Here is a 50,712-nt window from a genome sequence, read left to right on the forward strand (position 1 = left end):
AGCTTGCCAGAATATAGGAGAATAGTTTAGATTTTCCTGTTTCTCAACCAACTGTACACTAGCACAACTGAAGACAAAAACCTGTGAAATAATCAGAGCCTTCAGCCTCCAGGCAAGTTAATGGCAGCGGAGTGCTTTCAGGTCCTCAGCAAAGCAGACCAGCGTTATACTCCTGCACCACTGCCACTGCTGATAAGAAAACAGAGAGCCAGGGGTGAGCCTGGGAGAGAGACAGAGATTTAGTGACCGTCCTACAGCTTGGAAGGAAAACTATAAAAACCACAACAAAGCACAACCTTGAAGTCTCTTACAGTAAGGCTGAAAAGCAGCATGGACAGATGTGGTTGTCTTCATGTTTCAGTGATAAATAAATATGCATTCATTTCACAGACTAAAATGACCTAGGTTGACTCAAGAATCAACAGCATGATACACAGGATTGTTAACACAAATGAAAAAAAAGCTTCCCTTTTGAATGCTGCCCTGCCTTACGCACCTAGGTTATGGCCACGCTGCCCTTGCCACCAGCATGTCGAACAAGAGCACAAAACCCTGGGCCACGCTGGATGCCCGGATCATGGCCGCACTTCCCAGGCCTTTGGAACCACTTGAATTATTCAGCGTTACATGCCGGGACGTGAGCTGATGACCACCAGCCTGTTTTGCAGGTGAGTTTCCTTCCCGAGAGAGCCAGCTGCGTGCACCAGGGCAGAGGCCGGGCGCGCCCCAGCACGGGCCGCGTGACTGGCGAGTGGATCAGACCTCACGTACAGAACCAGGAGCCAGTCCGGCGAAACACCCGGCCAGTCCCCCGGGGTAGGTGGGACTCCTGGTAGCCCTAGACCAAGCAGACAACTCCGTAGCTAAAAGCCTTCACTTCCAGAAATGCTGAGCCACCTACAGCTCCCTCTGACATCTGTGGTAACCAGAAATGCTCAGCCACTCTGAAAATAAAACCAAAAGCCCCTGAGTCTGTAAATATTTGTTCACAGGTTTATCTTTAAGTACATAAGTAATCCTGCAAGACAGCATCCAGCCTTCATTGAAGCCACTGGAAATATTGCCCTGGGCTTCTCGGAGGTCAGTATTTTGCCCCTCGCTCCCACTGGGCTTCTCGTGTACTGGGAGCAGGCCTAAATTTGACTTATGTGCTCACAAAAACCAGAACAAAACCAACCGAATATTTGGATATATTTTATGAGAGAGATTTTAAATTAAAAACCTCCACATTCCCCCGACCTTGCCGTAATGCCTTCCCATGATGCTGCTGTTAGTTTCACCGTGCCAAAGGTTTACTAGTTTCGGCTTTGCATTTTAGCTTGCTCCTGTCAAGTTTCTTTTGCTGTGTAGTTCAAGTATATTATACCATTATGGAAAGGTCCCTAAAATGGTGGCTGACTGCAGTTAGGTGGATATTTCTGCTCTCTGCAGAGAAACAGAATAGAGAAACGTGCAGTAAAAACTCAGAGGATCTTAAAAATCCATTAGAAACTGCATTACTCACCTTGATTTTATAAAGATACTCAGATATGATGGCCATATGAAATGCCAATATAATTTATAACTGTTCTTTTATATTTATTATTTGTCTTACTTCAGTGGCTCACAGGCTGAGTCTCCATCTCTCTCACTTAATAGATGTGGGGTTTTTTTTTTCCAAATGACGGGGGATTCACAGACCTGGCACGTTCCCAAGTATAAAAGGGCTCCACACAGGGCAATACAGTACTGCTCAGCTCCTCTTCTGCTCGTTGCTTTACACGATGGGACGTAGCAGAGAAAACACAACATGCCAAACCCCGACAATTACGAATGACCCTCAGGGTGGAACCCAAATTAGTTGCCTAAATTTCCACTACAACTTAAAGAAAAGATTTTTATGAAGCGTTCCCCCACTCCCAGCCTCGCAGCAAATGACCTTTCTCACAGCTAATCAAGGTATGATTCTTTACTTTGAAATTCTATATACAGACTTCATCTTCAAGTAGAAAAATTATAGCAGTTTAATGGGCTACAAAACATTTCTAACCTTTTTTTTTCATGTTTAGCTGATGTTACTGTTGCAGTTAGGAACACCATTCAAGCCTGCAGGTGCAGTCGAACAGAACTTTATGTGGGAACTTCCCTTGAAAATTGGTGTCAAGGATAAAAAATTATGTAAAGTAGCAGATTGAATTTTAGCAAATTGACCAGATGCCTTCTCAGCCTTCCAAACAGCCTGCCCCTCCAAACAGACGGAGGAGGAGGAAGTTGTTGCTGTTGTTTGACATTGCAATTATCAGAAGAGGAACATGGGCTTCATTGGGGTGGGGTGGGGGGGATCACATTTGGTAGATTGAGAAGAAATGGAGGTATTTCTGAGTAGATGCCTTTTATGGGATTGCTATGTTGCCAGTCCAGCAAAGCACGTACTTAAGTGCACAAGAAATTGAATTACTCCAATTTAATTTTAAACACCTTTTTTTTTGTGAATTTTTAGTTCTCTAGGGTTTTAAAAAGTATACTGGTTAGCTAATAAGCAGTTTGTTAGGCTCACATTTAACGTTGTTCCAGCCAATCCTGTAAGTGTAGCATTCCATGCACAGAGCTCAGTTAATTTTATCCAGCACCTTTTATGGGAATCTCATGGTTGTCAGGAAGTTTCCCACCCTGGAAGAGAACACTCATGGTAACGGGTAGCATCCTGATGAGGGAGGGAAGTTAAACTCTTTTTTTTAATCATCTGTTGATTAGTTGCATCTTGTTTCCTTTTCTATTTGTCCCCCAAATATTCCATTGTCCTTAGGGAGTAACACCTGTGCCCAACATTTTTTCATTGACGTTCCTTCTTTTTAATAGCCTCGGGCTACCTGCTTCCCTTCTTCATCAGACAATTGCACAATATGAAGTGCCTAGCATGCAGATGAAGTGTTGCAAAGGAAAGGGTGTCTTGAACTCATTATTTGGAGAGATGTGTAACAATGAACTATTTGTGATGCTGTTGGAATAACATATGAAGTAAATTAAGTGGAACTGACTTTGCCATTTTGCATATGATAATGGAGAGTCCAAAAGCAATGTCTTAAAAAATTATGAAGTTGATTGAAATTATTATACATTTATTTTCTACCTCATACGTTAATAAGAGAGTTGTGACAGTGATTTCTAAATAGATAATAGAGAAGAGTGAACTAACACACACGCTTTAAAGCCATGATTTGAAAATTTCCCACTTTGTTGCATAGTCATGAGGCCTGTTACTTGCACATTTAATTTCCTTTGAATATTTTTAGCCCAGTGAATGATTATAATTATTAAATGTATGTATTGAAGACTGAATCATTTATTTTTATTGCTGTCTAGATACTAAGGCAGATAGAAGTGATGATGAATGTGTGGGGTTTTTTAAAGCCAAACATCTTATTTATTCTGTTGGGCATAAGTTTTCAACTAATTTGAAAATTTAAATTAATTTACAGCTTACAACAGATGACAGAAAGACAGTCTTAAAAACAGAAATCTCATTTTCCCTTGTGTTGCGTTGCTCACAACAACCAATGTATTTAAAAGAGCTATGGCTGAAAGTATGCAGTAGTGGTCACCTAATATCCACAATTAATTTGTATCTTTGTTTTGTTGTGTGTGTGTGTGGTTCTTTTTTTTAATTTAAAAAAAACTGAGCTTTTAGGAAACCTGAAATAAAAAACAGATTTTGAAATTAGGTAGAAGTTCCAAGGGTTCCAGAGGATCTCAAGTACTGGATAATCCTTTACTATTTATCTCACACGACTGCCAATAGCCCTTACTGACAAGCCATTTTACTTACGTTGATTTCAAGACATTTCCATAAATATTTTAAAGCTCTGCGCTAGACAGCTCTAATTCTACAGGGTGTGTGGCCTGATCCATCCCCCAAATGGTTACACACGGGGGCTATGATGTGTCCTCAATGATGATTCAAGTCCTAAATGGGGTAGCTTTAAAGTTACTTGTTGTAACAAGCAAAACACTGGTAAAGATGGAGCAGAAATGACAGTACAGCGTCAGCCCTGTGATGACCAAGCCAGAACGGGGATGGGACCTTCTGCATGTGCTGCCATCGCTGGGTTTCCCCTCCCACAGCCCTCTCCCTCGGTAGCCTCGCCTCCGGCAGATAAACCGTGACAAATACCTTGTAACAAGCTTGTAGTGACTTCCTAGACAGTAACAACTCAAACAATTCATCTGTTCGCCAATGCAGATGCATCCCATCTCCATTCTCATTACAGAATATAGAGCTGGGAGGGACGTCCTGGGTCATGGAGTGGGTTCCCTTGCAGCCATAGGCAGCCAGAAAGCATAATCCCTCATACAAACCCTTTTATTTTGGCCAACACATAGGTGTATAATCTCCAAGTCAGAAAACTAAGAGAAATCTGCCTCATGGTTCACAACTTGCAGATGTTGCTGCTTTCAACATAATTCAAGCAATGTAGGAAACAATAAAGAACTAATGTGAAAGGGAGAGACTTAACTTTCCTGAGATTTTTGTATTAGAAAATCAAATCTAATCTAACTACATCTCAGACTGCCAGAATCATCTTCAAACTCCATGGCAGAAATTTAACCTCCATAACTTCTCCCTTGCCCCTCAAAGCCTACAAAAGTCTGAATTACACTTTCCTGCATGGATATTAAATCATTCCAATTTAGTTTTAGTTTCTTTTCTGTTTTCCTTGCAGGTAAAAAGTGGTCTGAGGAATCTACATAGGCCACTGCGGATGGAGAGTTTGCTGAAGGGAGGACATGCGGGAAGGCAGCTATCTCCGTGCTGTTACTCCAGCGGATCTCTGCTCGGCTGCGTGCCTTCTCCGCAGCCCCACGCTGCCAGCGCGCAGCCGTCTGCAGCTCACAAGCTTCCCATCTACGCCTCGGGGCCGTACATCGTGTTGTACAGAGCACTGTTCACACAGGCACAAACAATAGCCGAGGGTTAGCTTGTGTGAACGATGAGAGGTGATGCGGAGGGGATGAGCTCTTCGCTCACCCGCCTTCAAAAGAGGAGAAAGTGCCTGCCTAGCAAAGAGCCTGTCTCGCATGGAAAGCTGGTAATACAGATGAGGCGAAGCTCCTGCTTCCTGTCTGCTGACAGAGGCCTTCCAGAAGCAAAAGAGACAACAGATGGTTACTGTATCCTAACACCACGGAAAATCTGTTCAGGTCCCGGTATTTCTCAGCTCTCCTTTTCTTTATTCCACACTCCCACATATCTCCATATTCTCTCAGACCTTTCCTAAAAGGCACACTTTTCCTCATCTGCAATAGGAACCTGCATTATACTAGTGCCACTGCTTACATTCAGAAAAATCATCTTTTCCTTCATTTAGAAAACTTACTCTTTTCCATTTCTTCCTTAAAAGCCACATTTGCGCAGTCCTCCTGTATTGAAATCCACTTGGATACTGTCTGTTCCCATTTGCCATTTGATCTTTGTCTTAAACATTCAACTCCTATCAGGACTCCTGTCTACTCCCAAAGGTGCAGAGTCAGCAACAAAAACATTAGGATTAGTTATCCCTCAGACTTCAAAAGCATGTCCAACAGGCTAGACTGAAATAACAGAGATGTTAAAAAAGGCAAAGTTGAGAGAGAAAAGGCGGGGGATCAGACTAAGAAGGCGATGTTACTTAGGGGAGCTAGTATATAACATGATTAGATTTTACTCGGTTTTTCTTTCTAGGGTACCTTGACCTCTGTTCATGACTATTGTAAAATTTCTAGATGCTCTGTAACTTTTGAAGATTAAAAATAACAGAAAAAGGAGCAAAGGGGTTCCTATATTCCTGATTTATTTCAATCCAGCGTAAAGGAGGAAAATAAATCTGCTGCCCCTTCAGGACATAAAGCAGCATGTTACCTCCAGGAGTGTCTGTGCTACAGCAGCTTCAGGAACAACTGCCCGTCTTGTTTCCTCCCCTGGCGTTTCTGTCCCTATGGCTGCTTCAGCAGGAGCCCGCGGAGGGGCTGCGTGGCACGCGGGGCACATAGGGCACTGCTGCGCCGCGGGCACACTGAAGCGTGCACACATACAGCACGCTCCCGCGGGTGTACCCTGTCACACCCATACGCTTGCCATCCGCGTGGCGGCCACGCTGTCCAGCACTGCACTGCAACCCCTGCCCGTCCCCCAGCATGGCTCTCTGGCACAGGGTCCCCTGACCCCCAGGGGCGTGAAGGGATCGGACCGTGGGGAATTTGATAAATCAGACATTAAAGGAGGCTGCATTCGCTGTTAATTATTTACATAGATCTAATTAGCTTCTCAGGAACTCGCCCTGTGCCACCGTTGTAAGGTGGCAGCCTTTCTGTAAAGGATTCTGGCCATGGTTTGCTCTCCGATTCCTCACAAGGTGGCCTTACCATGAAAGCAACCCTTGCAAGGAGACACTAATGACTGATCTGTGATGCTTCACCTGGATTTAATCCGCTTCATTTTTCCAGTTACTTAGTAAGGTTTCTCAAGCACATGGAAGACCTCCTCATACTAGATCAAAAATCTGCGTCAGTACCAAACTGCTGTGGAATGCCCTGGCCTAATTAAGGCAATGTTAACAAGCAGCAGCAGCACACGGCTGTGAAATCTCATTGGAGTGGAACAAAAGTTGTTGATCCTAGTTATGTCGTGTCTGAGAATCAGCTGTAAAATTCACAGCCATTTAATTTGCATCTGTTCTCAGATGAAAAGAACAGGGTCTTTTGACTCAATTGAAATGGCCTGCATCCTTGAGCAGGATTTGGCCCTTGATACTTAGTGGACTCCGCAAGCGATAGATGCCATGCATGCCTCCTGCATGTCCTACACTTTCACTTCTTAAAGATAAAAATTACAGGTGGTGTACCAGTGGATTAGGGGCAGTGAAGAATGCCCGAGCCTTGTGATCTAGCAGCAAAGTTCAGCTACTGATTTATGACCCGATGTGTACCCTCCCTAAAGCAGAGTTGAAAAAAGACCGTAGGTGGGTATAAGATCTATTTCTCTCACTGTTACAGAAGGTGGGGAAGAGGTCATGGTCCCTGGTCAGCTCCCTTTCGGGCAGAAGGAGAGCCCAAAGATCATCTCTTAGAGACAAATACCAAGGGTCAAACTATACCAGAACAGGCAGAGTCATCAGGGAGCAATTACTTCCTGGACGTCAGAAGGTGAAATGTGCAGCATTGCCAATCACTAGGGCATCACGCTGTTTCACAGTTTAAATACTTGGGAACAGACCTGGCAGCAGGGAAGCATGTCTAGCGTCTCTAGCCCAGCTTCTAAGAAAATTGCCCGCTGCGTGTACCAGCTTGCAGTGGCATGGGACGACGGCCTATTTTGCTGTGGAGGACGGCCAAGTGGAGCACTGCTCTCACAACCTTGCAGGGCTGCCACACACTGAGAACAAAACCACCGGGGACCAGTATTACCGTGAGCGTAGCTACGGCTCTCACATCACGACACAGCGCTCCGGCAGTGATGAGAAAAGACAGACACGAGCATCACCCACTGAGCTTCTTTCCCTGCTAAATGATCCTACTAGCAGTAATTCCTCTGCATCTCTTATAGTCTCCAACTACTTTTAGTGGGCCAAATCTTCAACTGGTGCCACCTGGCTTGGATGAGAAAATGACACTAATTTACACTGGCTGACAACCAAGCCCATCACTTCTGTATTTTGAATCTGTACCGTGTTGCGGGGCTTGATGGTTTGCTAGCTGCCTGCTGGGGGAGCACATTTACTAGCATGTGCACTGTTTGGGAGGAGTGCAGCCCCTGCTGTGCTTCCATCTCTGCACTCTGGAAGCATTGGAGGAGAGCGTGTTAAACCGTGCTCTGCTTCAGGGTGAATTACTGTTTTGAGTTTTTCTGTAATGATTGTTTTCTAGCAATAAAGACTCTACCCTTGGGAATAGTAAGGCTGCTTTGTATCACTTTGGCAGTGTAAGGTTCCTCAAGATCAATGCACAAGTAACATACACCCTAAATACTGTCAACTAGCCTAGAACAGCTGAAAGTTCAGGTACCTCCGTAGAGTTACTTAACCAGAGTCTTTCTTTTTTCTCTCTCTTCCTTTTCATCATATGCTAGTAAACTCTTAGGACTAAAACCCACCTGATTTTGTCCATCAGGCAGAAATAAACCCCTAATTTTAAATACTGACAATATGAACCTCTACACCTTAACAATTACCCACGCTACATTTCAATTCAGCAGAAGCACGTTTGGGATATGATTCCTCTGACTGGTTTTAGATCACATGATAATTCAAGTTGGAAGAGATGTCAGGTGATCTCTAGTCCAGGGTCAGTTATGAGGTCAGACCGGGTTATTCAAAGCTTTGTCCAGTCTTGTCTTGAAAATCTCCAGAGGTGGAGACTGCCTACCTGTCCTTATGGTGACACAGTTTCGTCTTATGCCCAGCTTATACCTCTTGTTTTTCATCCTCCTATCACGCACCACTGGGAAGAGCCTGGCTCCATCTTCTTGCTAACCTTGGGAAGGCTGCTGTTAGGTCTCCCCTAAACCTTGTCTCCTCCAGGCTAAACAAGTCCAGTTTCCTCAAGTCTTTCCTCACAAGGAAAGTGCTCAAGCCCCTTGACCCTCTTGTTATCCCTCTGCTGAATTCGCTCCAGTTTATTCATGTTTTTCTCGTATTGGAGGGTTCAAAACTGCACACGGTATTCAAGTACCCACAGAGAGACCCTTGCAACCATAGGCAGGGGTCCTGGGTGCTGCCGCTGGGCAGGGCCGCCTGGGCCCAGGGTGACGGCTGCCCTTCCCTGCCCCGTCTGAAGCTGCCAGCCTGGGGCTGTGCACAGGCGGGCGCCAGCCCAGCCCGAAGGAAACCAGCCCGGAGGTCAGTTCCTCAGGATCAGAGGACCAGACCACAAAAGAAGAGATGGCAAAGAAGGGACTGGGATGTGCGATCAGTGTTGCTGGTTATTTTTTAAAGGGATCCTTTTTTATTTAGACAACATCCCATAACCATCTTTCCAACCTCCCCCCAGCATAGCATCATCTCTTAAACCTGTGCCCTGTGCTATTTCTCAAACTCTTGTGGTGCCTGAGGAACACGCCCCGGAGCAGTGGAAACTGCAATTATGGCTTTTTATGTCCTCTTCCAATTTATAGGTTTTCAAATTATTCTACGTCCAACAGTTTTACTTCATTTGTCATAAAAAAATGGTAAATGCTATCCAGCTTAATAAGAATGGCAATTCCGTTCAAAAATTATTCCTTTCTGTTTGAAGAGGCTGTTTCGGAAATGAACATCATTGGGAGGTTTTCAGTTTCTCACAAGTGACTGGGAGTCAAGAAGGAAGGTTGCGGGGTTTGTATTTTGTCATTCAAGACAGTTTTGTGGTTGGATCCAAGGGGAAGTTATAAAGTGGAGTTATTTCTTGACTGTTTTCAATAAAGCCTCGCTTTTGGACATTGAAACATTTTCAAACTACTGCAGAAAGAATTATAACTGATGAATATAAATGTCTGTCCATCAGACCACTGAAATTATGTTGAAAGAGATCTCACGCTGGAGAGGGACATCAGGGTAGCCTCTGTTTGGGGACCTTGTGCACATCCAAAAGAATCCCAGTCTGGTGCTGCTCAGTCATTTAAAAATGATATCTGGGATTTTTGCAGGGCCTTGCTAGAGCTTCCCAAGGCAATGGTCCCTTTGTAGTTTTCAAACTGGACTCCCCAGGGCCTGGGCATTCCCTTACTGGTCCTCAGATTGGGCGATTCCTACTCCTCCAGGCGGTGGGACCCCGAGAGCATACTGAAAGGAGCGCAGAGGGGGTCCTCTAGCCAGCTCCACCAATTTAGGCGCTTTCAAAGTACTTTTTGCTGAGGGAGCAGGCATGGGGTGTTTTCAGGATGGCCCTGATTGATGCCGTACAGATACTTTTCAAAATGTACCTGAGGGGTGGATTTCTGGACATCCTCAAAATGTTCCCAAAATGGGATTTTTGGAGTATTTCCTAGAATTGCCTCCTTCAGACAATGGTGTCTAAACTGAGATGGCTATAAATGAAGTCTAGCGTTACAAGCAAACATGCATGTTGCAGAGCTCTGCCTTCAGGCAAATTAATTTAATCCTCAGTTCCTTCACAGCGCAACTTAACATGCTCACCATAATCCTCGTTCTCTTGGGATACTGCAAATACTTCACTATATGAGCTTTTGAGAGAGGCAAATAGAAAAGTTTGCCAGGAGGGGCTTATCTCTGGCTATGAACATGTGTGCAAACCCCAGCTTGGCAATGGATTTTCACCTAGGTGCATACATTACCCCATTTTTTGTTAGTGAACTTTTTGTTTCATGGCTGCTCAATGACTTTTTTTGTGCTGGCCCCGTACAGCTGTCTGTCCCATCTCCATCCCCTTCCCCTACTGAAAAGGCTTTCCTATCATCTTCAAAACAAGAAGCTGGGCTTCTGATGGGTCCTCAGCACCCATCAGAATTAGACCTACTTTAAGGCGAAAAAAAATTAAGGTACCAAATCAAATATACTAGTTGTTCATTTGCATTTAATTTGGAAACCCATAAAGTGTGCACATTGTAAATAATTTCAACCACTCTGTACTTTAAAGTGCAGAGACTGTAAAAAAAGCAAATTCAAATTAGACTACGTAGGAGGATTTTTAGGACTCTGCTTTAACTGGAAATTTGATTGACTGAAGAGCTGATAGTCTTAAACCTTAAGTGCCTGGTGTCAGCAAGGAGGTGAACTTTATGGCTGAGTTTTACAATCTGAAAATAAGAGTTTATGTGAAAACATGTGAGAGGTCCTTAAAGAAAGTGTTGTTACCAGGCACTGCTATAGTAATACTAATGCTTCTGTGTTCTTACTTTTAACCTCCCTCCTAGATGTAAAGGTACCAGGGGAGAAGGTTTGCTACAATACAGGAATTTTGGATGATGACTCTCAAAAACAATGGGTTTTTTATTATTTTATACCAGTGCCTCTGGTTTCCTCAAATGAAAAAAAAAAAAAAAATCTGTGTATTTCTGTCTTTTATCTATCATCTCATACATATTAAAAGCTAGATTGTAGTTAGGGGACAAAGAGTGCTATAGTGGCACCAGCCTCTTCAACAGCTTACCTCTGGGCAGGTGACAACCAGGGAACTGTGTCCAGGGGAAGGAAGAGGCTGCCCAACTTGTGCCCTGTAAAGGGTAATGGCCTGGCAAGGGTGCCAACCCAAGAGCAATCATGCAGATGAGTGGGGGAATAAGAATGGAAGGAGAATTTAGATCCAAAGGAGAGGGAGCCCCTCCCTCCTAGCGGGGCAGGGAGGGCACGGGGAATGCTGCTTGGAGAGTTTCAGCTTGTTCGCTTTTCTTGCTTCCTAAGTGGTGAGTTAAAGGACAAGTGATACCTGAGCAAAGGGTCTGCAAAGGTGAGAAGTCTGGAATTTTACTCTTCCTCTCCACAGTGGAGAAACAACCTATCACTTAGCACCCCTTCCTTCAGGAAGGCATTTAATGGTAGGCATCTCCATTTCCATACAGAACACTAACCCTCTCACCTTAAATTGTTTTCAAGCCTGTCTCATTTTGCCTTAAGCTGCCCTCTAGAAGCGGCAGGCAACTCTGGGAAGGTGGCAGGGAGAGAGGGAGGGGGGTGAGGAGAAGCTGCTCCATATCCACCACACAGGCCAGCTGAAGTCATCCAGAGAAAATATCCAGCCGCTTCCTTCCCTGCCACACAAGCTTTTCACAACCTTTTCAACACACTGGGAGCACTGCTCCTTTCCTTACCCCCTCACCATGTTCTAGTTCTTACCGTGTAGGAGAGGGCTGCAGGACAGAGACAAGACCAGGCCAGCAGCAGCATGCTCGAGAAGGCACGGTGGCTCTCTGACCTGCTTACCGCTACTCCAAACACCTGCCCGTCGATTAGTCAGAGGATACAACACCGAGCCTGACTGAACAGTCAGCATCTGGTGGTGTCCAAATCATGCTAGCTAACTGGGATCAGCCCTTGATCTGCACTGAGCACTATTTGGCCTCATAATGTTTTCTGCTCCCTCTTCACGTCTTCTCAAGAGCCTTGGAGCCATGATGATGCTCACAATAAAACCCACGTAAGGAACAACTGACCATCATTAAAACCGAATACAAACAAACAAATAATTAAACTAGAACCTGAACAGTTGCTTTATTCTGCTGATGCCAGGTAAAACCTCTGAGGCAACAAAGAAGCATCTCCCATAGCCCTGAAGCTGCTGTCAGAGCTTCTTAATAGCTGTCACAGGTGTACGTGTGACTGTGACAATATTATCTATGGCCACAGTGGAGCCTTTCCGAGCCAGGCTGGTACTCTCGGTTATACAAGTGCTCTGAAACTCCCTGTGGCTCAAACACTGCCTCTTCCTTGGCCTCTTGCCCTCGCTCCTGGTGTCCCCAGCGCTCCGTCTGGCCATCCGTCCTCAGAAACGGGCCCCACATCCAGCACTCCCCCCAAACTCCCCTCGGTTTAAGCACACCGAGCGGCTGTTCTTCACAGGCAAGAGATTACTGACACAGATTAAATGCTTTGCTGAGGCACACTGATCCAAGCAAAATAAGAGCTGCCTGTACCTACATGATGTCCTGCCTCCGTTTCCCCATTTCTCTTTTTTAGGGTTTGGCACGCCGCCTTTCCGGGATGTGCTCACGCATACTTTTCTTAACCTGGTCAGCAAGGAAGAGCTACGAACAGCCAGGCTCAGCTTTCTGCAACTTCCAGCCCCGTCTGCCAGCTGATTTGCCTGGTTGGCTTCAAACCACCACACCAGGTGGTCAGAGCCCCGCAAGGGTACGGTTTGTGAGCCGGTTACAAGCCCGGCCATTAGGTTTTCCCAGGTAAAAACATTTTTTCTTGTTTCTTTGTCCACTAACTCGTCGCTGAGATGGAAAGCAATTAAAGAACCAGCCTCGTGCGCTCCTGCCGCAGTAGAGAGTATGAGAAGGAGGAGGTTTATGCTCATTTTTTTGTGGCTTGAAGCAGAGCTGGCGGGCTGTGTAGGTGCAGTATGGCAGCCGAGTGCTACTGGGTGACTCAGCTTTCAGCAGTGCCCAACAAGCCAAGGGGCCATAACCAAGCGAGGGCAATTCAAAGCTCGATGCCCTGGGCTGGGCAGGGTGCTCCCACCAGACGCCATGGAAAAGGAAAGGGACGCTGCGTGCAAAACCCGTGCCAGCGCCGCCGGCGGCAGCAGCAGCTCGGTCAGCCTGGCTGTGCCTCACGGTGGAGGCCACTCTGCCAACAGCTGGAATGGCCACTGCCCGCCTCTCACTGGACACCCTGACCACCCCGGGCCGGGCCCAGGGCCACCTCACGGCCACCGGGAGGGGCTGGGCCAGACAAGGAAAAGGTCCAGCAGCTGCGAAACCCTGCGGCCCCCTCCCCAGCGGCAGGCAGTGGGGGGCCATGTTACCAGCCCCGCAGCCGGGCCAGCTCATTTTCCCAGCTGGGGCGCACCATTGACTTACCCAGTCCAGTAAGAGCTCCCAGCAGCCACGTACTCAGTGTAGCAAGGCCCGGGTGAGGCGGCTGCCGGGCACAGGGATGTACGGTCTCAACAAAACCTACAACGACATGAAAGTTAGCTGCGCTGGCGGCTTTGCCAGGAGAAAATCGTTTGTAGCATGAAAAGGAGGACATAACCGCACTAGCAAGTTGTGAGCTCCTTTCTCCTGACGGGTCAGCTGCTTGCACTGATGCCTCCTGCAGTGCCCTTGTGTACTGAGGGTCTTAAACCTCCTCATAAACGTCCACGTTTTCCCTGGTATCATCAGGCTGTGTTGTAGAGGTCGGCAATAAAAGCCACCTGCACCACACCTCTTTGCAGCCCCCAGAAGTGCCCGATTCCCACATCTCTTTCTAAGAAGTCTCACCCATGACAAGCACAGTTCCCAGTCCATTTCCAGCTCTCCCAGTACTGTGTTTGGCTCCAGGAGAGACCTGGGGCCAGACTCTGGCTGAGGCTGAGACCCCTTGAAACCACATCTGCAGTGAAGAGAAGCCTGCAGCCAACGGTGAGGGCAAGGGCTGAGCGGGATCACGAATGGTCCTTTCCCATGCCCAGAACTGAAGCCTTAGGACACCTGGGCAGTCTCTCCCTTTCCAGTCAATCTTCTACTAGGCAGGAGGCTAGGGCAAAGCAGATGTTAGGCTCTCCTTTAGCAATAACCTCTCTCTTGGGTACATTAAAAAAATCCTCCAAGTAACTCTCACTAATAAACAGAACAAACTGAAATTCTTTATGATAGATGGCATGAAATGTTAGTGTCACATTCCCTTCAAATATATTCAGGATTTGGAAGTACACAAGTGTTTTGCTTACCATTTTTTCTCCCAGAGTATGTCACTCCCTCTTCTTTGTAGGCCTGTAACCATGTAATTTACCCGTTCTGCACCAACAGAATTCAAAGCCATCGCAGGTCAACGCAAACGTGGACTTTCCAATAGAAATACCAACTGCAACCTCTTCTCCAAACGGCAAAACGGGGTTTGCTGAAAAGGCTAGATTTGCTACGTGATGCCCATCACAACCAAATAGATACCTCAACAGCTTTACAAACCCTGTATGTAATTATTCTGCAAGGGAGCACAGGTTTTGTGTTTGTTTACTGTAGACTGTTTATAGAGAGGAAGCCAGTGGCATTTCCCTGGTGCCACCTCCAGGGTCTGAAAAAGGGGACCTAGACACGTGCTCCCTTTCCCCCTTGTGGCCAGATTCCCATGGGAAGGAAACAGAAAACAAGAGCTAAAAGGGAGCTGCGTCTCTGATGTTGGCAATCACAGGACCAGGTCTGCACAATATATGGCAGATTGCTCTTACCCCTCATCTGAACAACGTAAAAATGACATTATATGCTTCAAGAACCATTTAGAAGGCGCTTCCCTTTTTCTTACATCATATTGAAACTAAATTTTTATACAACTTCAGAAGAGTTGTAACTGTTTAGTTACTAGGGCTGGACTGCACTGAGTCATATGCTCAGAAAGCAAGTTACAGACTCAGTGTTGCAGAAGTCACAGAGAAAGAAATTTCCACATTGTACAAATCAGAATAAAATTACTCTTCATGCGGCACCATACAAAAGCCAACAGAATCTGCCATTGAGTGCTTCAGCAGCATCACTGGGCGCTCAGCTCAGGCTTTGGAAATCATGGATCTGCTCCCTGTCCATTGGTGACCTCCAGTGAAATACCTTCCTGTCACATGCCTTGTTTTTCTCATCTTTTGAGTATAATACGATCCTCTCTAAAGCATCTTCATAATCCTTGCTTGGTATTTTAGCAGATGTCACACTTGTCACTGTGACAGCTGACTCAGGTGAAGCACAGGAGGGCTTTACCCAGCATTTTGCCTCCTGATTTTATTTCGCATTGCTCTGAAGATGGCAAGTCCTGCCGCCCCAACGGGGGCTTCCTCCTCTGCAGCTGTAGCCCTCCATTAGGTTATCTGCCCCATGAAAAAAAGCCCTCTGTCCATCAACATGGATGTTCTCAGCACCCGGAGGTTACGCAGACAGTACCTGGAGTCACCGGCATGGTAGCAGCAATGTAAAGAGAAGGAAAAGGAATCCATTGTTTGAAAAAAGGGTGGAAGTTGCGAGGAGTGGGCTACATAGTAAGTTTACCTGCTTTAAACCACCTTTTGGTGCAGCTGCTTCTCTTCAGTGATGTTACATACAGCTTTTCATTTTAGGTGAACAGAATCACGCCCAATGTACATTTAGGCATCTACAGCAGATAATGTAAATATGTCCTAAATAGATGTTATCGTACTAAAACCATGTGGTCTTGCAGTCTATGCGGAGCTTTCACTGAAATGATTTCTACGTGAATCTCTGAATCCCATCGTGCTCAATTTATAAGAAAATAGCCAGCATATCAGCAGGAATGAATCGGTATCTCCACTAAAGTCCAAAATAGTCTCTTGCAACAAGCCATGATGCTTAAGGTTGCAATGTTTTCCCCATTATCAGGGCATAGCCTCATCATCTCCTAAACTCAGCTACTCACTGCCATCTCCTGCCAAAGACCTTGCTCCCACCAGTCTGCTGGAGCTTATCCAGCTGACTACGCCTGTCGTGGGAAGAAACGCTCCAGGATGCGGCTTCAGTAGAGGAGCAGTAGTCTCTTCCACTGACTCCGCTGGATCTGGAAAGGGATGTTTCCACATGCTGTCAGCACCAGCCCTTTAACACTGTTGCTTCAGCTGGCTTTCGCTGAATGCCAGTGAGCTAGACAGAGAGCAAGCCCCCCGGGAACACCAAATGTCAGCACCACCCATTCCCAGTAAAGGAACGCCTGACACACATGCAGTGCCAAGGGAAAGCTCTGTGATTCTGCCCCAAGACAGCTGTCTATCATAATAAACACCAGCTCCTTCCCTTGCTCTGCTCTTCCTTCCAAATTAAATAGAAAAAGAATTATTTCACCCCCCGAAAAAAAAGGTCTTGAATTCTTGTTCAAATAGAAACATGCGTTGCCTGGGCTAGTTCAAACACTAGCCAAAATAAACAGAGGAGAAGTTGTTTATTTTCTAAACAAGTCTAAATTTATTCATTACCCTAGTAAAAAAAAGTTTGGATTACAAGTGTCTGAACAGTATAAAAGTACAAAACAGGTTCCATAGATTTCTAATACATTAATACAAAGTGCATGACTACATACAGTTCATTTTGCATTACTACCGGGAATGGAAGAGGTGGGAGGGAGTAGGGGAAGCAGTTGGCAGTTGAAATCTAGCAATAAATAAATAAATACAGAAGAGATGATCCGTATCAGAGCACATCCTACCACCAATACTGCAGCCTTAGGTGTACAGAATTACTGATGCTGAAAACACAAATTCAAATGAAAGCAGGTGTCTGCAAAACCAGCTCAGACTCTTGCTCAAGCCCTTGTTAGGCATGACCAGCCCAGTTAAGCCATTATACAAGCAAGTATCCATTATATCTATGGTTGGACTCAAAGGTCTTTTCCAACCTAAATGATTCTATTATTCTATTTGGTTGCAGATGAAAGCAAGGTAGGCAGCTTTGTCCTCCCTTCAGGATCTCAGAGACTTCAAGAAAAGCAAACTAAGACCAATGAAAGCTCTAAGCTGTAAGGCTGTGATAAGTCAAAGCCCTGTTTCCCCTGATGATCTTTCTCTCCAGAGGTTGGCTTACCCAACGGAAGGAGAGGAAAAAAAAAAGCAAAAAAAAAAAGCTTTGAGGGTAGAAGCTCCTCGTAAAACCTACACATCTTTCCCTACCTATATTTTCATTTGCTAAGCATTCCCATTTCAGGAAGTGAGATTACATGGAAGTCCAGTCCTAAGCCCTACCCACCACAGTATTATGCCAATGACTCTCACAAAAAGGAAAGCTTGTAGCAATCCATTGTAGAATATTCCAAAAAAGTAATAGTAAGAAAAATTCCCCCTCCCCCCAAAAACAGAAACAAACAAACAAAAAGCAGAATTCCCAACTTACACAAGTTAAAACCTTCATAAAAGGAACATGAAGCAATTGGGAGCTAAAACTGCAGCGTACTCTTCCAGGAAGCTGCTTCCACCCTACAGGCAAAGTGGAATTTGAAGGAGCGTCACAATGGTTGCACATGAGTTTGTCTGGGAATCCATGTACTATCTTTTGAGTGCGTATGCAAACAGCTGCCTCGATTCAGTACAGCACCATTCTTAACAGAACTTTTCATATTCAGTATTCACAAAAAGCATTGATCTGGTGGTTGTTTAAACAAACAACAAAAAAACCCCAAAACCCAAACACAGAGAAGCACTGCAGGGGAAGGATTCCAAAACAGCAAGCGTGAGTCCAGACCCCAAGGCTGCAATCAGATTATGTCCCTGGACCAGAGCCTGATTTGCTTAGCGAGGGGTTTGGTTCTATGTCAGGTCCAAAACCAGCAGGAAGCCTGGTCTGTGGTCACGTTTCAGCTGCACTGGGCCAACAGATAGCAGTTACGCAGTTTTGGCCATCATCTACACCTAACTTGGGCATCAAGAGGTTTTCTTGGTCCACCTCTAATCACCAGTCAGTTACTACATGAAGCCCAGGGTGTCTGCTGCTGGGTTAAAACGAAGTAGCCTCCCATTTCGCCATGTTCAATTCTTAGGTAAATCTTCCTCCTTAGCTAAGGAGGAGAGCTCTCCCACCCCTTCTGAAGAGCACTTTATGTTGGGGGCCTTCTCAGGTAACTACCACTTGTAGTAGAAATGTCTGCAGTTTACCAGTCTGTGTCACATAGGAGTGATGAAATATTTGTCTTTGTTACGTCAGTAGTATAGGGTGAGATCTCTACACCTTTAAAAAAATATATATTTATATAACTAGAGAGGTGACTTATAACATTTCTATGTATTAGTTCATCTTATTGACTCATACATGTCTAATGAAATATTTTCTTGGGGATTTAAGGGAGGTTACCAACCAACTTTAAAAAAAAAAAAAGCCTTACAACCACTGCTTCTTTCAATACAGGAACATGAACTACATATACTTTAATATACAAAACCCCATCCTCATATTCACTTGTGAAGCAAGTGGCGGGGGGGAGGGAAGAGGGGGGAAAGATTAGACAACCTTGCAGCAGCATTCAGCTTTGCTAAGTGTTCCATAGCATCTTAAATATTATGTACAGTCTTTCTGAAAGGATACAAACTGGCTTCAGAGTTTGTGGAATTGTAGCAGTAAAACCCAAAACAGTTCTAGGGAACAGTCTTTTGGCAGCATAGCAGGTGTCCGAAGTGAACAGTCACTTTTCTAGTATTTTTCCAGAGAATAAGAGGATTATAACCTTCTGCAGCTATCCAAGGAAGTCACCACTCCTCTTGGGTGGAGATTGCTGGAGATTGTGGTCCTTCTTGTTCTGGCTTTTCAGTGGCAGACTTTTTATTGCTACAGCAAGGTTTGAAGAGATGAGTGTCTATGAGGACTTCCCCAAAACGCCCTTTGTAAATAATTCCACAGCAGACCTTTTGCCTGGAAAAAATGGCAGGGAGAGAGACAGTTTGTGTGTTTAGAATATACAGAAATGCAAAAAATCAGTTTGACCCAAGACACTACTTTTTGGAGCCTCCAGCTCAGAGGATAGGAGGGAAAAGACTGCTCAGAAAGAGAAAACAAGTCTGCGTCTAAATCCACAACACAGCTTTGAGGAAAAAAAAGAAGAAAAAGAAGGCAAAAACCCCAACAAACCCATGTCTATACAAAACTAAGTCTCCCATTTTGCTTCCCAGAGAAGTTTCAGATACACAACCATCTGGGCTGAACTAACCTTGACTACTATGCACTTGCAAACACTATTTGAGAGGAAGCAGCAAAGTCACAACAATTTCAATAGAGCAATTAGCTAAACAAGAGATTGCTGTGTCACAACAGGCAATAAAAGATAACAAGCTCATCGGGTCCCAGAAAATCTTGTGGTTTTCCTCCCACTCCAGGTTTTTTTTTTTGTTTTTTTTTTTTTTTTTTTTTTTTACATGACTACCATCACAGGTCAACCAAATCAAATGCTATGTTTTCTGTCAAGCTGAGAGCACTGTTGTACTTGGTAACACATCACGTCTACAGAGCAGTTTTAAGACAAGACAATGACAGCCAGGAATATTATCTGCTACTCCCAAAAACATAAAAATATTTTTCAACAACTGCATTAGTATTTAGGGAACTGGAGGGAGATAGGGGGAAAATGTCTTAAACACATGGCATTTCTTTCCAAAGACAGACAGATATTGTATAATACTCTGTGACTTAAAACAATTAAGTTCAGCGGCAGCAAATTCCTGAAGAAGCAGAATCAAGCACTGTGTACGTGAAGTGAATTGCTATCTGCACAGAGTGCATGTTCTGTTGCTTTTTACCTTTTCCAATATGTGAGATCTAAAAAGGAGAAAACTGGTGTTCTGCTGGACCCGGCGCTCATCTCTGTGTCAGAGCCATCGTCAGACTGGTTACTGTAACAGGGTGACTGAGCTGGGGAGGCACTCGAAGTGGTGCTGTGGGCATCGGAATCTGTAGGGGAAAGAATAAATGCAAGAATCGGGACATGCATCCAACAACTTATCCTCTTCCTGCCTTGTAAAAGGTCGCAGGCGTATTGAGAACAGAGAGACAGACTTCTTTTAATTAACAAGAAAAACCTAACAACGACAACCCATTTTTCACTTGCCCCTGCTGATTTCAAGAGAGAAACTACCCATCAGCATTTGGGAGAGAGACCTCAGAACTGGAGGGAGTCCTTGTACACAAGGGACTGGAAAGAAGTTCAGGATCAGGCTTCCGTTCCTGGCTCTCAAACATAGCCTGTGCAGGCCATGCTTTGGACAAAGTCCTAGTCCTGCTCTGGAATCACTGGAAGATGCTTGAAGACGACGGGGATCTGTGTTTCAGACCTACTACTTTCTCTCTCACTGTAAATCTCCTTTCTTACCCATTCAGTTAACGTCTCGCAAAGCTCTTCTCATTAGTGCAATGGGTTAGGCAGTATGGAGCTTTTGCTGGATCGAGACTACAAGCTATTGAAACAGTGCAGACTCACACCTTAACAGAGGGTCTACTAGCCTACCTTGTAGTTATCATCTCTAGCACCTACAGTAACACAATCAGATTAACTATAACACATTGAATGAGGAGATACAAGCTCTTTGGGTCAGCGCCTTTACTGATTCTTTGGAGAGCTTTTCCTTCAGGCCAGGTAGGATAATTGAAAGAGAAAGAAGACTAAGTCAGTAACAGTTAAGCTGGAAGGTTTGCTTCAGAGGAAAAACCTAAAAGTACCGACATATATTTAGAGCTTAACTGCCAGATGGCTTTGTTGGAAAGCTATGAATCCAAATCTATTTGAAGAGTCTAAGGGCTAGGGGAAAGAAATCACCGAGACTGGCAGAGAAAGGTGTAAGGAAACTATACAAAGGAAACATGGCGGGGGGGGGGGCAGAAATTTAGGCTATATAGAAAGCCTGGGTTGAAAACATGTATGGAAGAAAAAGACCAATAGTGGTATCAACAGAACAGTGCTTCATGGGAAAAGAGAGCTGAAAATGACTATAGCGCATTACTGAGAGCAGAGGGAAACCTCTTCCAACTTCAGTTTCAATGAGGGTCTTTTGCCTAAGAAGTTCTTTCTAGGGACATGTCATTTAAGCGTGGGACACAAGCTACAATTGCCTACACTTTCAAGCCAGGCTCCCCACTCCCCCTCGCTGCTTCCCCACCTCTGTCTCGCAGCCCACGTGGCACACAAGCTCTCCCTCCTCATTCCGCCCCCTCCCCAAGCCCTCAGAGGATGAGCAGTTGTGAAAACAGGGAGCACCCAAATGTGTGAGCGTACAATTGAATCTAAATGGTGATTCAGCTTGGCCAGTTAACAGTAAGCTATGTTAGGGTAGGCCAAAATCTCTTTGGATCCACTTACTGTGCCGCTTGAATTCCTTTTGCAGTTTGCTGATTTGATTGCTCTTTATTCTGCTTCCAGACAGAGTTTTCATTTTCTTTGGTTTCAATGTTGTTTTAAGACTGGGTCCAGCCCTGGCGTCTACCACCTAGAACGCAGAAAATGCATGCATAATACTTCTGCATCATGCTCAGATACTGCCCTAGTCAAGGTATCTGTACTGACTTAGCTGAAGGTGTTCAAAACCAATTTAGTTAAACCAAGGCAGTTCTGTGCACTGACACTCTTTTTTTTTTTTTTTTAAGAGTCTGTAGGAAAATGCAGCAAACTAGTTTAAAAAGCACATTCAGTTCAACTTTTGCCACCTTCTTATTTTTGACAAATTCAGTTTAGTAAGACAACAGTTGTCTAAGCCAATAAAGAGTGTCTGCCAAGCATTTGCCCTGGAGTTTTTAAAAAAAAAAAAAATCATCAATTTAACTTCTGAATAAAGCTAGTGGTAATAATAACCATAGCTCTGGCTCCCCATTACCATCAAGGCTTCCTGAATAAAGATTAAAACATACACAAAGAATCCTGATCATCTTCCCAGCCCTAGGCCCAAACTGAATTAGATGTATCAAAACAGAATATATGACTGGGAATAGCTGCGAGATATTAGTCATTGTAATTATCTGACTAAGCGACATTGATTTATGTGTTGCTTAAGCAAGTCACCTTGCTTGTTCAAACTATTAAAAAAACAAAACTAAAAACAGCGACCAATTTTGGATAGAGGCCAAATTTGAAATGTTTTCAGTGTCATAAGAGAGAGACTTTTGGACAAAGTTATGAGCTTGTGAAAACAAAGAATTACAAGGTAAGTTAGTCTGTGACTCCATCCTGGGCTTGCATAATCACCATTTGCACATAAACCAAACGAAGACAGATAAGAGCCATGTAACAGGAAATACTCCAGGAAGGATTTAGAGATGCTGAGGGTGGGAAGGGCAAGTGTGGGGGAAATAGCGAATCCCAAATCCTTGCCAGCACCTCCCCTCTCTAGCATGACAGACTAAGGCAGAGACAAGTTAGTTTTGGGGTGGAGGAGAAATAAATGACTAACGTGATTCCAGTTTTTTTTGGATCCTGCTGGCAATTTTTTCCATCTTTTCACCAAAAGGACACAGGCATTGCAAATATCTCCTGAGCGGGCCTCATGGAGCCTGGTAAAAACAAAAGCAAAAATCACTTGATAGCAATTAATAAAAGCAGCCCCTCACTTGATAACAGCAAGCAGCATGAAAATTGACAGAAAAGAAGGGTTTTCAATTTCTGTTTTTCGGGCATTACAATTCATCTGGGCTGCTCAAACATTGCCATTTAAAGACCAGGTCTCACTTTCAGAAAGCACTTTTCCATATAGAAATAAAAGGTGGTGCCATCTGCCTCCAGAGGGGCACTAAAACCAACAGTCCCATCACCTTCAGTTGGTTTTGTTTAAAAAACCAAAAAACAACAGCAACAAAACCAACAAACCAACCAACCAAAACAACCAAGAACATACAGTTCCAGTGGGTTGGTTGGTTTGACTGGAGAGGGAAGGAGGAGGAATAATCATATTCCTTGAATGTGCATTTGGGAACAGACCTCAGAGATCTGACAGAAGCTTATTCAGCTCTTAACTTTCTCACAGAGCTTCAAGGATGAGTAACAAATACCACCGAACACACTCCTGCGTAAACGTAGAATAAGGTTTCAGAAACAGCATTCACTGGAATGACAGCAATACTCGCTCCCTTTAACGAGCTTTCTTCAGAAATAATCTCTACTGCTAATCCACGATAAAAAAAAAAGTATAAAGGGGATACACTGTGGAATTTTCCAGCTGTTTAAATGGGAAGACTTTGAAGCATTTATAGATGAACAGGGCAGGCTCAGATAAGCCATTATTTGCTCAGTGTTAAGACTGCATTTTTACCTTGACAAACATATTTCAGATAGTGCAAGACCAAAGGCCCTGGTATACTGCAAGCTTCTTTACTGTAGTTAACAAAAAAAAAAAAGCAATGGGCCTTCACATAGTCTTTCCACTGCCAAGGACAGTAGCCAAGAAATATGACAAGGAAAATTGTCAGCACCAGATTTATGTACAAAAAAACATGGTAAATACAAAGCACTATAAAGCTTTGGTTTTGTCCTTTCAACACTCAAAAGGAGTGTTTCTAGAAAAAGGGGAGGAGAGGGAAATATTTCTAAAGATTGCAAAAATTTACACATATGAAGTTAAGCACTTGAGACAAGAGCAGCAATACTGATATGTATATATAGTTTTTAATATGATGCATGAAATTTCCACTCAGGCCTAAGGTTTTGATGAGAGGTAATCCAACAAGACTAGAAAGAAAAAGCAGAAAGTATCTATTGACAACAGACTTTTCCACGGGAAATAATTTAATGGAAAACTACAGCATAAACAGGAGAAATTCTTATTGCCTCAGAAAAAAGTTTTGAAATAAACAAAGTAAAAAATAATTACAAGCTATCACAGAATAATTTGCTTTGCTGACAATTCAGGGACACAAATTTAGACACAAAGTTCTTAGGAAGTATTTCAAAAAAGTTAAAAGGTCACAGCAGCTAGTACAAGAAATCACTGGTATTTATAGTTTTGCTTACCAATGCTTTCAAGTAACATTACGTGCAACATTACCTAATTGGGAAGCTAATTACTTGATGCTCACTTTCCACCAGAATGGGCTTCCAATGAAAAGTTTTAATAACATCTTGATATGCCCTATTTGAACAAAGGCACCAATACCTGAAACAAGGTACTGTGCATAAGCCCTGCTGGAAGTGCTAAATATTTACACATCAAGTTTTGTTTAACATTCTTGAATCTTCAGAGCCACAGAAAACCTCCGCGGACCTGTGCTGTTTACTGACTTGTGTGGGAATTTATACCCCTAAGCAACATGTGCAAAACGCTCAGCCTGAGAGGGGTCTAAATCCCTGCACATGCTGTGAGGTGGGAGAGGCATGAGCCTGACCCTTTGCTGCTAGGAACTACAGCAGCTCTCCCCTGGCAGCAACAGCAGACCGACAATCAAACGGTACCGTACACAGCAGCAGAGGATCCAGCCCCCCCTGGCCTGGCCAGGAAAGCTGTGAGGAAGCTGAAGCCAGCCTCCCCCCCCCAACCTACTCCTTCAGCCTCTCAGAGCAAGCGGGACAGCACGTCAGGTTTGTGGCCCTGAGATCAACACCATGACTGACCACAATGTTGACGGAAGAAAGAATCTTACCCAAAACAATTCTGGAAATCCTTTTCATAACGTTTGCTGTCAGTGAAACGAGAACTGGAAGACTTAGCTCTGCAAATACAGCAGCCCTCTATACTCCGATACATCTTCGGTTTGTGAAAGCCAAACATCTTTTCCTCCTAGCTGTAGCCTGTGAAAACAAACAGGAACTGGTGTTACTTATCACTGTTAGATACTGAAAGAAAAACTTGGGCAATTCACTGGGCAAACCAAAAGTAAATTATAGTTCAGGATGGGAAACTGCTAGATTAGGCCATAGCTCTACCCTGTGTTGCCCCAGAAGAGCAGATGCACCTAGAACACACTTTCTTATTAAAAGAAATAATTAACAACAGCTGGAATATTAAGCAATACCCAGCAGGACTCATGACAAGCTCACTTACTGCACAATTCTACTCTAAGGGCACATCTACAACCGCACAACCCAGAGGTGTGAATGCAGCTGACTTGGCTCATGAAAGCCCAAGGGATGTGGCACAACAGGCTGCAGGACAGGCTGTGTGAACCTGCCCCAGCCCCTGGATAAGGAGCTGGCAGCGGAACCCTGGGTCACCTGAACTACCTGTCATCATCACCGGTGTTTGTTGGAAACATCCCTGCCAAACTTTGTTGAAAGTGAGTAGGAGTCATACCTCTAGGCTGTAGGGCAGACATACCTGAAAAGCCGCTCTAAAAACAGCAGGGTGGAGTGCCACCCAGCCCTCAATGGCCACGTCTGCACCGCAGGACCCAGGAGCACTTCTTGACTCTCAGGCTTGGGTGAGCATCCCAGCCACATCCCAGCTCCGTGTCAGCACAGGCTCAGTTCTCGCCCTCCCCGCCCTGCTTTCCATGGGAAGGAAACCCAGCTGGAAAAGGGCTGGGGAGCAGGACCCTGGGGCGCATTTCAGCATGTGCCTACCACACATCCCAGCCACCGACAGTAACGCTGGAGCAAAAGGTACTCCATTTACAGGGAAGTTGTTTCTTCTTAACCACCAGCTCTGCAAACTCAGCACCGTCTCAGAAAGCCAAAAGCCATGCTGCTCTTAGAGGTCTGCCTATCCTTTGCAGTACACCTGGGCTGGGATTTGCTATCAGAGCAGGTAACATCCAGTGGAGGTGTTTTCCAGGCAGAAACTTTTAAAGTTGGTTACAAAATCCACAAAGTGGATTTACTGCAGTCACCACAACAAAGACCCCTTCAAGACATGATGTCCCCGCCACCAAATCAGTTCTCCCCAGGCACCAGTTACTCCCCAGTGCAGACTCCTGTGAGGCACAGTCTGGCACGGCATGAGAAGCTGTCAGAGCAAACAGAGCTCCCACAGCGCCTCAAAAAAACAAACCAACAACTGAGCAAAGCCGGTGCTTTCCTGGCGCTGGGCCTGGACACACAGCAAGTCCTCACAGGCCACACAGCATCTGTCTTACAACACAGGTGGGGACCGTTCCAAGACGTTCGCCCTTCAACAGACCACAGTGCAAGGTTTGCCTCAGCCACCTCTGCTGCTTCTTATCATACACTAACTGTTCGAGAGGGGACAGGCCACCGGCTGCAGGAAGCTCCATGAGAACGGGTTCCCACCGCGGAGAACTTCTGCTTTTAAAAAATTAAAAGTAGACAGAGCCATGCAAATAACACAAGATTTCCCCCTCTTCCCTTAACAAAAGGTGAAGTTTTTATATTCTTGTAGAAGCCAACAGAAAACTACCTCTCCTCCCCACAAATACTACTGAAAGACCCAGTAGCTCAGGCAGGACTTTGGGGAGAGCAGCAACTCCATCACTTCTGGGCAAATCTGGCAAGAGGGAACTCCCAGTCACTTCTCAGTCCCAGGGACTGCCAAGTCCCAGCAACCCAACTCAGGTTACTGGTGAATGTATGTGGCATAGGGATCTGTCCCCAAATCTTCCACCTGCAGGAAGGTAAGGGACATAATTCTAATATCCTCCAGGGGGACAGAGAAAATTAACCTGAAATCTTCAGTCTACAGCACCAGGACTTGCAACATAATTACAACAATAAAATAATTTGAAAAGCAGCTTCAGATGAGGTCAAAAACATGCTTCCACAAAACGGCCATACCGTGGTAGCATCATGCTTACCTTACTGACAGACAGAGATTGCACGCGAGGGGAAAGAGATCCTGTGCATTTTTGCAGGACCACAGCAAAAGCTAGTGAACCACCCAGGCCTAGTCGCAGTCCTCCACACAGGGGTAAAAACACAACCCCCCCCAGCGGGGAAGATCAGAGCCTGACAGCCATGCAAAATAAACACACAAGGTTCTGCACAAGGTTCCCAGGCTCCTGAGAACAACAGAAAAGCAAAAATTCTATCTAATATTGTTGGTTAATACTCTCACACAAAATCCATTAAGGAACCCGTATCCAGCTGAAAGCGTTCACGTTTACATTTCAGTCTAGCATACTATAATACAAGACCACTTGGTGCCCACTGAGGTTGTGTCTCCTTGCCATTATTACTGCACAAACACGTAGAAAGACAAGTCAACTCTCCAAAAACCTTGTCTTGACCAAACCCCTCGCAGAGCCTGTTGACAGCAAGGGACTAATTAAGAGAGAGATGGAAAGGACAAGTCTTCCCTCCCCTCCTGTCCCAACTCATGCTGTTTGCCACAGGCTTGAGGTGCAGTATTCCTTTCTTCTTCGTGCACATTTACAGCACAAGGAGCTCACCTAGGGCTGGGTTCTCGCAAGGACGATTTGTGCAAATATCCAGCAAAGTCACCCCAAACGCTGCCAGGCTTCTCAGGAGACTCACTGCTCCCTCTATTAGCACAGCATTTGCCTGAAGGCCAGGAGCAGCTGTAGTAAGTAAAAGAAGGTATCCAACTAGCGGCCTGCTGAATGGGTTTGTTGAGAGATGGTTGGAGTCGGAACCACTCTCTGCTTCTGCTTAGGTACGTTTTCAGGGACATGTAGCAAATGAACTTGAATGCACAGCCAAATCGGGTTAGCATCCCTGGACTGTCAAGACAAATAAACAACAGTGTCTAGGCAAACACTTAAGCGTATGTATTTTGTTTCTTAGCATCTGATGTGCTTCTTCAAGAAACAGTCTCTTGAGCACGCTGTGTTTAACAAGCCCCTGGAGACCCAATGGCATGTTCACCTGGGAATTTCCAACTACCAAACAGCAATTTTAGATTTTGCTTGACTTCCCCAACATTAAGTCTGTGGCCTGGTGCTTTTCTTTAGCAAGTCAAAGACTGACTGCAGACACAAAACTTAAGCAGCAAGAATATCTTGACCTTTGCAGGGCAAGACACAGAACTGATCTCAACAATTTGATTTACTTTCTAACTTGGTTTCTCTCAGAAATCCAGGCGCTGATTGAGATGATTTCTGTCACCAGCTGGTATTTATACCACAGTAGAACAAGATGCATGTTTTACAATTAATCTTCTGGCAAAGGCTGGCATCAGACACATATATTCTGAAAATATTGTGTTTTGCATCGTTGCTGCCATTCTCACAGGAGCAGCCTTTCAACAGTCTTTCAATAGAAGGGAAACTAGTGCCATCTGTTTCCCACTTGATGAATGGTCAGCAACGGTATTACCATATATCATGCCTGAATGGGGAAGAGCTAGTAGCAAAACCACAAGTAAAACAGATTTCTCTGACAACTGCATCGAAGTGCAGTTATAAATGGAAGGCGTCAGTCCAGTTACACATTTAATCCTAAACAGTTGCCATTTGACCATTATACACTAAATATTCTGTCAGCTGGAGAGCTTAATAGCTAATACAGAAGCATTTGAGCCTAGAAGTACTTATCAGCACTGCTAAACTTAAAGCTCTCTGTCTCAGCTTCCATTCTAAACTGTAATTGTGTGTCTAGTGCCGGAGTTGACACTACATTTCTATAGACTTAAGTGTACTTAGAAGTACATATGACTGGGCTCTTTAAAAGGTTTAACTGGAAACCTTTGCAATTTAGATCTCAAATTAGAACCAGGGAGTTAGACTGCCAGCTACTGTAACGCCTGCATCTTAGCTGTGGAAGTTTAACCACGTGAAATTTGGGACAGATAAAAAGATGGCAAGTAGGAATGTAGCTCCACGGAAGCAAAAAAAGCATTACACAAGATAATTTCATCAAATTTAAGCATGTTACTGAAATACATGACTTCTTTTAAATCAGCAGTTACACACAAGTGAAAGGGGCAGCTCACCAGCAAAGAATCAGAAATCCTAGCGGAGCATATTTGTCATTCTGCAGAAATGGAGATTTACCTGCACTGGTAAGGCAGCAGTATTCCACCAGGTCAGGGGAAAAGTGGTCCTCCTCCTCCTCCTCCCTGGTCCCCCTGCAAAAGGAGAAGTTGCTATTCCCCAAGTTCTGCTTTAAGCAACTGCTTTAGCAACTTGAACGGACTTGGAAAAGACTGCAGGAACAAGTCCTCTCCATCCCTCCGCCCTCTCATTTTTGCAAAAGCAGCATCAAAAATAGAGACTTGTCTTGCAAAAAATTTGGAGTCAAGCAGAGAACAGTAAAGTAGGTGGGGAATAAAAAAAACCCACAACCTGCTTATTACATTTGTGAAAGGCTGGTACAAAGCAGCATGCATCACACATGTGAAAATGGTTTCATGCTTTCGTTACCTGTCAGGACTAGAATTTGGTGCTTAGTTTTCTTCACAAAATTTAATGTGATGATCTAAATTAAAAGGAGGTATTGCTTCAGATGCTCATTAAGCTTTCAAGTTAGGGAAGAACTTCTGAACTCTTTTAGATTTTTCAAATAAGAAAAGCTGAGCCACTTTCATTTGCCTTTCCAGATTCCTTCTGATCACCCAAGAAGAATGAAAACCTTTTATAATAGAAAGGAAGGAATTCCTAGAAGGCGGGCATGTCTCCCTTTGTAACACAATTATCAGGCCAGTCGGAAGGAACATGCTCACCTGCTTCTTGCAAAGCTGAAAGAGAAACATTCCCTGGGGTTATGGGAGAGCAGAGGGATGCCAGTCCAACTACTCAATACCTTCCTCTCTTCCCATCTCCTCACTCTGACCCTGAAGCATTCTACTCACCCTTTGTGCAACCCAAAACTGCCAGTATGTTGTCAGAGAGGAGGACAATCACTGCAAGTAATTTGATTTCCCCTTCTGTGTACAAAACAGCCTTGGTAGAGCCTCCCTGAAATTAGGCTACAGAAAAATACGGTCTAGCCTACATATGTTGATGCAGCCAGTTCCTGTCAGTAAAACTTTCACAATGCTCATCTCTACAGCTTTTCATTGGAACTAAGAAACATAGCCAAAACAGGACATTTTTTTTCTTCTAAAGTAAAAGAAACAAACGCCTTAATATAGAAAGGATATACGTGCTCTGGCTTTTACATCTGCAAGCACATACACCCAGGCACATGCACACACACGAAAAAGGCTTCCAGAGCTGTCTGTGGCGCCAGCAGCAGAGTTGCTTGTCTCGCTAATAAATTCTTAGGCCTGTCCCTCTGCTGAAATAAACTGCAATACCTCTACTGAAAATCAACTGTAGGACAGAGAACTGTACATCAACAGGGGAGCTGATCTGTATCAGAGACTCAATGTAAACATACCTCCTCCCTGAGTTTACATGCTGCAAAAAGAAACTTTGGAATAGAAGTTAAAATTGGACCCCAGAAAACCGTATTTTAACATGCCCAAAGCCAGAATGCTCCAAGGAAGTAAGAGACTGAGCTAACTGGAGTCATCTGAAGATGCAACTTCAGTATTTGCAAAAACATTTTTTATGTTGTCATCTGTCCTTATAGCTCAAAACAGAGTGACTTATTTCCAACAACCCTAACCTTAGAATTGTGCGTACTGTACACTCTTCTGGTCCCCTTATATCCTCAGATTTTCCTTCCACTTCCCTTCTTCTCCCCACCCAAAACAACTTTACTTGGAGGAAAGCTGTATTTGGCCACTGCAGCCCAAGCACATCTGAATGAAACAGCACCCTGTGGAGTTTTCACATGATGAGCTGAGCAAAACCAGTAAAAGGTCAAAACTACATCTTCAGGAATCTTTCCTCTGCCAAAATAAGTAACTTTTTGCTGGTAGTTGTCCGCAGCTACCGTTGTGTGCTCAGTGCTGCAGTGAAATCTTAGCACACGGGATGCAACTGGCAGCAATTACCAAGCACGTCTCAAAAATCAAACTGGACGTTTCTTTCCCATGTTTGAGCCTCCACAGCATTCTGGCTGGGTCACAAGCTCATCTCAGTGCAGTTTTCAGAAGCAGTCAAGTCACAAAGGAGCCTACTTACCTGCTGATCTTCAGTGGGAAATAACTACCTAACCCATTTAGACAAGAGGAATGAAAGGCTAAGCCACTTGGGTGTTCCTCTGAACTGCCATGCGGTTAGTGCTCCAGAAGGGAGAGGCCAAAGCATGAAAACAGTCATCGGTAAGATTTGCATAGAGGGGGGGAAGAAAAAAAAAATCCCAAACCTGTCCCACCTGCAGACATTCCATCTTGAAAGAGGACACCACCCGCCCCCCCAAACTCCTGTTGCATAACTAACACCACCCTCAGCCTGATCAGGAGCCCTGCGAGGAAAACCCGGGATGTTCTCAAGCAAGTGCTGGAGTTCAGCCTGCGATGCTTATCTGAGTACAGTCACTGCAGCTGTTATGATGCTGTTTGCAACCACCTGCTACTGAAAAAGCATCACAGACACTTGAAATCATGAGACAGTCAACACTTTTGGGAGGGGTTTCTGGGGCACCTTTTTTTTTTTTTTTTAAAGAGGTTAACATACCTGATGGGGATTTGAACAGAAGTAGTAGTAATTATTTAGCAGAATAGCTGAAGTGACTTCTTTAAAAAGGATACATTTCCATGTACTTAAGTAATATTACTGGTCATTTCACTTGGACTTTGGACTGAGCACGTTCTACAGAAATGCAAAGGCTTGAGTCACAAAATGGAGTCCCGCCCATGCATTCTGCTTAACCACTCAGTTTTCAGGCCCCAGCTCACTAGCTGCTTCTTTCTGTTAAAAAACAAGTGCTAGAAGGGGTGCAAGTCTGAAGGAGAAGTCAGTTGTCAAGTAGGACCGTGCATGTCATTCATCTCGTTATGACAGAGGTACAAAGCACCAGGTGTTAAGAATCAATGCAAAGCAGAGAGTTTGGTGACACAGAAAGAGCTGTTCAGCATGAGTAAGAGAACAAACCGTCACAGTTTTTATGTTCTTTATTTTTAACCTGTGTGAATTTATCAGGTCTTTTAACATCATCATCTTCTAAGAAGTCAGTGATGTTTTCTTTTTAAAGGGAAGACTGCAAACATAAGCAATTAGCTCCTCTCTGAGAATCTCCGGGCTGGGAGAGAAGCAAGGAGGAATTTTTCCCAGAGGCTCTGGCACTCAATCCCACCTACTTTCAGTGGGAGCTGGATGCTGCATGCCTGTGGGTGTGTTTGAAAATCCCACGACTTGTTACTTGCCGATTCTCTCCCAGGGAACACAGATCCCAAGAAACGTGGAATTTACCTGGGTGCGAAAGGAGTTCAGTGTCCACTAGTGTCAGCAGAAAGGCCTCCAGTTCACTGTCTGCCTCTACACTGCAGAGTTCGTGCAATCTTTTTATTAAAAAAAAAGCTGTAAACTACACAGCGAATCTGGCTATGTGCAGACTGGGGAGAAGGGGGTTTCCACAGTATACACCCTGCACATGACTGACAGAAACAGTCTCACTTTTGGAAGCAGGCACACAGTAGTAAAGGGGTTTGCTGAGGAACCACCACCCTCCCGCCTTGCCTTGTAAAAGGGTTAAGCAGATGCCTCCACGGCTGTCAACCTACCACCTTCCTCCAGCGCCAAACTAAAATTCAAAATGAAAAAGAGCGCATTACAATTAGGTTGTGCTCAAGCACGCTACTCGGCCTCCACCGCAAATGCGATGCTGTTGAAGTTCGGGGCTCAAATTCAGGACCCTGGGCCTCCTCCTCTCCTCTGCCCCCCCGCCAGGGGAGGGCGGCGGGGCCCTGCCTCCAGCCCAGCCGAGCCACGCGTGCTTCAGGCTCACAGCCGCAGGTTGCGGGGCAGCGTCCCGCGCCAGCTGCCTGCACAACTACAGCGCCGGGGCACAGCTCCAAACTTGTCTGCAGTTGTAACGATTAGTGAATAATTTGGGCCCAAAGGAGCGCCCGTCAGCTGACGGGCACACGGCCCTTCGCAGGAGGAGCCGGGGGGAGCCGCCGGGGCGGCCCGGGCGGGCAGGCTGCAGCCCCGCTCAGGCACAGCCGCGGCAGCAACCGGTTCCGCAGCCCCCTTTAAATCCCTCCAGCTGCACGCGCCCGGAGACGGGCGCACGGGGGGGGGGGGGGGGGGGAACGGACGGCAACTTTCGTCTCGTGAAAGGGAGAGCGCACCGGGAGCGCTTCCCCGCCCCGAAACGGCAAGTTTTTTTAAAAAAAAACAATGAAATAACAGTGATAAAAGACGCCCGAAAAGGCAGAGTCCGGTGGCGCCGCTCCCGCGGCCCCGGGGCAGTGGCGGTGCGGGGGGCGGCCGCTTTCCGCCCAGCACCGCGTGGCAGCGCCGGCCCCGGGCACGGCGGGGCGCCCGGCTGCCGCCCGTGACGGCCGGCGGGGCGCGGGCTCGCTCGGCGGCTGGGGGCCGCGGCGGGCGGCGGCGCCGGGAACAAAGACACCCCCCCCCCCTCCCGGGGCGGCCGACCTACTTTCGCGGGCGGCCCCGCCGGCCAGGTGGAGCCGCGGGAGCACGCAGGCGGGCGGCCCCGGCCCCGGCCCCCCCGCCGCGGGGCGGCCAGGCGTTCAACTTGCCGAAAGGCGAATGAAATTCAAAATAAATCGAAGCAGCGCAGGAAGGGGAAGGCGGCGCCCCGGGGAGGAAAGCCCCGAGCGCGGGGGTGGGCGCTGCCAGGCGGCCCCCGCGCTGCAAACACCGCCCCACCACGCGGTCTCGGTGCAGCCGCCCCATCCGGCACCGGTGTGTGTGTGCGGGGCAGCGGCGGGAAGCGGGGTCCGAGCCGCCGCAGCCCCACCGGGCACCCCGACCCCTGCCCCGGCAGGGTGACGGCCGCCTCCCGCCGCCCCCCGCCCCGATCCCGTCCCGTCCCCCCGCCGCTCCGCGCTGTTTCCTCATGGCTCGGCCCTGACGTAATTCAAACATGGCAACAGTTGCACTTCAAAGGGCCGTCGCAGACCTCCCAGCAACGCGGGCACGCCGCGGCGGGGGCGACACGGACCCCCGGCCCTGCGGCAGCCCCGGGGCGGCCGGCGGTGCTCGCCCCCTCGCCCGCCCGCGCCGCGCGCGCAGCGCGGTACCGAGGGGAGCGCGCGTGCATCCAAAGTTTCACCGCCCCTCAAAGTCCTCCAAACCCGGCAGCCAGCCGCTACCCAGCGCCGTCCCCCGCGGGACAAGTTTTACCCCACCGACACCCCCCCCCCCCCCCGCCGGGGCCGAGCCCCCCCCCGAGCAGCGCGTTCCCCCGGCGCGCCGGGGAGCCGCGGCGCCCGCCGCACACGCGAGCCCTTTGTTTTCCCTGCAGCCGGGCGCTGCCTACGTGCCGCGCCGGGGGCACGCCGCCCGCCCCGCGCGCACCCGCCCGCCCCGCGCGCGGCCCGCGGAAGCCAGGCGCTGGGAGCTGCCGGGCGGCGGCACCGCGCTGCGGAGGGCGACCTTCGCTCGCGCTCCGCCGCCAGAGCGGCGAGACGCCGTCGCCGCCCCGTCCCGCCGCGCACCGGGCCGGTGGCGGGGCGCCCGCCGAGGCGGGGAAGGCCCCACGCCGCCACCCGTGCGACCGGCAGCACGTGTCGCGCCAGCCCGCACGTTTCCCCCGCTCTCGGGGCGGGCACAGACCCCGGCCCCCCCGCCGATGCTAGCGACGACTCGAAACGAAAACAACTGCCCCCTCTCCCCCCGCGAGACCCGGGGGGGAGGCAGGGAGGGATGGCGGCCACCACCGTGCCCCCCGCCGGCTCCAACTCGTGCGCGCCGGCGCTACAGGTGCGCGGTGCGGGGCCGCACCTGCGCCAGCCGCTCCGCAGCGGCGAGAGGCACGGCCGGCGGGGCCCGCAGCCCGCGTGGCGAGGCTGGGCGGCCGCGGCCCGGGAAGGGCGCCGTGCAGCCCGGCACCGCCAGGCAGCCCGGCTCCCCTAACCCGCTGCGCAGCTGGGGGCCGCTTTTGGAGCGAAATCGTCGGGAACCCGGCTGCCCTCCCTCCTTGGGACTCGGGGCTTTAACCGTACTTTGGCGGGGGGAAAGTCAGAGTTCTCGGGACGGGTCCGCGACAAGGCGGAGGCGTTCCTCCCCGCCAGCACCTCCTTTAAACTCCACTGATTGAAGAAAAGGGGGAAAACGCCGCGCACAGGAGCCATGCGTGTCAAACTGTTTCAGGCGGCAAAGTCTTTTCGCCGCGGCAGAACTGAAGGCAGGCTCCGGGAGTAACTCGTACTTCGCAGGAACCACCGCCTGCTGCAACAAAAACCCCAACACCACACACAAGAAAACCCCAAACAACAAAAAAAAACCCGGTTTAAACCTCCCGTTCCGCCTCGGCTGTACTTTTCTTCCCTCCCGCCCGAGCAGAAAGAAGCAGCCGCCACTCACCGCTCTGCTGTGCCCGCCAACAGACGCGCCGTGCCGTGCCGTGCGGGGCGAAGGCGGCGGCTGCGCGCCCGGCCCGTCCCTCTCCGCGCTCTGCCGGCCAGCGCGGGCGGGCGCGCGAGCCCGCGCCCCCCCGTCACTCCTCCCCTCGGCGCCCGCCGCTCTGCGCACGCGCCGTTCCCACGGCCCCATTCTCCTCAATCGAGCCCTCTCGCGTTGCGCGCCCCATTGTCCTTTTAAGGGAGAAAGGCCGCGCGGGAAGCCTGGGAGGAGGGAGGTGTTGCCCATTGTGACGACGGAGATGACTTCACGCACGCGGCCCGCTCCCCCGCCCCGCCCCCGGCCGGCGGTGGGCGGGCCCCGGCCCCGGCCCCGGCCCCCGCGGGCCCGTCCCGGGCACCTGCCCGCCCGCCCGCCGCCGGCGCCCCGCAGCGCCCGGCAGCCCGCCTGCCCGCGGCGCCCCGCAGGCCGCCAGCCGAAACGAACGCGCCGCGTCGCAGCCGGGCGCTGCGGGGGCACCGGTCGCTCTGCAGCGGCGCTGCCGCCGTAACGGGCGCCTCGCCGCGCGCTGGCACGGCGCTGAACCGCGGCGCGCTCCGGGAGCGAGAGGGGAAGTTTTTTGTTGGTCTCGGGTTGGTTTTTTTTTTTTTTTTTTTCCACGTGGGGTTCGTTTTAACGTGCTTGAAGAATCGTCGGTGGCTCGTGCAATTTTTCCTGCTGCGTCAGAACGAGCGATTTAAAAACGCGCATCGTCGCAACCTTCGGTGCACGCTTTTTGTGCAACTTGGGAAGAGCTGCCTCACGCAACAGCTGGGGGGTTATGTTGAAATAGATTTCCTTTAACAACTAACTAACTGTGTCGGAAGGGTTAGCGTGGGATACGCAAGGTAGCAGGCCGGCCCTTCCGACGGAGCACCATTATTGCAGCCTCTTAACTGGAATAAAACCACAAGCTGCTCCCTCCCAGGCTTACGCGCGAACCAAGCCCCAAATGCTGAATGCCTTCTTGCAAACTATTTAAAAGATAAAAAGTTTCCCACAGAATCGACAGCAGCTCAGGCACAGCGTGCAGTTGTTGTTGTTGTTTAATACTCAAAAATATTAAAATAATGGGCATGAGTGTTTCTATAATGAGTGATTTTATCTTGATAGTGACCTTTCCAGTCTAAGCCTAATTTAGGCACAGATTTAGCAACTCACCGAGAACGCTTGCTGAAATGATCCTTTTGCTTCCAGCAGCAGCGCTAGCCAACCTCGGGGGATTTCCTTGAGAGCAGGACAGGCTACTTTTCCTTACTGAAAAAGGAGGTCCGAGCACCTCACATCATCTCCACTTGCTGGTAAATCCTTGGCAATTCTACACCGTTTCCTTCCTCAGTGCTGCAAAACCAGTCCATTTGGGCACCAAGCGCAGGAGGGTTTCTCACAAGGCAGTTTCCAGGTTTATCTGTGAGGTGGTTTTTGGTTTGGTTTTTTTTTTTTTTTAATGATCATAGCGTGCTGCCTTTGTTACCGGTGCTTCCTTCCAGACACAGCTAAACCAAATCACATTGAACTTGTGAGACACAGGCGTAGCTAGTGCTGAATAATTTCTCAAAATACATATATGATTTTACTGGTTTTGACTAGTCTAGGGAACTCTACCAGCTCTTTTGCCAACTTTTGTTTGCATACAACGTGTCTAGTTTTACCTGCCTCTTTGTTTTGAGGGAGTGATTCTCCCAGATTTTCTCCCATTATTTTCCCATTTTTTTCTTCTCCACACATCTCAAGGCCCAGCAGTGACGTTCCCTTTAGTCCAGTGCCATCTAGTAAAGTATTTAAATCCTCAAATGAGAATGAAATGGCATTTTCAAGGAGAATCCTCATAGGTATCAAGCAATGTGCTGCCTCTCAGCGCCCAGCTGAACAAAACTGATCTGTTGGTGCCTGTCAATCGCTGCCGTCCCTTCCCACCATGCTGAACATTAACAGAATGGCTCAGGATAGGCTTTGATTGCACACAAACCAGGGGCAGGGCGACTCCTCAGGTATTTATTTCACAGCTTTATGCCCTTACGCTCCAAATCTCATGCAAGCCCCAAAGCTCAGTGGAGAGCACAGGCTTCTAACTTGCAGTAATGGAAACAGTTGATGCTGTAACCTGGGGAGGATTTGAGTTTCCAAACACTGTGCTGCGCTGGCCTGTGAACAGCTCGGCCTTTCCTGCCCTCTCAGAGGAAAACAACTTCTACCCACAGAAATCCAAATGGTAATGCATAAATGAAAACCATGGTCAAAATCTTCATTTCTAAACGCCTCCAGTTTCCTTGAAGCATTGCCGTGACATTTCAGGGCTACCCTATAACTTGACATTTTTCATTTTTGGCTGATGGCCAGCTTGCAAGTAAATAAAAGGCACTTAAATAGTTAACGAGCTTTCATCAAGGTTCCTCTAGCCCCTTCCACTTGAGCAATTCACTTGTGCTCCCCACGTCATCGGAGGGATGCCTTGTCTGACCTGAGCGTGTGGAAAGAGGGTGATGAAAAATAGCCCTAAACTTGGAACGAGCCTGAGGAGTTTAATTTGGAAGACGCAGGCATCTGAAACAATGCAGGCACCTTTACACTACAGGTAAAGCCTCATTTGGCAAGGCTCTGTTTTAAAAAATTAACCATCTTCCTTTCCACTCAGAGCTTGGTATAAAGGAGGAATATGGGATTTCATGGAGATCACAGGTAACCTGGAATGGGAGCTTTAGACCAGAGGATTTGTTCTCATCCGGGTCAGTTCTAAAAACTATTGACTTTAAGAATGCTTGTTGTCTCTGGAAAACTAATGGGCCCGTTGCTGCGTTCCAGTTAAACTGGTACCTTTCCTGGGCAGGATCTTAATTATTTTACCTGGGAAGTTAAATCAGTCAGTGGTGTAATAATACAGCTACCCACAAGGGGTTTTTTTTAAGTATAAAACATGCATGTATCATGAATGCTGAGGCAGAGGCGCAAGCACAGAGGAAAAGTAGGGCATGTGCGAGCTAAGACATCTCGTCCTATTGTGTTATTTTTCAATATTAATGAATAAGTAAACACAAATAGGCTACTTGTTGTTAGGTGAAGAGCAGCTGTCAAAACCAAACCCAGGCAGCTGTTCCTGCTTTGAGATTTCACTGTAAAATGGTTTTTACAACTTGAGTAATTTGAAAGTTTGCTTTATTGGCTAAATGCCTGGCCAAAAGATTTTGGAAAAATTACCAGGAATTCTTTCAGGAAGCAAAAGTGTTGATTGACTTACAGTTGTAAATAAGATTTTGCTAAGGAGTACAATTTCAGAGGGAGATACCATCAACAGATCAGTTCTTTAGCTCCTGCTCGCACCAGTTGTCCATATAAGTAACAGCATATTAATTTTTTGAAGGTGCAAATGCTCACAGAACTGGTAGTTTAAAGCAAACAGGTTAATAAAGAAATGTGATTTTCCCCTCTGTTTTATGTTTTAGGCCAAATGACAGATGGCTATAAATAAACAGTGACAGCAAAGTTTGATGATAATAAAAATAGATATTATGATATTCATGCTGGCAGAATAAAGTACTCAAGTTATGTGGCTCAGCAAGACAGGACCCCGAACTGGTTTACTCCTCGGGACAAGGCAGATAATTTATAGCTCAGCCTAAGTAAGAAAGCCATCAGGGCTTAACAGAGAATAATAACCTTTCTGAAGAGTTTTTAATTGATATTTCAAATTCCTTAAGAGGAAGATAATTCTCTTAAATTCTTAAGGATTGCTCAAATTCTATAGCAAAATGATCATTTTCTGTTACTGCTTAAACACCTTAAGTGCAGTTTCTCAATTGCAACTCATTTCTTTGCAGCTCTATTGCTTTCATCCCTGTTAAAGCCAATAAGACTCTTCTATGAGGATTTATATTAAGGCGATTTGAAGACGCCATTAAGAAGATCAGCACTCTCTGCCTCCCAGGCTGTTACCTGTCAAGAACGGTATACCCCCTCATCCTGCCATTTTGGGCAGTTCTGAAAATGGAGACCAAATATTTGGAAACCCAAGAGAGATCTCTGCTCTGAACCGAGACCCTCGTCTTTCTCAACAGCCTGGGGGGAAGTTCCAGATTTTATACTGACAATTTCAGAGTAATCTTTAGGGAAGAGAAAGTTATGAACTGCTTTGGAGAGTGTTGCGTAGGCCTGGTCTCACATGGGATCATTTAGGGGACAGAATTTGCTCTTTGAAGCTTCTTACTGAACCTAAGACTCCTGACCAAGCGCATCCATCTCCTTAACCCTGTTTGCCACTGCATGGCCCCGAATACAGATATGGCTGGCTGGGAAAGACAGAAAAGCAAGGGTAGCTAGTTGGGAGAGCATCCATGGTGGCTAGAAAGCAATGCTTCAGTGTCACAGGCTTTTTCTCTTGACCTCTTTCTCAACAGGCATCAAAGAGGTAAATAAGGATGCCTGAGAATAGGAAGACCTAGGGAAGTTAATTGATTTTTGCCGTGTCTCACGAATGAGGTCATATCCTTGTGCCTGAAATCCTCTGCTAGGGAACAGCCAACATTGTCAACGTGGGGGGCAACAGCACCCCTGGGGGAGCTGCCAGGAGGGATTTTCTTACAGGTGTAGGTGCTCCAGGCTCATACCCAGAACTCTGCTAAATAAAAACAAGCAACCTGAGGTGTTGTCTTTCCAGATTAAAGTCTTCACCCATCACCATCCTTTCTCTGGAGGTTTTCTAGCCTGCAGGGTTGTTGTCAGTGACGCTGCTTTTTAGTCTACAGTACCAGCAGACAGAACAAAGGTCCATAGGTCCCCTTTTCAGAGGGGAAAAAAAACCCAACCCAAACTTATGTATGTTCCCAGATCAAGGAGGAGCTAGCTGAAGAATGAGATCAACCTAACAGTGAGATAGCCCTAGGAAAGGAAAAAAGGCACTTTGAGGAGGTGACAGAGTTTCAGATTTAAGACTTTGATTGCAGGGAGCCACAGAAACTATGGAGAAAACCCATCTGTCTGTGGGCAGAGTTTTTACTCAGCCAAAGCAAGGCAGAGGATAGTGATACCTCACCGAGCTCAAGTACAAGTGACTAGTCTCATGAGAGGATAGCATCTTGCTGACCTTATTGCCAAGCTGTCAAAGACAGACACAGTACTTACAAGTCTTCTGGTGAGGAAGAAGAGCTGTGGGCAGACTTGGCTACCCAGTGGAAGGAGGCGGTGGGAGGAGATGGTCCCTGAAGGAAATCTGCAGAACCTGGAGTCCCAATCATGAGCTTTGAACAAGCAGCCAAGAACCAAGTGGAAATCTACCACCGAGATCTGGAGGAAGGAGCTGGAGGCAAAAATTTTTGCCAGGGTAAGAGGGAATGGAGTTGGCTAACAAAACCACCACATTGCAGAGATAACTTCAGATAGCTTAATTGGATTGAATCAGCTAATTGGACTGCAACAAATCAACCAAATTTGACACTTAACATCCTCTAAAAAACAAGCTGAGGGCTGAGATAGAGGAAAAGGGCAGGCAGGGAGAAAGCAGCATGAAGGGAGGAAGCTGTAGGATACATCCCCCCTCCTTAGGGCAGAGGCATCCCATTCTGAAAATGAAAAGAAGGAAAGATGAAAGACTTTGCAGGAGGAAGTCTTCACTCACAAAACCATGTAGATAAGGGGAGGGCAGAAGCAGGATGTGCAAGCTTCAGGCAAAATTTGAGCAGATGTTGATCACAGGGATCCCCAAAAGCAAGTCGGGTCCCATAACGGATGTTCACGGTCAGGAATTACCTCTACAGGGTGGTGAAAGAGACTTAAATAAACCCAAACCAGGACACACATCTGACCTTAGTGACTTCCCTCAGGTCTGACTGCCTGTTCATATTGCAAATTACAGCATGCAGAGAAGTCAAGGGACCCAGATGCTGCCTCCAGGGCAGAAGTGGCAGAGCCTGAGCCACAGAGCTAGTGTGCAGCATGAGCCCTGCGCTACATAGGCACAGACTGATCTGATAGACATCTCAGGACCAGCAGGAAAGTTCCTCTGTCTTCACTGACCCTCCGTGATGCAGAGACCACCAAGGAAGCTGTCACCAGTGCCATGTGGGTATGGGAGAGAAGGGATGCAAGAGGGTACTGGCCCTGCGTGGCCAGAGGAGGTATTTTGCAACTTATCTACGTCTCCAGGAAAGACGTATGAAGCCTCTCAGCAAGGAGAGGACAGTTTTTGAAGCAGGAGGGTTTAGGACTTCCACACCACATACCTTTCAGCTTCCAAAGAAATGTCTTTAAAGAGAGTGGTTAGAGCCACAGTTAGACTTTTCTCTTTCCCTCTAGCCTGGACTGGGGGGACTGGGCTTACGTGGGAGGTGTTAAGGCTGATGAGGCACTGTGGGAGTGGACGTACTCCAGCTGGGACAGAGCTCACCTGAGCAGGTTGGGGCCCCAGCCAAGCAGCAGTGCCCTGAAGTGTGTGGGAAGCGCAGCCTCACAGGGGAAGGCAGGTGAGCGCACGTGGGGTGGCTCCTTGAGCGATGGCATCCCCAAGTGAGTTCCTGCTCCTCTTATGAGCCCCGGGAGCTCCTGGGGAAGCTGAATGAGAGCAACCTGAAGGATGGCCAGGTCACGAAGAGGTGCCCTGGGATGGCATTGTCCTTCAGGCATGGGCACTTTTCAAAAAACAGCTAAACAAAGTGATTGCTGTTTACAGAGTAGTGAGCTGACCGGTCAGAGTCACTTCAAAAACAGGCCTTTCTAAAACCAGCTAGCAGTGTGGTTTCTGACATGCTATTTTCAGCATACTGTCAAAACAAATCTCTATCCATAGCTGAACTGACTGACTCTTCTTGTCAGGACAACTACCCTTAGCAGTGTCTGAACGAGTCCTGACACAAGGCTTCAAAAACAAGAGCAATATTTACTGGTTGATTTGCGTTATCTGTAGGAGGGAAGTGGGAAAACTGGATAGCTGTGAAAGTGACCTCTTGAGCTGATCCGTCTTTGCCCTGTGAATGCCAGGGCCGAGTACTTGCACTCAGAGTTGATTGGAGAATCATGAACGTCTAATTCATACCATGTAATAATAAAAAAAAAGTTCAAGCAAGGGCTAAATCCCTCCCGCTTAGGCCAATTGTTAACTGCTAGATGGCGAGCAAAACAGTTCAAGGTTTCAGGCACTGTTCTCTGTGACATCTAGTACCCGCCACGGTCCCAGACAGACCCGAGACTGCAGGTCTGACCAGCCTGGTGTTTCCTCTACTTCTAGATCCTCAAGCTGTTTCAGAACAGGGAGGCCCAACACATTTAGACACACAAAGAAGGCAGCAGGAGTGACTCAGCTACAACTCTCAGGTGCAAGGACATTGGTGCCCATCAAGCAGAGATATGTGTGTGCTGTGAAGGCCTGGGTCTTTCCCGGTTGTGTGCGTGTGTGTGTAAGCGTCCAAATGTTTCTCACTTAAATAGTCAGGCCAAAATTACCCTCTTATAAAACACATCCTGCTGTAAATTAGAATAAGTAGCCATTCATAGGAGGCCTGCAAAACAGGAGGGGTTTTGTATGTGCCATTCTTTAAGGCAGCAGCAGCCCTTTAAAGCCTCTTTTATAAGCTGTGGCAAATGGGCTCCCAGCATGCTCCTTACACTCAGTCAGCATGTAGATGCTGACTGGGGCACTGGAAAAAACATTTTGAGGGTGTGCTGCGAGGCTTGGGAGACAGATAGCAATTGCTAAACTCAAGAGTCCGCTTCAAATCGGTGGCACCTTTCTATCTATGCCTACACAGACCAGGATATCAGGTGTGAACCTTGTGCAGGCACAGCATGCCAGAGACTCAGCTTCTTGGGGACTGATTCTGACATAGATTAGTGCCATAGCCCGTTTTCCTTCAAGCCTGCTGCATAGGTCCGCCTGTCCTTAACAGCAGACTAGCTCTGGTAAATACCATGTTGCTTTGTAATCTCTGTGCCATGACAGTCCCCTTCCATGCTCATGGCCCCAGGCTCTCACTGCCCCTTGCCTTAAGGCTGTGATGCTCCTGTGCTGGCTTTTACCCCCATCCCACCTTCTGGGGCACAGCAGGGCTCAGCAATGCCTCCACAACTTTTTGCCTTCCAGATATTTTGGTATGTCTTCACACTGGCCAGCTTCTGCTCTGCAACAGTACACCTCCCTGCTAGGTTTATAAAATCCACCATTATCACTGCTTCCTGCTCCATGTGTTTTTAATGCTTTAAATTCACAGAGAAAGACACAGACTCCCCTCCAGCAGGTACATGCAGTCATGTTTCAGGCAAGCCATACTCTAACTGATCCAGGTCCCTTTACAGGGCAACTGTTATGACAGAAGTTACTCATTTTCCATTCTCCAAGTCTGTCATGGTAAGTAGACAGGAGCAGAAAATGTCACCTGCCTGTGTGAAATTCATATAGGGTCCGTGCCAAAACACTGAGAGCAGCCAGCTACAGCATCTTAACTACATTTCTCATAGAAATTTAGGCTGAGTTGCTGCAGTGAAATCTGTTACCATCAATACAGAAGCCCTACTAAGTGATTAGTCTGACACAGTGGAGTAACAGCTGCTTTAGACTTGAAAACATCCATAAACCTCTTGAAGAAGCATGACATGTTCCCTTCGCTGCTAGTTCTCTGTTGGCACTGAGGGCTTCTAAAACTCACTTGTATTCTATGTATGGTCCTAAGAAAGCAGGCTTTTCCCTCTCCATAAAGGAAATGGGAGTGCCCAACTTCTCTGAGATCAGTCAATAACCTGTTGCTGGAAAACTCCCGTTTCTCTCTCTGGTAGGAGTGATAATGCCCATAATAACACCAGTCACAGGAAATTAGAAATAGTACTCAGATTTAACCAATTGCATAGTATATGTACCATAAAAATGATCTTACAACAAAACACCTTCCAAAGTATTTGTCAAATGAGTGACAGCATCCATTCCACACAGTTGTCAAAAGAGCTATAGGATCACACATGGTGTCTGAAGCAGAGGGGAACATCTCCTGTCCTGGGAAAGTAAACTGCATCATTGTGTCCAGCAAAAAAACTCTGGTCTTTTAAAAGAAAGCTGGGGCTGGCACAGAGACCATCCCTTGTTCTCAGGTTGTGAGGTGTCTCTGACCAGCATGACCATGTCTAGGGTAGCTAAAGTCAACAGGGATTAGCTTTTGAAGATGGCAGAAAGCAGTACCTGTACGTGTGCAGGTTGGTTCTAGCGCAGAGCAAGCTAAGCACACTCCAGTTATTCTCTGTTAAGGAACTGGAGGCTGCTCTGGATGAAAACCACCTGGTGTAGATTATATCAGATGTAGCTTAGTAAGAAGGGCATAAAACGCTTGACAGCTTTACGCCTCATATTGTTCACCAACACTGGATGCCCAGGGTGTGACAGAAAGCGAGAGTGATAAAAAGAGTAAAACTAACTGATAACTACTACCTGATATTGCTTCCGCACTGCGCAGCTTGTGGCTCTATGAGCAGCTTTATGGACTCATGTTGGTTGTAGTGCAAATTCTGAGCAGGTAGTCGGCAGTGCTACTGCACAACGAGCAGCACCCAGGGTGCCATGACAGACCCTTCTTCCCCGCCGCCAGGCCTCTGGCTTCTCCTCCGGCCGCGCCTGCCTTCACTGAGGTCTCTGACTCACGCTCCAGCGCAGCGGCAGGGAGTGAGCACCAGCGTTTTCCCACTCTCTGGGCACCGCTTTTTTGCCCCTTGCCTTTTTCACCTTAAAAACGTCGTGGAAGAGCGCTGGCTGTCGACCTGCAAGCCTCGGCCCTCTGCAAGCCCCGGCCTCATCCAGGCCGCCATGCAGGCCGCCCCAGGGCTGGCGACCATGTTGGTCTCCAGGCCGTGCCATGAGGTTCGCAGCACGGTTCACCTATCACACTGTAAGGTGAGATGGCACGGCCTTTTCTTAAATGGGAAAGGTTTTGTTTCAGCTTGACAGGGCAGTTCGCTGGCAGCCTCAGTGGGTGGTTTCTTCAGGCTGGCACAGGGCCTGGCCACCCCCGGCTCTCTCCCCAGGGGCTCATGGTTCATCAAGGCCGTGGCCCCTTTGCTATCTTGAAGAGGTTATGGCTCTGCTTTCCCCCAGGCATTCACACAGCCCCGTCATGGCCCTCTAGAATCCCCGCAGGTGCCCGCCGGCTTCCTGCGGGCGCTGGCGGAGGTGGGCCGGTGGAGCACGCAAGGCCTCACGAGGCGGCAGCCGAGGAAGAGGAGGCGAATTCGTCGTGCTCCATTTGCGGTTTTGCTGACAGGCCCAGAGCTGCTGCCCCCTGAGCTTGCGCGGTCCTCTCTAGCCCTGGCTTCCTCAGCTCTCCTTCTCTTAACCATTTATTTTGATCCTGTGCTGTCCTCCTGCCTTTTTTTTTTTTTTTATTTATGTTTTATTTTATTTTATTTTACACCTTTGATGATAACTACTTGGCCATTCTGCTTCATTTCTGTCCCTTCCTCAGGGTGGCAGCTCTGGTCAGATTCCTCCCCAGGGCACCTGCCAGGGTCAGCCAGGACGGCTCCACCTGCAAACGCAGGATGCTTTAGCCCCAGCAGATTCTCTGGGCGGTACAGGTCAGCCAGTCCTCAGTTCCTACACAGAGCTAAAGAGCAGAAAAGTTAATCTTTTCTAGCACAGCTGGATCGGTTGCAAATACCGAAATATAAATTTGAGCATGTTTTAGGGCTGAGAGTTTGGCATTGCCCATGCTGAGTCAAAGCTAAAAACTGCAAACATAAGAAACCAACAAGAATAAGGCAGCATATTAATATGTAACTTTGTTGGTGAGCCATAATCATCTGTGCAGATTTGCATAAAAGCAGAACCACCTCTCTAAATGTCTCCATGATTTCCGTTTAAGGAATGGGGGTTTAGGATTGCCACACTCCAGCCCACGCTGTTCAGCTCAGCAAGGCTAGAACATGCACTTGGCTTTACACACTCAAGTAATTCCAGAGTTCTTAATTTAGTTATCTTTAAAGTCACTTTTGAAGGTTTGATAGACTCAGATTACAGTGCTCAGAAGTCGGATCAAATCCTCTCAAACCAGTCTGGCATTGCCACAACTGGAGAAGAGTTAAATCAGGCCTGTTCCGTAACGTCTTTATCAGGTGCAGGGAACAACCAAGAAGTTTCACTTGCTTGCTTTTGCACCAAGGGTTTGTTTTATGCTTGTACAAAATATGCTTGGGTTTTGCTATAAATGTGAATACACAGGAGGTGCGTGTCCTTATATTGGACTCACCTTTGTTCTTGGCTTCACGTTCACATTTTGTCCCTTTATTTTACATTACGGCACATCTGCATTGCGCATTTAGCCAGAGATTCAAGAGCAAACACTCTCCTGTCTCATGAAAACTTTTTTCTCCTGCTTTAATGTGTTTTGTCTTTCTATTTCCTTGCTACTTGTGCTAAGAACACAATGCCCTTGGAAAAATCTTGTTTCGCTGCATATACCACACCCTTTATGTCTGTGCTAACTCTAGAGACAGGCAAAGCACAATGCGAAGGTGTTCAGACGGCTTAGGCCCCTGCCAGCTGTTTGTGCATTTCATACATTTTTAATTGTACACACTTCTGTTTGTCCCCAGTTTAACACTTTCATGAAGAAAGCCTGGTATTCACTTGATTTGCAGCCATCCACTTCTTCGCAAGCAAAATCCTGTTTCATAACAGCCTTTCTGTAACTTGGGTGCTGGTTATACCACAGAACAATGTTTTAATAAATGTTATTTACATTTTTCAGGGTAGCTAGAGGGGGTTTGGTTTTAATTAGCTGAGTAAGAGAGCCATGAATGATTATACAGACACAAACAGAGCTGCTACCATCATCACCCAGCTGCTTACCCATGGCTCCTGTGCCAACATAACTATAACAAGGGAAAAATAGTACAGGCCCTTGCAGGCAAATATTTTTTGAAAGAGGGGGAGGGGAAATCGATTAAGATGTTACAGGGTGTATTGTGCCTGGAGTCCTCAATAGTTTTTCCTTACCTGATTAATTGCCTAAGCCAGAGGCAGAAAGTCTCTTTTAGAATTGGGAGGAGCGACGGGAGTGTGAGCCCTCCTGCCATCCTCCCCCAAGCAATACTTTGGCAGGGGGGAGTCTGGAAGGTTCTTGTATGGCAACACTGCCTGCTGCGAACTATTTCAATGAACTACGGGCTCTTTCCTTCCCCATCTTGCTGCTGCTTCCTTCTCCTTCCCTTCCTAACGCTTATTCTCAGCACAAAAGTAAAAGTCACTCAGAATCCATCTGCATATGAAACCTGAAAAGAGCAAGGTCGAAGGGACGGAGGGGCATCCCAGGAAGCTCTTTGAGGAGGGACCTTGCTCCGTAGCTCAGCCTAGGACAGCACCAGGAACGTGGCCAGCTTGGACAGCAATAGAACCAGACACGGCATTAGGCATGCAGCGCCTGGGAAAACTTGCTAGTAGCCCTGCATCATTTTTTGGATGAAAACTTCCCAACACTTTGGACACTTGCAGGAGCTGGTCCCATTGCAAACAGATTTAACTTCCAAAGCCAAAGGAAAGCTACAGGCCAAGTGCAACTAAGAGACTGATGCATGCAGGCTCTAGCTGGCAAAGTGCTTCTGGTAACTACAGCCTAGAGTGGCTGTGGAGGGGAGAAAAGGGGCATACCTATACTGTTGCCTTGTACTGCTAGGTCCTGCTCTACCACGGAGAATGGGGTCTCAGATTTGCCCACAAACATAATCTGTGATACTGGGCTGGGTGGGATCTATCCAGGACATCCTGCATTCAGTGATAAGGCAAACCGTGCTGTTCACAACTCTACCCAGAGTCAACACTGGCAGTCTTCACGGTCAATCTCCTGCTTGTCAGATGCTGTGTATTGCCACTACTCTCTTCCAGGCTATCTTCACCAAAGAGAGGAACACAAAGCTTTTGAATATCTTCACTAGCACAAGCCTGGCCCTTCACAGAGATAAGCATTTGTACTTAAAATGCTGAGATCACCTAAAAGCAAACTCTCATGTGTAAGAGCAGGACTGGCTTAATAAACATCGTGTGTTGAAAGTAGCAACAATAGTCACTTTATTATTTTCCCAAAAGAGAGTTGCTTCTCTTCTGTGCACAGACTACGAGGTTAGCAGACTACAGTGCTCATGAATGCCTGTCTAAACTCATCGGTTTTAGGAGCTTCCACTGACTTCAGCAAGCCATGTTGGATCAACTTGTATTTGCACTTCCTAGGACGCACATTTGAATTGAAGATCAGCTAGTTCATTCCTCACTTCTCAGCACTGTGCCAGTTAAACACAAATGACTAAGCCCAGAACAGCTATCCTATTTCTCACTGATCACAGCTACCCACACTACCCCTGTCTAGCACAAATTCCTGCTGACATCTGAAATTCTCTTCTAACAAAGTCCATGCAGAGGATGAATTAAATAGCTTCTCTGCTCTGCAAGTTTTTCCTAGTTCTCCTGTGTTCCTCTTACCATGAATGGAAACCTTTTCCACAGCCTTAAGAACATGAAAGCTGGGTAGAGCCATGGGGTGATGTTTCCACTTAGGTTCCCTGAGCACAGTTTTTCTGAAAGCCATTTTAGGGGGGCGAGGGGGGATGTCCTGTGCACCACACCCACTTTCAGCCAGCTTCATGCTATTTATACAGTCAGGAACCACAGACCATCTGCAAGAGGTTTAGACCTCAGGCAAGCCAAAAGCCACACTAATTCCAAGCTGGTGGGTTCATATTACATGGTCCGATTTAGAGCACATCCTATTTATCTCATGGGGTAATGACAGTTCAAAAGCTGCACGTGTGCAAGCAGGTAAACTTAATTCAGGTGAGAGCATTGAGCAGAAGAAATAGGCTAAGGAGACTTAATAGAAGAGTTCACAGCTATCTCAAGTACAGGAGTAGAGTCTTTGGGCTGACTTCCCAGTTCATTTGAAATTAATTCCATGCCTTTTTAAAAACAAACAAACCAACCACCACCACCACCACCAAAGATGATTCTCAGTTGTACTGACCATTTCTGACTACTACTGGAAATCTCTTGCTAGCACCTCATATGTCTTCCACCATGCATTTTCTGGTATGGGTAATGATCTATTTGGGCTTGCAATGAGCAGGGACAGGTTGTGGAGCAGATAGTGGACAAGATTAGCTTGATGTTAATGGATGGCTGTACCTCCTAGGAGAGCTTTGGACTCCAGATGAAAAGCCAGGGAGACTTGCTCTTGCAAAGTGTCCGTTTTCTCTTCCTCCCTTTTGGTAGGGAATTGGTTGCCATCCTCACACAACAGCAAAGCAAATATTTATATGCATTTCTGTAGTGCTTAATCACATTGCAGATAGTAGCTATAATCACTGTATCGTAGTTAAGTATGAAGAAAGCCTGCTCTTCTGTCCTAACGATTCCAAAACTCTCTAACCATACGCGGCTAGACAGACTTGCACATGCCCACACCACCACAAATCAACAGGTTTTACCAATGCCTTTAAACTGGAATTAACCACAGATGAGACCTCAGGGTACTTCTGTCACAGCAGCATTGAAAAGCTGCTCTCAGCCACACACCGATGGATGCTGGATGAGCAGTCGCTAACCCCAAGGCTGAACAGCCTACATCGGCAAGGCAGAGACTGGCTGAAGCGAAGTCCTGCCACTCTGTGCTTCAGCTCCCTAGCTGCAAAATGGGATACGCTGTAAGCAAATTGCTTAAAGGTCTCGGTGGAAGTCAGGGAGACCTAGAAATTGAAGCCACATTTTCTGGTCTCTATCCTGTGCCTTTGTAAGACAAATAAGGGATTTCTTTTCATATCTAAATTATTAATGTATTGTAAAAAATACAACTACCTCAGTCCATCACCCTTAGATTTCACTCTTGTAAACGGTTTATTTTTTGATGTGTAAAGAACATACTAATGTATCACTTGGATGCCTTTGAAGAAATGAACTCAGTATGGGAAGACAGTGCTGGGGGGGGATATTCATACTGACTAATGCTAGCTTAGCCTCTGCAAGCTGCAGCTGCTGGACTTCTCTAGGCATAATTAAAAGCAGCCAAGTGAGGGTTCTCCTCACAAGGCCTACTGAAGGAGCCCATCTCTTCCCTCTGGCTGCAGAGGCAGGGTAAGGAAAATGGCTTCCCTAGGCTAACACCAGCCTTTGTGAAAACCTCTTGTTGAAAGCAGGAGAACGCAAGGATTGCAGAGCACCAAACCCAGCATCTGGCTGCTATTGAGGGAGGAGTTTAATTTTACTTTAGTTTAGGCTTGTATCAGCTGGCTGTGGGAGCGGGAGAGAATCTGGCACCGAATGTGCTGTGCAAAGATTGGGATGTCTCTTGCATTCCCCCTACCTGCCTCTCGCTGGGAGAATAGATGCCCTGTGATAAGCGTTTGAGCTCCTTGGGAACCAGATCTGCTGCACAGTCCTGCCAAATGCACTTTGCAAA

At 47.0% G+C, this 50,712-nt stretch overlaps 1 protein-coding gene across 2 annotated transcripts; it reads right to left on the reverse strand.

The window, feature by feature from the left end:
* Positions 1-16,610: 16,610 nt before the first annotated feature.
* On the reverse strand, positions 16,611-35,394 carry SINHCAF (SIN3-HDAC complex associated factor). Of its 2 annotated transcripts, XM_082308097.1 has the most exons (7): positions 35,276-35,394; positions 28,943-29,016; positions 24,680-24,827; positions 22,501-22,600; positions 21,417-21,543; positions 19,864-20,014; positions 16,611-18,982 (listed from the first exon to the last, which is right to left on the reverse strand). In XM_082308097.1, exons 3-7 carry the CDS (start codon positions 24,805-24,807, stop codon positions 18,820-18,822), a joined length of 669 nt encoding a protein of 222 aa, XP_082164223.1. In that variant the 5' UTR covers positions 24,808-24,827; positions 28,943-29,016; positions 35,276-35,394; the 3' UTR covers positions 16,611-18,819. The 2 variants fall into 2 exon arrangements, with proteins under 2 accessions (XP_082164223.1, XP_082164224.1); XM_082308098.1 differs by lacking the exon at positions 28,943-29,016 and having other exon boundaries at positions 35,276-35,354.
* Between the last annotated feature and the right edge of the window lie 15,318 nt (positions 35,395-50,712).

The sequence above is a fragment of the Platalea leucorodia genome (genome assembly GCF_965183815.1).
Source record: "Platalea leucorodia genome assembly, chromosome: 4".
NCBI lineage: Eukaryota > Metazoa > Chordata > Aves > Pelecaniformes > Threskiornithidae > Platalea > Platalea leucorodia.

What these genes read in the sequence shown, in the direction of transcription:
- SINHCAF (XM_082308097.1), bottom strand. Translation starts at nt 24,807, where the DNA reads ATGTTTGGCTTTCACAAACCGAAGATGTATCGGAGTATAGAGGGCTGC. An exon ending in CCAAAAAAAACTGGAATCAC is followed by an intron (nt 21,544 to 22,500) that starts GTTAGTCATTTA and finishes TCTGCGTTCTAG; the next exon opens with GTGGTAGACGCCAGGGCTGG. An exon ending in GATCTCACATATTGGAAAAG is followed by an intron (nt 18,983 to 19,863) that starts GTAAAAAGCAAC and finishes CATTTTTTCCAG; the next exon opens with GCAAAAGGTCTGCTGTGGAA.